At 35.2% G+C, this 69,610-nt stretch overlaps 9 protein-coding genes across 17 annotated transcripts; 7 read left to right on the top strand and 2 right to left on the bottom strand.

The window, feature by feature from the left end:
• Positions 1 to 76: 76 nt before the first annotated feature.
• Positions 77 to 712, top strand: LOC125221384 (ethylene-responsive transcription factor ERN1-like). The gene has a single exon (XM_048123502.1). It carries the CDS (start codon positions 77 to 79, stop codon positions 710 to 712), a length of 636 nt encoding a protein of 211 aa, XP_047979459.1.
• A 1,374-nt stretch (positions 713 to 2,086) lies between these two features.
• Positions 2,087 to 5,275, top strand: LOC125185278 (serine/arginine-rich splicing factor RS40-like). Of its 2 annotated transcripts, XM_048081788.1 has the most exons (7): positions 2,087 to 2,173; positions 2,314 to 2,349; positions 2,833 to 2,955; positions 3,828 to 3,940; positions 4,087 to 4,322; positions 4,559 to 4,828; positions 4,911 to 5,275. In XM_048081788.1, the coding sequence occupies exons 3-7, from the start codon at positions 2,850 to 2,852 to the stop codon at positions 5,053 to 5,055; spliced, it is 870 nt and encodes a 289-aa protein (XP_047937745.1). In that variant the 5' UTR covers positions 2,087 to 2,173; positions 2,314 to 2,349; positions 2,833 to 2,849; the 3' UTR covers positions 5,056 to 5,275. The 2 variants fall into 2 exon arrangements, with proteins under 2 accessions (XP_047937745.1, XP_047937744.1); XM_048081787.1 differs by lacking the exon at positions 2,314 to 2,349 and having other exon boundaries at positions 2,104 to 2,173.
• A 4,383-nt stretch (positions 5,276 to 9,658) lies between these two features.
• LOC125222924 (U-box domain-containing protein 4-like) lies at positions 9,659 to 13,271 on the top strand. Of its 5 annotated transcripts, XM_048125815.1 has the most exons (3): positions 9,659 to 9,978; positions 10,431 to 10,513; positions 11,415 to 13,271. In XM_048125815.1, exon 3 carries the CDS (start codon positions 11,442 to 11,444, stop codon positions 13,122 to 13,124), a length of 1,683 nt encoding a protein of 560 aa, XP_047981772.1. In that variant the 5' UTR covers positions 9,659 to 9,978; positions 10,431 to 10,513; positions 11,415 to 11,441; the 3' UTR covers positions 13,125 to 13,271. The 5 variants fall into 5 exon arrangements, with proteins under 5 accessions (XP_047981772.1, XP_047981775.1, XP_047981777.1 ...); XM_048125818.1 differs by lacking the exons at positions 9,659 to 9,978; positions 10,431 to 10,513 and adding an exon at positions 10,541 to 10,761; XM_048125820.1 differs by lacking the exons at positions 9,659 to 9,978; positions 10,431 to 10,513 and adding an exon at positions 10,824 to 10,952.
• Positions 13,272 to 18,019: 4,748 nt separating this feature from the next.
• On the bottom strand, positions 18,020 to 22,118 carry LOC125224081 (F-box protein At4g00755). 4 transcript variants are annotated; one of them, XM_048127428.1, is made up of 7 exons: positions 21,975 to 22,107; positions 21,797 to 21,884; positions 21,325 to 21,502; positions 19,287 to 19,709; positions 19,004 to 19,176; positions 18,531 to 18,649; positions 18,020 to 18,427 (listed from the first exon to the last, which is right to left on the bottom strand). In XM_048127428.1, exons 3-7 carry the CDS (start codon positions 21,488 to 21,490, stop codon positions 18,133 to 18,135), a joined length of 1,176 nt encoding a protein of 391 aa, XP_047983385.1. In that variant the 5' UTR covers positions 21,491 to 21,502; positions 21,797 to 21,884; positions 21,975 to 22,107; the 3' UTR covers positions 18,020 to 18,132. The 4 variants fall into 4 exon arrangements, with proteins under 4 accessions (XP_047983385.1, XP_047983387.1, XP_047983386.1 ...); XM_048127430.1 differs by having other exon boundaries at positions 21,844 to 21,884; XM_048127429.1 differs by having other exon boundaries at positions 21,869 to 21,884; positions 21,975 to 22,101.
• Positions 22,119 to 24,242: 2,124 nt separating this feature from the next.
• On the bottom strand, positions 24,243 to 28,069 carry LOC125224080 (probable methyltransferase PMT15). Its single transcript, XM_048127426.1, has 6 exons — positions 27,139 to 28,069; positions 25,804 to 26,014; positions 25,416 to 25,713; positions 24,919 to 25,311; positions 24,764 to 24,841; positions 24,243 to 24,665 (listed from the first exon to the last, which is right to left on the bottom strand). The coding sequence occupies exons 1-6, from the start codon at positions 27,811 to 27,813 to the stop codon at positions 24,443 to 24,445; spliced, it is 1,878 nt and encodes a 625-aa protein (XP_047983383.1). The 5' UTR covers positions 27,814 to 28,069; the 3' UTR covers positions 24,243 to 24,442.
• Positions 28,070 to 36,988: 8,919 nt separating this feature from the next.
• On the top strand, positions 36,989 to 38,657 carry LOC125218377 (F-box protein PP2-A13). The gene is made up of 3 exons (XM_048120031.1): positions 36,989 to 37,371; positions 37,498 to 37,616; positions 38,016 to 38,657. The coding sequence occupies exons 1-3, from the start codon at positions 37,060 to 37,062 to the stop codon at positions 38,470 to 38,472; spliced, it is 888 nt and encodes a 295-aa protein (XP_047975988.1). The 5' UTR covers positions 36,989 to 37,059; the 3' UTR covers positions 38,473 to 38,657.
• A 647-nt stretch (positions 38,658 to 39,304) lies between these two features.
• On the top strand, positions 39,305 to 42,293 carry LOC125217559 (COP9 signalosome complex subunit 1-like). The gene is made up of 6 exons (XM_048119076.1): positions 39,305 to 39,786; positions 40,294 to 40,614; positions 41,005 to 41,121; positions 41,227 to 41,312; positions 41,509 to 41,743; positions 41,852 to 42,293. Exons 1-6 carry the CDS (start codon positions 39,385 to 39,387, stop codon positions 42,026 to 42,028), a joined length of 1,338 nt encoding a protein of 445 aa, XP_047975033.1. The 5' UTR covers positions 39,305 to 39,384; the 3' UTR covers positions 42,029 to 42,293.
• A 729-nt stretch (positions 42,294 to 43,022) lies between these two features.
• On the top strand, positions 43,023 to 46,725 carry LOC125223742 (probable pectin methyltransferase QUA3). The gene is made up of 7 exons (XM_048127025.1): positions 43,023 to 43,672; positions 44,519 to 44,722; positions 44,799 to 45,009; positions 45,084 to 45,345; positions 45,499 to 45,873; positions 46,023 to 46,118; positions 46,299 to 46,725. The coding sequence occupies exons 1-7, from the start codon at positions 43,250 to 43,252 to the stop codon at positions 46,516 to 46,518; spliced, it is 1,791 nt and encodes a 596-aa protein (XP_047982982.1). The 5' UTR covers positions 43,023 to 43,249; the 3' UTR covers positions 46,519 to 46,725.
• A 9,727-nt stretch (positions 46,726 to 56,452) lies between these two features.
• LOC125222594 (homeobox-leucine zipper protein ANTHOCYANINLESS 2) lies at positions 56,453 to 61,766 on the top strand. The gene is made up of 9 exons (XM_048125298.1): positions 56,453 to 57,256; positions 57,337 to 57,557; positions 57,681 to 57,798; positions 57,898 to 58,521; positions 58,612 to 58,713; positions 58,806 to 59,018; positions 59,935 to 60,109; positions 60,193 to 60,563; positions 61,029 to 61,766. Exons 1-9 carry the CDS (start codon positions 57,074 to 57,076, stop codon positions 61,365 to 61,367), a joined length of 2,346 nt encoding a protein of 781 aa, XP_047981255.1. The 5' UTR covers positions 56,453 to 57,073; the 3' UTR covers positions 61,368 to 61,766.
• Positions 61,767 to 69,610: the final 7,844 nt, after the last annotated feature.

The raw sequence follows: 69,610 nt of genomic DNA, 5'->3' as shown, positions 1-69,610 counted from the left end.
TATAAATAGACCACCAAACATTATTCCAAAACCAAAAAAAATTAAGTTCTCCAATTCAAACAAAACTAACCAACTCATGGCTGGATTCAACACAACACAACCCACCAAAGCTCAAGCCACGTCAAAGCCAGCACCGGCGCGGAGATTCGTGGGCGTGAGGCAGCGGCCGTCCGGGAGATGGGTGGCCGAGATCAAGGACTCGTCCCAACGCGTCCGCCTCTGGCTCGGCACCTACGACACCCCCGAGGAGGCCGCACGCGCCTACGACGAGGCCGCACGCGCCCTCCGCGGGGAGAATGCCCGCACCAACTTCGCCCCAACGGGCCCCACGCCCATCTCATCAGATCAATCCAACGGCCTCAGCTTCTCCTCATTAAAGGCGAAGCTGAGCAAGAATCTCCAAAACATCATGGCCCGAAACACAGACAACAAATCCTCCTCATCATCAAAGAGCAGAGTGAGCGACCACTTCACCTTCGCCAGCATCTTCCACCACCACCACCAATACAGCCACGTCGACATCAAGAAGATCGAGAAGGCCGTGCAGCCGAGCGTCATCGTGCCAAGTGCCCAGCTCGACTCGGATGGATTTGGCTCCGAAATCATGAGTGGCGCCGGAGAAGGTTCTAGAAGCAAAAGATTCAAGGTTTCGTCCTCTGTTTTAGTGCCGTCGACGTTTACGGAATCTCCGGCAACCAATGAATGGTGGTGAAGATTGAATCAAAAGAAGAAAAAAAACATGTACATTAAGAATAATGGAAAGAAGATGTAGTTTTGGCCTTCACATGGGTCAAGGGTTAAACCAGTCAAAACAGTAGTGCTAATGCAAGAACACAATCCACTTGCTTTACTAGTTCATAATCATTCTTTAATCTTTATCATCAACTTGGTAGTTTTGTTGCTATTACACATTGGGTTAATAATTTATAAGGAGTGGCAAGGAGAGGGAATTAATACTTGTGTTTACATCGTTGAACATAAAAAGTAAGTTGTACTAATTATACTGAATCTAGTGACGAAGCCAGACATTTCACGTTAAGAACATTTCAGACTTTTCAAGATAAGGTTTTCTTAATATAAAAACACAAATTCATCTAAAATTTATCATAAATTTTTAAAAACAATGCCAAAGTGTCCTATTTCTATTATAACATCTTGATATTAAAACTAATCTAACGAAGTCTCAAAGAGAAATAACAAAAAAAGAGGAATAAGCCACGAGTTTAAGTTCTAAATTCTCAAATTTAGTTAATTTCACAACATGAATACATAAATAGAAGTATTTAGTGATCTCATAATTGCAAGAATGTGGTGTTTGGATTTGTGTCAATAATAAAGAAAATCAAGAGCAGGCCATGAAATTAGTTGCAAGTGTACAACAACGTTATTAATATTATATCTAAACATGCATATAACCACACAAAAATTTGAATTCTTCATTAAATCAAATGTTTATATGTAATGAAATTGACGGGTCCTTTTCTTATAACAAACGCCTGAGTTAAATTTCGAAAGGTTCCATTTTGTGGTGATTGTATTTCTCCCTTTGTCATCTGATGAAATATGCTGTTCTAGTTCCAACCAACAAGTACATACAAAATATAACTGAAATTTTTAATGGAATATTTATCAGTGAAGACGAAAAAGTAAATACTTATATAGAACAGTTAGTTAGAACTTATGCAATGTTTTTTAAATACCCTTAATGTTATCAAAAGAGATTTATTCAACTTTAATTTAAAAACTGTCAAATACTACTATACATCATCCTCCTTTAATAAAAGCAGAGACTATTCTTATTTTAGTCCATCCCATAAAAATAACACAATTTATGTTTTTGGTAACTTCTTTTTCTCTAATAACATAGATAGCATCCCATTTTATATTAACAATGCTTTAATTAATTTTTCTTTCTATCTCTTTCTTACTTTATCAATTATATACACTTAAATTCATATAGTCTCAAATATTTTTATTTTTATGGGACGGATGAAATATTAGGCCCATATATCTCAATCGCCTAAACAATGGGCCCAATTACAAGCCCAGGTCCAATACGTTGTCGTTTGATTTCAACTACTACTACCGAAAATTGCTCAAACTTATTACTACTTCAAGTTCAAGGGTTTCTTCACGTCAATTTGTTCCGAAGAAAGAAACAAGCTCGAAAAAGGTGGATTTTGAATGCCTTTTCTTTTGTTCCCATCTGTGTTCGCGTGGATTTGTTTGTGTTTATTATGTACGAATTGAGTGTTTTTGTAGATCTGATTTTCTCAATCCTCATTGTTTTATTGTTTTGTGTTCGGATTTCAGATCGAATTGTAAAAAAGTTCGAGGTTTAATACTCAGGTTTCTACTAATGGATTTCAACAGATCTATGTATTGGCTACTTAATTTGCGTTTTTGTTTACCTCTTTGTCTTTTGTTTTGGTATTTGTGGTTGTGCAAATTTTGATTTCAATCGTAAAGTGTATTTCTTCGAATTTTTTCACCTGCGCTGAACGATTCTTCATCTGCTCCATCTATTCCCTGTGGTTTCTTCTTATGCTCTAGTTTAAAGGAGATTTGTGGTTTTTGTGGGCTATTTTATGGAGAAAGTAATGACTAAGTCTTTAAGTATGAGAATTGCCGGTAAACTTTTGCAAAATAGTGAAAAGTCTTTTGTTCACTTGCTGTAATGAGAATTATGTAGTACTCCGTATGAACTTAATATATTCACTTGAAACTTGTGTTGTTTTAGACAATTTGGCTGCTAAAAGTTTCGGTTATCTGTGTTTCAAGAATAATTACATTGTGAATGATATTGAAAGATGAGGAATTGTAAATTTGCAGGAAAGTTTCAGAATATCATGACGCCTGTATTTTGTGGGAATTTGGACTTTGATGCTCGTCAATCTGATGTCGAACGTCTCTTTAGAAAATATGGGAGGGTCGACAGAGTGGATATGAAATCAGGTTAGGTTCTGTGTTATATTAAGCTATTGTGATATCTATATCTATAGTCTGTATGAGATCACGTAGTGCTATTTGTACGTATTAATTTTGAATTTTTTTTGTCAAATAATCATCATGGTTCCCCAAGAAGGTTCTGTGTTAGGTTTTTAGTGCCCTGTCCTGAATGTTAGTGAAGAGGTTGATTCAGGAGGGGAATGATGTACCTCTTCATTGCCATTGAATATATAACCACAGGAAAGGAGCAGATTGATTGTATCAGTCCTTGTTTTGTGTATAAATTTTGACCGACTTTGAAGGGAGCCTTTGAGTCTGTTTGGAGGGCAAATATTTTATGTCAAATAATTGCTAATAAAAATGCTTATATATGTTATTTGCCAGAAGAAGAAACATCGCGTTTTTTTCTGTAGCGGAACCTCCATGCTCAAAAGTTTCTTTGGCGCAGGATTCCTTGGGAAATTCCACAATCTTCCTCGATGGATGGTTCTCTGCGTTTATTTTCTGGCTTGTGCCCAAGATACATGTTCTTGTTTGTTCGAAAAAGAACCAATATGATCTGCCATGGTCCCACCATCCTACACTTTCCACCATTGCCTTTTGCATTCCTCATGACTTTGCCATCTCTTCAATTTCCGACATCTTTCAACATAAATAGCATGTTCATTCCGGATCCAGTGGCAGGTGTTGTGTTTTTCTTGTATGAATTTTTTCCTTTCTATCCCTCAGATCTGCAGGGGTATAGGTGGTAGATGTATTAGTTCTACCATTTGGTAATTGAATGTCTTCACTGTAGCCATCTGAACTTTATTTGCACTTTTTGCCAGCTGAAGACCTATAGCTTGTTTTTTTAACATCTGGGCTCTAATGCTCTACAGGCTTTGCTTTCGTCTATATGGAAGATGAGCGTGATGCAGGGGATGCAATAAGGAAACTCGACAGATCTGAGTTCGGCAGAAAACGACGCCAACTACGTGTTGAGTGGACCAAGGTATATCTCGGATGGTCTATTTATAATATGCACATCATTCATTATATTCTTAATATTGCCTTTTGGCTGTTTTACTGCATCGATGTACAAGGATTGATTCATTTGATGCTATAACAAAATTGACATCCTCAAATTTGAACATGCAGCAAGAACGTGGTGGCAGAAATCCTGACAGCTCAAGGAAATCTTCAGCCAATGCGAAGCCTTCGAAAACCTTATTTGTTATTAACTTTGACCCTGTCAATACAAGGACCAGGGATCTTGAAAGGCATTTTGAACACTATGGGAAGATATCAAATGTCAGAATCAGAAGAAATTTTGCATTTGTGCAATTTGAGTTGCAGGAAGATGCTACCCGAGCACTGGAAAGCGCTAAGATGAGGTTTGTTAATATTTAGACAGCCATGACTTGGTGTTTTTTTTCGCTGGGTTGTGGGTGATGGTTACTGCGAATAGAAGTACTGCCCAAAGATAATGCAACCTGACTATCACCTAATGTCATATACCAACTTCAATTTGCACAAGAAAGATATGAATATGCTAGAACCTACTTTATTTGAGATGTGTGAGCTTCTGTGTTCGAGTCGTCTAATTCAGACTGCTTTTTCCTCAACACAGCAAGTTCATGGACCGGGTTATTTCTGTGGAGTATGCAACACGAGATGATGATGACAAAAGACATGTCTCTAGCCCTGATAGAAGGGGTCGAGACAGGTCCCCACCCAATGGAAGAAGCTATGGTCGCGGTGGACGCTCCCCAAGTCCATACCATAGGGAAAGAGGTAGCCCTGATTATGGGCATGGCGCTGCACCTAATTCTCGATCTGATCGAAGAAGCAGCCCTGACTATGGCAGAGCCGTGAGCCCTGTCAATGATAGATATAAAAGGTACTCCACTTCACTAATATTCATTTCTATTTATGGTTGAAACTCAAAGTTCATTCAACATCTCATTTGTCATTTACCTCAGCCGCTCGCCTCGTGCTCGTGAAAGATCTCCTGTTCGTGAAAGATCTCCTGTTCGTGAAAGATCTCCCGTTCCTGAAAGATCTCCTGTTCGTGAAAGATCTCCCGTTCCTGAAAGATCTCCTGTTCGTGGAAGATCTGACTCTTGATTAAGAAGAGCTGTTGAAAGAATTTGGTGGTTATTTGGTCTGTTCGGTTAGCAGGCCCTTGTGAAGTACTGTTATGGACAGTTTCCAGCTCAGTATTCGGTTTAAATGTTATGTTCGCTAGAGATTCACCACTCCATGACTCCATGTAGTGTTGCTTGTTTAGAGATTTTGCATGAAAACGTATCTACTAGACTACTATAAGTATCTTTGGATTTTATTATGTGCTTTCTAATTCCCTTTTTCTGATTATGGTTATCTGCTTTTGGTTATTCCGAAAATTTTTTATGATGGGGCATTTTAAAGCATAATATGAACGGAGTAATACAGTAGGGGGAGTACATTAATAAGGATTTTTGTAACAGGCATTATAATTAAAAAAATTGTAGAATTACTGTTTTTGTTTTATCACTCTTTATAGATTAACTAGAAATGTGTGGTATCGAATTCGTTTAGTTTAATACTAACATAATGGGCTCACTTGTTGAAATTGGTTCGAAGTCAACTCATCATCAGATCCAGATCTAAGATCCATAGTGGTCGGAAACCTGTGTTAAGTTTCTAACGTTTTTTTATATGAAATAATTAAATGTCTTAGAAAGTCGAATCGAGGATCAACAATTCTTATTCTACTAATTGCCCAATTCCTAGCATTCACTGAAAAGAATAGTCAAATCTTATGGTAATTTTCCCATTACTGTATTCCTTGTGCGAAGTAGTAAATGTTATTTCCGGGTAATAAATGTTTGACTTATAAATGATACTACCATAATACCTTTACCATTTTAGAACATTATGTCGAACCTATTACACGTTTTTAACTTTTCTATTAAACATCTTAAGATACATAGTTAATATTTCTCTTTTTCTTGTACTACTACAATATAAGAGCATCCATAATGATTGATTTTTCGTCTGGAAGATCCGTATTACTCGTCCTCATCTGCGATCGTCCGCTCATTGTAGAGGGAAGGACAATTGGGCGGACGAGTCTGGCGACCGGAAGATCGGTCACTCTCGATGCCTCGCCCGACCCTCGTCCGCCCATTGCAGGACCGCGGACGAGGACGATCTCGACGCATTTTGGTGATTTTTATGAGACTGCCCACGTCTACTTTTAGGCGTCCTGTTGGCAACAAGACTGCCAAAGCCTAGACCAAAGAGAACGTGGCTGCGTCTGGATAGGCTCCCCCGCCTACTCCGTCTACTCAGCTCGTGGCCTCAGCGATCTAGGAATTCAGTGGTTTTCACGAGAGCTACGGTATAGGCTTCTGAATACCACCGATCCGATCGCCCGACGGAGGCTTGAGAAGATGATCAAGAATTTGAGCAAGAAGTTAGATTTAGATGACTTGTTTAGTTTTTTTTAAAAAAAATTAGTAATGTAGTTTTTTTTTAAAATTTAAGTACTGTGATGTAGTTTTTTAATTAAGTAATATAGGTATTTTTTTAAAAATTTCTGGTGTTTAATTATAATATATTTTGATATTTTAGTAATTGAAAACAAAAAAAAATAATAACATTAAAATTAAATACAAAATGAGTTTTTAATTGATAGGGCAGACACTAGGGCGGAACCACTGCAGAAGGAAAATGTCGGACTAAGAAATGCTGATGTAACGATCATTGGGGCAGACACTAGGGCAAACTATCATCCGACTATTATGGATGCTCTTAGAGTTCTTAGCCCAATTCACTATAACATACAACAAATTAAAATTTGAAATAAAATATACTACTCCCTCCGTCCCCGATTAAGAGTCACACTTTTCCATTTCGGTCCGTCCCCAATTAAGAGTTACACTTCATTTTTACCATAAATAGTCAGTAGGTCTCACATTCCACTAACTCAATTCACTCAAATTTTATTATAAAACCAATATAAAAAAATGGATCTCACATTCCATTAACTTTTTCAACCAACTTTTCTTTATATTTCTTAAAATCCGTGTCCGGTCAAAGTGTGACTCCTAATGGAGGACGGAGGGAGTACTATTGAGGTTATGGTTTTGATTTTTAAGAATTTCCTACTTTTGATAGTAAGTAATTCTTTACGTTCCAAAATTTAGTTTCTTTAAATTTTATATTTTCAAACGTTACAAATGTATCCCGATTGAAAAAATAATCATATGTTCTTAACTCATCTCTTTCATACTAATATAAAGCTATATAGTTAATATTTTTTTATTTAATCAAATACATTATTATAGATCTTAGCTCAATTCACTACTATATCATACAACAAATTAAAATTTGATATATAATATATTAATACTAATGGAGCTAAGATCTACTATAATGTATTTTAAAATATACACTTCCCTTTTGTTAATTAGCTATTTAGCACATACTAAGATAATGATTTCATAGTTGTTATGTACATTTATTTTCTCTTTTTAAAATTTTGAAAAAATTGAGAAGAAGATAAAATTCTCGATTTTGAGGAACAGTTGAGTAAGAATCGGAAAATGTAGCAAGTGAATATCGAGGCAGATGTAATAGGAGTACTATATAATTAGAAATGGAAACAAAATAATGGGACAATATGAAATATTTCTCTTTTTATTTTTAATGTGTTTCATCTTTGTGATTGTGAATTGATTGCTTATATGGAATGCGATTAATGATATCTTTACAAATAAAAAATTCACTAAGCATTCTTCATCTCTTTTTCATCACTAATGTTATCATATTAATAGTAATACTAATACTTATTGCTATTTTTTCTCTAAAAAGGTACATGCATAAACATACATGATAGTACATCTTAAAATAATTTGATAAAACAGATAAATAAATAAATAAAATATAATAACAATATACATTTCAAATTATATAACTCAAAAGTAGATTGAGTTTCTATCTTACCAAATTGCTCCTTGTTATAGAAATACTTCTATATAACTAGGGAATTTAAGATTCGCATAAGAAAGAAATTGAAAACTTAGAAATTGAACTCTAAGGGGTGTTTTCTTTATATGCTTGATAAAATAGATAATTGAATATATTATTCATTATTGTTACTATATAACTATTTTCACTCTTTATTTTTATTATCTTTTAATTTAACTTAATAAATTATTTTTTCTTAATTTATATTCCAAGAGAATCATTTTGAAAACATAGTTATTTATTATTATTCTCTTCCGTCTTCCATTAGGAATCTTGTTTTTCTTTTTCAGTTTCTCCCTAATAAAAAATTGTAGTTTATTTTTAATATAAGTGATACATAGACTCTCTGTTTTATTAACTTCATTATATAAACATTTTACTATAAAATTAATTATACGCATAAAAATAGATCTACATTTTACTACTCACTCCATCCCTCAATAAAAGGGGAGTTCTGACCGGCATAAGTTTAGTGGAATATGAGGTCTATTGCTAAAAATAGTAAGAAATAAATGAGAAGTTTATTGGTGGATGGATGAAAATGATAAAATAAGAAGTTTATTGGTGGACGGATGGAGTATATTTTTTCCACCAATTTCTTTTAACATTTGCGTATTAAAATATAGGAAGAGGAGAGTGAGATACTAATCAGTTATTATAACTAAATATCATAAATATATCGGTTGAAGGAGGATGGCGGTGAATTAGTAAATAAATTTTATCAAAAATTAAAATTTGAAATTCAATCACATTAAACAAACACGATACATATTTAATCCAGAGATCTAAACTTACAACAAAAAGACTAATGAACCACAAATCACTACTCTTTATTTGTCATTATCTATTACTCCCTCCGTCCCGTCTAAGATGACACATATCTTGGCCAGCACGGGATCTTAGGAGTTATGAGTTAAAGTGTTTAATTGGAGAGAGAAAATGTGGGTGGAAGTTAGGGATGTCAATCGGGCTAACCCGCTCGGGTTCGGGCTAACCCACTCGGGTCGCCGGGCTATTTGGGTACGGGCCATTCGGGTTATGGAGTTTTTGGGTCATAAATTTTCAACCCTAACCCGTCGGGTTTTGGGCTAACCCATCGGGCTATTTGAGCCTATAAGCTTTCGAAAATAATCTCTTGTATCAAAATTTTCTTCTATAAAATGATTTAAAATTTTAGATACTACTTTTTTTCTTTTTAGTTTAGAATTATATAAAATCTTCAAATTTAAAAAAAAAAAATCTTCAATAAGTACTTGAAAAGAAGCCTTTCATCTCGGTCAACTACAATATAAATTAAAGTTTGTGTTCGTGTCATTATTATGACATTGTTCGTAACTAATTCTTTATGAAAATTAAAAATCATATCTTACATGAATCATTATTAAAATGTACTGTGGAGGGCAAACCCGTCTTTCACGTCAGTCAGACAAGGTCCACCTCACTGCACGTGCAGTAGAAAAAAGCGCAACGAATTACAGCACGCCGCGACGCCTACGTGGCAGTCCACGTCAGCTCATCCACCACCGTAGCATATTCAAATTTCAATCGAAAAATAAAGTCCTCAACGGTCAGATTCAGTGTTTCGCTCGTCGAATCCTGACCGTCCGATCGCCCCAACCCCACACAGCTCACGCACCATATTCAGTTGTCCACTAAAATACAGTATTTTCCATTTTCCAGAGAGAGAGAAACGTTGGGAGTCAATTCTGGAAATATCTCCTTCCACGACAGAGAGAGAGAGAGAGAGAGAGTGTGTTTTGATTTTGAATTACTCCTCCTATTGTTTGGTATTTTGAACCGTAGCCGTTGTTCTCTTCCTGGGCATTTTGTCGGTTTCCATTAAAGCCCCAATTACTTTAACATTCCATTTTTCAAAATGCTGTATTCAAATTGAGGGACTTAGTTGACTCCATTGCGCTTTGCTGGCTTCTCCTCCTTCATTTCAATATTATTTTAACTTCTCTCATTGCCACCAACACTAGTCTACTCGACCCTTTCATCTTCTACTACTAATTTTTTGTGCACAGAACAAAGGTAGAAACTTTCTCAGATTCTTGCTTTTTTTTCTGCTTGAGTGTGTGTTTTGATGCTGTGGGTCAGGTGGTTGCGAGATTCTCTTCTTTATTGATTCAAAGCTGAATTTAAGAGACTATAGATTCTGTTTCCAGAGGAAATTTTACACCTTTAAAGATTCTGAATGAACTCTGGGATCAATTCTCATTCTTGGCATAATTTTGTGTATTGCTTTCACTCATCTCTCCCTCTCTCTTTTACTAGAGAGAAAAAGAGAAGGAATCCTCCAAATAAAGTTTTGCTCTTTAAGCTGTATTGTTTCAAGGCTGATATGCCAAGGAAACAAACTGCAAAAAAAGAGATTCTTTGATTTTCTTTTCGTATCCTTATTTGGGGCTTCCTTAAATTTTTCAGACCTCAAATTCTGCTGCATGCTTCTTGAATTATTTCCTGAGTGTGATTTTTGCTTGCAGAAAAAGTAGAGAAACTGTGTCCTGATGGCTGAAAAAAGTGTTGAGTGCCTTGAATGGTAGGCAAAAGACAAAAGCAAATTGAGGTAGCCAATGTCATTACATCATATGTGTATTTATTGCATCAAATTTATTTGTTTAATTCTACTTTCTTGATATACATGTATGTACAACTGGAGATGGAGACACATATCGTCTCTTCAAAGCCAAGTAGTCTTTTTCCCCTATCGAATACAACTGTGGAGATCGAAATTTTCCCATTTCTTGGAAGTTATGTTTGTGGCCTTGTGGGCCTGCCTTGTGGGCCTCCCCACATAATTTTAGCCTCACAATTGTATGCCCTCTAAGCTAATCCTAATCTCTTGAAAAATATACTTAGGTTTACTAGTTGAAAAGTAAAGCTACATTCTTTCTGATAATTCTCCCCCTTTTATGTTTGTCTTGTTGCAATTTCTTTAACCAAAACATCAAGTGCTGAGGGCATATTGGTCATATAGATCATCTACTTTTATTGGATGGCTGTTGGTAGAGTTTCTCTTTCATTGGTTTCATTGTATACTTACCTCTTATTTAAGGTATTAGTAGTAAAAAAATCATTATGTCTTCGTGTGAAATAATGATCCCAACCTTAACAAAAGCATCTCTTTCTGTGAGGGGTCTCTTGTGTGGGCTTCAGTAGGTACTTTGTTACTATCTGTCGCCTCTCATTTTCAGTAAATGAGGATTTTGTGATCATGCAAGATTCTTGTATCCCCTAATTTAGTCCCACTTCTTCCCATGAATTTATTGCTGTGTTTTTTAATTTGAAGTGATGTATAATATAATCTTATATGATTGCAAGTTGCAACTTGTCCACATCTCTCATTTTTTAAACATTATTGCTCATTTGAGGAGCTACCCTAGAAAGATCTGGTTCACAATTTGCATCCAATCATCTGTGATTCTTCGAATATCGATGTTTTCTTGAATGTTTTTACTGTGTTTCAGTGCTTGGTGATAGCTTGACTAGCAATCATGGTTGATGGTGGTGGAGAAAGCTCTGTGGTTGACGGTTTGTCGACTGAAGAATGGCTCTCGTGTGCTCAAGGGCTCGTCCCGAGGGCATTGGGGAAGGCGAGGGAGGTGAAGGGGTTCCCGGGGAGGTGGAAGGTGATCATTTCGAAACTGGAGCAAGTGCCATCACGCCTTTCTGATCTATCCAGCCATCCTTGCTTTTCAAAGAATGCTCTGTGCAAGGAGCAGCTGCAGGCCGTGTCGAAGACGCTGAAAGATGTGATTCAGTTGGCAGATTTGTGTGTGAGGGAGAAATATGAAGGAAAGCTTCGGATGCAGAGTGATCTTGATGCGGTTTCTGGGAGACTGGACTTGAATCTGCGCGATTGTGGGCTGTTGATCAAGACTGGGGTGCTAGGGGAGGTGTCATTCCAGTCTGCTGCAACAAGTAGTTGTGCTGAGCCGGAGGCTGCAGTTCATGGCAACTTGAAGGAGCTGCTCGCCCGCCTCCAGATTGGCCATTTGGAGGCGAAGCACAAGGCGCTCGACAGCCTCGTGGAGGTGATGAAGGACGACGAGAAGAGTGTGTTGGCCGTGATTGGAAGAAGCAATATTGGAGCATTGATCCATTTGCTGACCGCCACTTCACCTCGGATCAGGGAGAAGACGGTCACTGTCATCTGCTCGCTGGCAGAGTCGGATACCTGTGAGAGCTGGCTCGTCTCAGAAGGCGTCCTCCCACCTCTGATAAGGCTGATGGAGTCCGGGAGCAGTGTGGGGAAGGAGAAGGCCACCATTGCCCTGCAGAGGCTGTCAATGTCGTCTGAGACGGCTCGCTCCATCGTTGGCCATGGCGGGGTGAGGCCGTTGATTGACATATGTCGTAGTGGCGACTGCGTTTCACAGTCTGCTGCAGCCTGCACGCTCAAGAATGTATCCGCTGTGCCAGAGACGAGGCAAGCGCTCGCGGAGGAAGGGATTGTGAAGGTGATGATCAATCTTCTTGACTGTGGGATCCTTTTGGGATCAAAGGAGTATGCAGCTGAATGCCTGCAGAATCTCACTTCGAGCAACGATGATTTGAAAAGATCGGTTATCTCAGAAGGCGGGATACGAAGCCTGCTCGCCTATCTGGACGGTCCATTGCCTCAAGAATCCGCAGTTGGTGCACTGAGAAACTTGGTTGGTTTAGTGCCGATGGAGGTATTGATCTCGCTAGGGCTTCTGCCCCGGCTGCTCCACGTGCTCGAGGCCGGATCCATTGGGGCTCAGCAGGCAGCGGCAGCAGCAATCTGTCGAATCTGCACTTCAGCAGCAATGAAAAGCTCGGTGGGTGAGGCCGGGTGCATCCCGTTGCTCGTGAAAATGATGGAGGCCAAGGCCAACAACGCGAGGGAGGTTGCAGCGCAGGCGGTTTCTAGCTTGATGACTGTTTCCGACAACTGCCGTCTAGTCAAGAGAGACGACAAGAGCGTGCCGAACTTGGTGGCGTTGCTCGATCCCAGCCCTCACAACACGGCCAAGAAATACGCGGTCTCGTGCCTTACCCTACTCTCATCGAGTAAGAAGTGCAAGAAGCTGATGGCCTCGTATGGGGCGATCGGGTACCTCAAGAAGCTGTCGGAGATGGATGTGCCGGGCGCGAAGAAGCTTCTAGAACGTCTAGAGCGAGGTAAACTCAGGACTCTGTTCAGCAGGAAGTAGGATACATAGCCCTCCTAATGTTTCTTGTTACTGTAAAATGGAAGTGTATTTTTGAAAAACTTGTGATGTAAAATGTTATGTTTCATTCTCTAAATGAAACAAATTTACCCATTCCATGAAATGGTATTAACAATAATCCTCCTATCATCCCTTGGCCCTTGCTGTGTATTAGTCGTGCTCTTGTTGTGTTCGTGTTGACTCGCTGAGTTCAAGCAACTTTTACTTGACATTACTTTGAGCTTGGTTGTACAGAAACACGGGCAGTTGGGACAAATATAAATTGATAAAGAGTATATTTATGTTTGTCACATTTATTTTTCTAAATTTAGAATTCTTATCTAACCTTTTACTGAATTTGTGTACATTTATAGTGATTTATGAGCCGATAATTTATTGTAATTGCTTTTATGCTTAATTAAGACAGTTAGGTTTTTAGCTGCCTGGCGCCACAAAGTTTATGCTTACATTAGAGGAAGTTTGTAATTGCTGGCTGGCTATTTACTTTTGTCCCCAGTATACACTTCATAATATAGAGTCGTGTTAGGTTGAGATTTTTAAGCCTAATTGAAAACTAAGAGTATTTTCAGCACTCATTCTCAAATTTCGCGCGATATCAACTATAGAGACATTATGTCAACTACGATGTCAACAGCAAACATTATTTATGTCAACTATTATCTCAACAACAACATTTTACAAATAATTAATGTCAACAACAAATATTTTCATGTCAACGACCTATATTATTGACATGTAATTGACATAGATTGTATACATAGTTGAAATTATATGTGTATAGTTGACATGAATTGTATATGTAGTTGACATGGAATGTATCATAATATGTATGTAGTTGACATGAATTGTATATATAGTTGACATTATATGTGTGTAGTTGACATGAATTGTATATGTAGTTGACATACATTGTACACATAGTTGACATTATTATGTGTGTAGTTGACAAAAAAAAGATTAAAAAAATTTAAATTAAAAAAATTATTTATTGAATAAAATGTACCATGAAATTACCATTCTTTCCTTTCATAATTAATTAACTAAAAATATTTTCCATGTGGCAAATTCTAGACCCTCTCATTTAATAAAAATGAGTGGCTGAAAATGGATCTCAATTCTCAATTAGGCTAAAAGTTCTCAATAGATCACAACCCCCATAATATATACTCTCTCCGTCCCAGATAATTCGTCCCAGTTTTCTATTTCAGTACGTCCCACATAATTTGTCCCACTTCATTTTTACCATTTTTGGTAGTGGACCTTATATTCCACTAATTCATTTCTACTCACATTTTATTATTAAACTAATATATGAAAGTAGGACTCACATTCCACTAACTTTTTCAACCCACTTTTCATTACAATTCTTAAAACCTGTGCCCGGTCAAAGTGACCTGAATTATCTGGGACGGAGGGAGTATATATTAATTGAATTTTTTTTAGTTGTAAACTTTTGATTGACTTTCTAGTGTAATTAAATTAGTATTTTAAATATAACGAAGAAACATTTAATTAATATATTTATTTAATTAATAATAATATATTAATTAAATATCTTAATTCTTAATAAAAATAGAATTAGGGTAATTAGTTTGGGACAAGCCAACACAGAAAATTGCAAAGTATCAATGAATGGAAAGACTATTTTAGAAATTGTCATAGAAATATATCGGTTATGATTAGCTTAGTTTTACTGATGAGCTTCTAACCATTTTTTTTAAAAAAAAAAACTCCTACGTAAAAGAGGAAATTACAAATAAACTCCTATTAAAAGGAGGTAATTACAACTAATGTCAAGAGGGCTCGAACTCGACTTATCACGTACTATTGTTGGGAAGTTAAATAAACAAAATCAATTTTAAAATACGAGTCATGACTAGCTTTCAAAATTATAACCTAGAACCATGCATATAGTCATCATGTATAACATTGATCGGGAGTGACATATTATGTATAAAAATAATATTAGCACTAACTGTATAGCTTTTACTGATTCATAATTATCTACTCTTTCGTGATTATAATTATTTTCATTTCAATATATTAGTTAAATCTTTTATTTATGTATAAAAATAATTTTAGCATGAACTGTACCTGCTTTTACTTGTTCATGATTATCTAATTATTTTCACTTTAATATATTAGTTATGACATATCACTATCAATATATGGAGCAGAAAAATGTTTTACGTATTGTAATTGGTTTCAGCTTTTAGTAATATTTTGGATCATTTTCGCTAGAACTCATTTTATACAAAGACCTTGATCATTAATCATTAACTCTGTAGATTTCTTTATATTATACGCAATTGTGATGAACACACTAAAAATTTATTTTAGAATACTCTTTGGCCAATCAAAATTTGGTTTCTAGATTTTTTAGTTATTTTTCTTTACCCGATCTTCATTTTTATATTGATTCCAAAAATATTTGGATTTTCTAAAACATGCATAACTTTTAAAAGTTCTCACTTGTCGTCCAAAAAATAAAACGACTTCGTATCTAGCCGTCCGACCACGCCCAAAGACCAATTGTCAAGAACCAAGGCACATGACCGACCATGCCCAAAGACCAGTTGTCAAGAACCAAAGCACATGACCACGCGGCGAGGCATGCAATGGCGTGCGTGTGGGCTTTACTGCCCATCTTGGTTCACTACAATGATTACATGTAATAACTTTACTTAATACTCCTTCCGTCCGCCATTGGGAGTCTCATTTGTGGACGACATGAGTTTTAAAAAATGTTAAGAAACGTGGGTGAAAAAAAGTTAGTGGAATATGAGTCTCACTTGTATAAATTAGTTTTAAATGAATGTGAGTTGAATGAGTTAGTGGAAGGTGAGACCCTATTACCATTTATGGTAAAAGTGAACCGGGACTCCTATTTGCGGACGGACTAAAATGAAAAATCGGGACTCCTATTCGTAGACGGAGGGAGTACATGTTTAATAAGTCTTTAACAATCAATGTGGGATATTAACACTCTAATTAATCCTTTGATTTCATCTCATATATCCTTTATAAATCGTAATTATGACCAATTTTAATTCATTATTTCCCACTTACTGGGAATCGGTTTAGATAAAATGAATATACCACGATCATCTAGTCCAAATGTAGATTGACGCTATTTTGGATTATCGGGTATCGGGTAACCCGATACCCGACCCGAATTTGATTTCGGGTACTCGGATACTCGACTCGGGTATCCAGTCCCAATTGCGATTTTGATTTTTTTTTTTTTTTTTTTTTGAAAATTAGCTACAAAGTTTTAGAATTTATTTAATATTATTTAATTCAAGTTCAATACAAAGTTGAAGTACTAGTATTCAAGTAAAAATAACTACAAACTTTTAGAAATACAAAATTTTTATAGTAGCTCGAATTTAAGAGAAAATAACTACAAATTTATAGGAATACAAAATTCTTGTAATAGTTCGAATTTAAAAGAAAATAACTACAAACTTTGAAAATTACAAAATTCATTTATACATATTTACATCTTTTATCCATCCACAATAAGTCAATAACCATCAAAATTCATAAGTTCAAACATTCATCCTTTGTAAATTCACAATTTAATAATTCATAAGAATCAAGATCTAACAATAATATAATCAAAAATTCAAAATATCACAAGTCAATGAAATTAAAATATAATTAAAAAATTAAATTACATATCTTATACACTAACTATTAAGTATTAATTAAATTGTAGTTAAGAAATTAAATTATATTTAATTATAATAAAAAGTAATTTATTAATTTTAGAAAAAAAATTGGATAAATCGGATAATTCGGGTATACCCGATCGGATATCGGGTAACCCGATACCCGATAATCCAAAATTCTCACTACCCGATCCCGATCCGATACCCGAAAAATCGGATTTCGGGTATCCAATTATCCGACTTTTTCGGGTTTGGATATCGGGTATTCAATACCCGATATCCATTTTGACATGCCTATTTATCAGGATAGAGAAAGTAATCAGAATTTGCTATGCATTTTGTATTAAGATCAATTCTTGTTTTGATCAAAATCCTAAAATTTATACTAATATTTTATAAAGTACTATCTCGTTTTTTAGCTAGTTATAAATGATAAGTAATTTTTATTGTATTAAAGCAGTAACTTTTTTAGAATAACTATAAACTTTATGACGGTCAATTTGTACTCTTTTTCGTTGTCCGTCAATAAATGTTTTATTTTACTTTTATCTTTTTTTTATAAGTGAAACTCCACATTCTACGGACTCATTCAACATACATTTTATTAAAAAACTAATGGAATATATAAAAGTATAACTCACCTTCCACTAATTTTTTTCCCACTTTTTTTAATAAAATTAAACAATTTTTTAAAACTTGCACCGATCAAAATTGGGACATTTATTGGCAGACGAAGGGAGTAGTTATTAGAAGTATCACTATAAATTTGATTTTTTTTTCATTCATAAGAACGATCATTTTAATAGAGCAACTTCTATGGACAAGATTCTTAAATTTGTGTTGGAAGTCATGATCAGGAAAACCTTACACAGATTTCTGTCATATTTTAAACTCCATTCATATTAAATACTATATATCAAAAATCCAATGTTCAATTATTTAACACAATACAAAGAAAACTCATGGTCTCTACTCCACACTATAATTATCTGGAACTGAGGAAGAAGTAATTTCAAAGGAAAGCAAATTATAACATGAGCTCTAAAAAAGTATTATTGCTCAAAAAAAACGTGACTGTTCTTATACTGTTATGATCAAACGAAGAAACCACGTTCAAAAGATTGCGTTTGAAAGCGACTTATATTTAATTATATTGTTCTTATAGTTTTATTTCTTCAGAAGATAGAGTGGTTCTAGATAACATATTAGAAGCCACTCAATATACATGCTCATTGACAAGAATACCAAGTGCATCAAAAGCTTAATCATCTACACAGCCGAAAACAGAAAAAGAAGAGCGGTTTAGCATCAGAAAATTAGGGAACAAGTTCGGCATCCATGCCATCCTCGTCGTCATCTTCTTCCAAAGCCAAGGCATGGTTAGGCCCTTGTTGTATCCCGCGCAACAAATCCTCCAGCAGACCTATTCGATCCCACAACATCTTCTCTTCAAGGTGGCGTAGTTCAGGGATCTCATCCCGCGACGAGTTTTGCAGCACACAGTTGAGATTCTTGGGGTAAAACTTGAGCAAAAGCTCCCCATTTGGCTCCAGAATCTCCATGTCGAATGCAGGGAATAGAGGACGCCCAAGAACCCGAACGTAGCACACACTACATCATTAGAGACGCACGCCATATTGCATCAAATGCATGTTCTTGCTATCTTCACTCAATAGAAAGATCCATATGGTAAATGTAAGTACGAACGACTAACCATATATAGAATAATCCATCGATTTCCTGCCTCTGGACCCTACCCAACAGTTCAATCTGCATATATCCACCAACGCAGAGGACCGGCTCTGGTAGCTTGAACGGCTGCAAGCAATTCTCCTGTATCAAATAAAGACCGCTATCAACTATGAGCACCCCAACATGATTATCCTTTTTGTCAATGGAGACACGGCACTTGGTACCGATAGAACTTTACTAGCCTATAAATTAAACAAAAGGGATGTCGAAACATAATTGGTATTTGTAATCTCAGTGAACTGGCAAAAATATTGAGATTTGATTGCATTTCCACTTAAAGCGCCTATTTCTTCATTTTTTTTTCTCCAGTTACTTCTAATGAGAACTGTCTTCAAGTTGAACTACCATGGTTGATATAATACTCAACAGATTCATTCCAGGAAATGTGTAAGAATATTTACTTCATTCCTAATTAAAAGAAAAAAAGAGGATAACCTGTGTCATGGGAAATTGTGGAGAAGTGTAAGTCCATACAAACTTGTCATCATCAGGTTTCTGCAATGGTAAACATTGGAGGTCGTCTCCTATCTCTCTTGGGGATTTCAGATGGCCCATTCTGAATCTTACAAATTTGGCAGAGTATATGGGTTTTCCCATCTGGAAAAAAGCTGAACAGACAATGTATCATAGGAAAATTGTCAGAAACTCTACAGAAAAAGTTGAAATCCAAGTTCGGAGTGTTAAGAGAAGGGAGAGAACGAATTAAGGTCGAGCAAACCTTCAAATGGTTGAATATCGACTTCAGTAACAACCCAAATTCCTGCACTTAGTTTATAAACTAACGTCTCCGGCACGTCAGGATTACTTTGTCCTTTACTTGACCAGTACGAAGCTCTCCGAATGAATCTGTCCCTTGGATTCAATGTATTAACAACACTTTCGTCTGGATAATTGTCGGTGCTAGATGCACTTACTGCTTTTGCTATGCAATCCTTTGGTGAAACCTTCGATTTCAGGATGGCCTGAAGTAGAGATGCATAAGCCCAGTGGTCTCTCTTGAGGACCGCCCATTCGACAGCATTACTGGCATTGACTGCAACTGAATCCGTTGTTCCTTCAGTTCCATTCACTACTTCCACAACACCAGAGAGCTGCGGGAACTTTTTTAAGCACAGCTGTTTTGCAAGCCCATTTGCAATCACTGGAAAAGGAAATAACACCATGCATTATTTACTCATAAAGCTCTTTCCTTTTTTTCATTTTCATTATCACCGCCACTATGAAAAGGTATTAAATAACACCTCAAAGGGATTAGTTGATCACAAAAGGTCAAGGTGATTGATTGATTTAACTGGAAACGATTCCAGGATTCAATATTATTTCCACCGGTGGATTTGAAAGTCATTTAGGTGAATGTTTTTTGAAAAAACTTTTATTCTTTAGGATGAAACACAATTTCTTATGAAATAAAAGAAATAAATCTTGGTAACAGGAACTCTTGACTCTATTAGCCTACTGGTTATATGTGGAGCTAGCGAGGATTAGTAATCAGTAGAATTTGATTGGTTGGTAAGAAAATATATGAAATACAAATAACAGTGGATGGCCTCTCCTTCCTTACACCGTCAAAAATCCTTACTCTGAGCAAAAATAGCTAGTAACATAACATAAATATTGGACAGATCTACAAGATACAAGTACAGGAGGATGGCACTAAACTACAAAAAGAGAATTACAAATAACAACTTACTCGTGATATTCATAAATACTATAATTAAAGAGAAGATGAAGCATTGCAACAAATTCAGATTTTTCTCCGTCAAAAGTTTTACTTCGTGACTGTAAGGTAATGAGACATAAGTGCATAGGTACAGTGGAATAAAAGATCATTGTAAAAGTTATCTTTGCTATACTGAGATGACCCGGTAAAGAAAGTACTATTTGGATGGAAAGATTGATCTTTGCTTTTTAATTAAAGAATGGTTTGCGGGTGGTAGAGCTTAGCTTCACCGTATATTCAGTAATCAAGCACGCTTGTGATTTTGTCAACTTTTAAGCAAGGCAGTCCCAGTTCATCCTTGAATCCTTTCCAGTTATTTGTTGATATGACATTCTAAAATTTACTAGGTGGGTAAGACTTTTGGCCATTTGGGATAATGCTGTTGGGCTACCAATGTTTGCAGTGACCATTAACAGTGTAGAAAAGATGATTGAGCTAAGAACAGTATATAACGTCACATTTGTTCTAGCTTAAAGGATACATCAAAGAAGTTACTGTATTCTTCTATATCAGCTCTGCAGTTCATGAAACTACCCGCGTGAGTACTTGGCAAGATGACACTCCACATATCGTACAGGATCTTATATTAGTATATGACAGAGCAACATGAAGAGAAACCGCATTGTCGAGCAGCACAAAAGAAGAATAACAGTAACCACAATATAATAAACACCACCAATTCCCTACCACTACAAAAACCAAGTAAATATGAAGGCACACGCATAGATAATCTAAAGTCTAATCCCCATCACAAAATGGAAACAAAGAAAGTAAACCGTAATTGGTCACTGGTATGACGGTAGTAATAGTACGTGAACGAGGTGCCATATTCAACATGCATATATGTGCATTACCCAAATTCAATACCAAATGTAGTAGTACTAGTTAGTATTATCTACAACTTCACGAAGACTATGCTATAAGGCTAGGGAGCGACTTCTCTGTATCAGTAGTTTTAGGTTGCATGAAGTGAGCACATAAAGTGCAAGTATCAACTGCAGGGAAATAAAAAAGAGTATCAACTTGTTTCACTAACCAAATTGGCGCCAATGACGCGAGACAGCAGAGACAGTAGCTATATCAGCCGGGTCATCTAACAAACTCATAACATGAAGGGAGACATCTGTCTCAAGCCAGTCAAGAAAACTATTTGGATTCTCCGTTTTTTGGCGATCCATGTATTCTAACCAGCTGCAGATCATCAAAAGCTCAGGCTGCAACCACATATAATTGTGAGAATTACATCTTCCAAGCACAAGTATCATTCAAATCCAGCTGTAAAAGGGTAATCGGAAGAGAAATGCCCCAATTTAGGTGAAAATGAAATACAGTAAAACTATCTTTTTTTCAACTTCAAGTTTCAAATTTCTGCAATACAACCTAAAACTGAAACAGAATTCAGCTACCAAAGGAAAATCTGAGACATATAAACAGAAGGGGGACAAAGATAAACGAATTCATCAAATTGAGCTAGCTAAAAAAAAGATGAAACGAAAAAGATAAAAAACCTAAATTGAAAAATGTTTCCGAAGGCAAAGACAAATCTTAGCATCACCCAATCGTAACGAATTGTCTCTCACCCCTTATCGCTCGCACCTAAAACAGAAAATAGGAAAATTAAGACCCCAAAATACAGATAAATTGGGCATTGATCAAGAGCACGGAAAGAATAATGGAGTACTCCACCTTGACAAGAAAGAAGCCATCAAAATATACAATTATTGCGCGCGTATATTTTGTATGTATAGCCAGAGAGAGAGAGAGAGGATGGAATGAGATTGGACTGGAGTTTTCTGGCCTATGATGAAATTCTGTAGGAATCAGTCTGGCTAAGTAAGACGCTTTAATTAATTTTTCACCATTATTTTGACTACTATAAAGTTCTATAAACTAAAAAGAAATATTTTTTTAAAGCATTTCATTAATAAATAGTGATACACTTTTTCCTAGATGTATGAAATACTCTAGTCTTTATCTCATTCTAAAAAAAAGTGATTGAATAACTTTGGTGAAGAAAAGGGTTATTTCATTAGAAGAAAAGAATTGAGTACTAGAAATGGAAATTGATTAATTTGGGAGATCGGACTAAAATGATAAAAGTTCTATTTTTTTACAATGGATGATGGAGTATATAGTAGTTAGATCTCTCACCAATAAAATTACTCCTTCCATCTACATGAAAAATAGTACTATTAGTTATAAATAAAACATGTTTTAGTGTCTAATTGGTTAAATGGAGGTAGAATGATACAAATGTACTACTACTAGTATAGTAGTATAAAATATGACTGCCACATAGTATAAAAAGTAGGAATGTCAATGTAGCCCCCAATTCATGAATCGGCCCGAATAATCCGCTAAATTTAAAGGGTTAGGGCTGAAAATTTCTAGCCCAATAAAATTACAGTCCGATTAACCCGCAATTCGTTAGGGCCAGATCTGAAAACCCGATGGAGTAGTCCGAAAATCTGATAAAATTTCTATCGTTCTATTTGTTTAACTCTAATTCGACACTCCATTGGTTATTTTATAATAAAGATTACTAAAAAATAACTTTCAATTTTACATATTAAATATATAAATTATATATTAAATTTTTATTAACATAATAATAGATAAATAAATTAGAAACTTCAAATTCACTAAAATAAATATATTAAATTTCTAAAACATGCTTTAAAGTTTCTTGATGTTTATGTTTTATTTTGCATAAATCTCATATATTAGTATTTGATCATGTTTATGTTTGAGTTTAAGCATATATCTCAAATTTATTATAATTAAATATTTTACATTTTTAAATATGACTTATTTTTATTATTATATATTGGATTGATCGCATGTTAATGTTATCGGTAGCTACCCGATTAACCGATGGGTTAGCCCGAAACCCGAGCTTTTATGGTTATGGTTGAACTTTTATAATCTGAAAAAAACACAACCCAATTAGTCCGCATCCAATTGACCCGTAATTTAAATAGGGTTGGCCCAAAACTCGGTGAGCCGGCCCGATTGACATCTCTAATAAAAAGTGTGTAAAATAGAAGAGAGAAGGAAAAAATGAGATAAGATTATTTTTAGAAATAAGAATGAGAACTAGACTATTTTTTAAACGGATCAAAATGATAAAATATTACTAGTAATTACTTTGAGAATAAAGTGATTAGTAACATTTGTCGCTTTAATTTTTTTAATACGACTAACTTTACAGATTGTAATAAGGTTGTGCTGCGGATTTTTGTTACTGTACTATATTATCTATCTCAGTCCCAGCTCGCTAGTTGAAGCATTTTATGATATTTAACAAATAGCTTAATACGACGGCAGATTATGGTGTGAAAATCACTAATAATTAGTGAAAATAAAATATAAGATGTTAAATTTAGAATTTCGACATGATTCTTAAAATAAGTCAATTTTTTGTTCAGAACCATGTGAGAACTATAAATTTGAGTAACCTTTTTTTTGTCGTTCCAGCAATTAAACCAAAATAATTACTCCTAATAACTATCAACATAAGAAAAGAAACAAAAAATCAAGGGATGAGAAAAAAGGTTAGAAATATGCTATGGTGCAATGTTTGTAGCCAGCTGTGGCGGATTTAGGAGGTGGAAAGGAGCGACCGCCCCTCCCAAACCGCCAGGAGGGCCTAAGACTGTACTATATTATCTATCTCAGTCCCAGCTCGCTAGTTGAAGCATTTTATGATATTTAACAAATAGCTTAATACGACGGCAGATTATGGTGTGAAAATCACTAATAATTAGTGAAAATAAAATATAAGATGTTAAATTTAGAATTTCGACATGATTCTTAAAATAAGTCAATTTTTTGTTCAGAACCATGTGAGAACTATAAATTTGAGTAACCTTTTTTTTGTCGTTCCAGCAATTAAACCAAAATAATTACTCCTAATAACTATCAACATAAGAAAAGAAACAAAAAATCAAGGGATGAGAAAAAAGGTTAGAAATATGCTATGGTGCAATGTTTGTAGCCAGCTGTGGCGGATTTAGGAGGTGGAAAGGAGCGACCGCCCCTCCCAAACCGCCAGGAGGGCCTAAGGTCAGTCGAAAACACCGTAGCCGCCCCTCATCTTCAAATCTTTTTTTCTTAAGAAGACGACGTCAAACAATGTCGTTTCTTGATTGGTTTTACTCTTGACTAGCTGGTGCAGTCCAATACTGCTTGGTCGCAATGAGCAGCTTCTCCCTCACATGAGGCCCTCCTTCATGATCAGTCATCCTGCTCTCCCATTGCATCCCATCCACCACACTCTTCACGCCCACCAAAACGTCCACATCATCACGTATGATCACACTGCCCTGAGGCCGGAGGATCCGGTCCATCTCCAACAGAATGTCCTCAATTTCACATCTGAAAAATAAAACATGTCACACACATTAGTCCCATGAGAGTGTCCTACTCTTGGCCCGGGCCGGTCAGTTTTGGCAAGTACGGTATTTGATATTTACCTGCCCTTATACAATGTGAATAAGCCATTTGCATGAATGAAATCATATGTTCTTGGATAAGTAGACATTGCTTCACACCTGTTGATGAAAACTTAGGACTATTGAAAATGAACAAAAAAACATTTGCCAATTTTTTATGTGATGTTTAGACATACCAATTTTGGTAGGTCCCGATTAACCCGCGCTCGAAGATGACCCCGAGCGTGTTGGTATCAGCCTCGTTAGGGACCACGTTCATCACCCACACGGGGTCGTCGACTAGAGCAGCCGCAAAGCCTCCCAATCCAGCATTCATGTCAAGCAAGTTCCTATACCTCCCCTTCTCAGCTAGCTGAAAATCAAGAGCCTTATAATGTGCAACTCTACTCTTCCAAAGTTCGGTATCTTTCTCAAATGTCTCTCCTGTTACACCCTCGATGCTTCCACTCCGGATCCTTGGGGGAACGGCTGTCAGCCTCTCCGGCCAACGGGCCACAGGGCCTCCCGATACCTCCTTGATGTCCGAAACATCGGGCAGAGGGGTCAGGCAGGCTTCCATCTTAGTGCCCCTGAGAAAGAAAAAGAAGGACAAAATTGGACATCATGATTTGTGATGATAATTACTCATACATTTACATAAACAGATGAAAAAAGGTGAAGATTCTTGATTTACCAAGCTTGATCAGGATTGTTGCTCTGGCAAAATTGAGGTTTCTTGAAGATTTTCCTGTTCTTTTTACAATGCATGTGATTAGTCGCCTTCTGCCAAATAGAAAGGTCATTCCTCTGCACCAATTTCTTCCAACATAGGCTCTTAGCAACCCGTTCGATCCCCCTCTGCTCTGTGTCGAGGTCGTCCCGTGTTCTGTTCCATCCCTTCCAGTGATTCTCCCAGTTGATGGGCGGTCCAGAGAGGATCCAGTAGCCTCCGGGCCGTAGAATCCTATCGACTTCGATCAAGTAGAGGCCATCTGCTCAACAACGATTCAAACGCGGTTAAATAGGTGTCGTTCGAGTTTATACGAGATTAAGTTGGAGCGGATGAGTGAGTGAGTTTTTACCATACTGTCCCCACGGGATGAGGCATCGCGAGCAATGAGCAATGTCGAATGCCCTAGAAGGGTATGGCAACCTCTCGGTCGCCATGATCCCAATTAGGGCCGGGACACCCCGTTCGAGGGCAAACTGGACCTGCGCTTCGTGTGTGTCTTTTGGCGCAAAGGACACTGGGAGGATGTTCCGAGAGAGCAAGTACGCTCCCCAACTCGCGACCTACAAAATGAGCGTTAGGTTCGAATCTCACCACCGCCTCGAATATTACTTAGACAATAGTATCATATCATCAAATTAACCGTGTTGCTTTCACAATCAAAAAATCAATTCAAACGGCAACTTCAAAATGCAATTTAATTGATTAATTGCAACACGAGAATTATTAGGAGGCTACATCTATAATGTTAGAAATAGAAGCCACTTTATTGCTGCTCAATCATTTTGGGCCTAAATTTGAAGAATTCCACCAAAAATATATTCAGTGCGTCACTATCTATGACCAATATATGCAATCTACCACCCCTAAAATAAGATGGAAAATGCGACGTTTGCTATTCCAAGAGATATGTTACCAATATAGCATAGCTCGTCGTTACTTTCCAAAATTCCTTGTTCTTCTCTAAATTATTGATTTCTCCATAAAATCATATATATTCTTGGAGTGTAAATGAAGAAAATTGTGACCAATTTTTAGCTTATATACCCACTTTTAGGCACCAAATATCTGTCTGATTCTTCAAATTAATTATACACGCATTGAAAAGGGATTCATACCAACTTTCTCTGTTCCTTTAATCTAATTTGCTAACAATAGCTACTAGCAAATTCTAATAAATAGTATTAACAAACTACTACCAAAAAATACTCCATATATAATTAGTCAAAGGTCTGTTTTGAAAATTAAATTCACAATAACTAGCCTAGACATCTCTAACGTGACAGCATATTCTAAACCTGAGTGATACATCGGTGAACAAGTTGACATATCACAAGCAATCAAATCGCCAAATTTATTCAAATAAATAAAAAAAAGTCATGCCTAATTTCTGACCCAACCAACTCTCTTTTCAATTATTCACGTTGCAAGATTATACTATCACGTAAAGTAGAAAATCCCCAAAATCAAAACTCTAAAATATAATTGTCCACAAAAAACAAGGATGGGATGATATAATCAGATAAGTAAAAAAAGAAAAAGGGAAAATTCTGCACCCTTCCAGTAATTGTCCGCATTCATCATCTTTATCTTAGTTCTTATCACAAATTTGACTTTCGTTAAAAATTAGAAAAATAATTTAAACCATCAAATTTAATCAAAAAATACTAATATTAGAAATACTTACCCCACAACCAGTATCAATGGCGGTTCTGATCGAGCCATCGGCGAGGTTGATCAATTTTCCGATGTCATCGATATAGGCATCGGCGCCGCGGGGGAACATGGTGCCGCCGCCGGGGAACTTGAAGCGGTCGCCGTGGAAGCGGACCCAATTCTGGCCCGCCTTCTCGACCGTGAGGTGCTTGTGCGGCACGTTAGCGTACCACACCTCGTCCCGGCTTTCGGGCCACCGGAACGGCGTCGTATAGCCATGCGGCGCCGGAATCCGGCACCGCAGCGCCTCCCCCGCCTCGGGGCAGTGGCGCTCGCGGTACGCCAGCATCTCCCGGTCGAACCGCAGCGACCGCTGCGTGTCGTGGCAGGGCGTGTACTCGGAGAGCCCCGCCTCGCACGGCGGGAGGTGCGCCGCACGCGCCGCTGAGGACAGCGGCACGAGCAGCTCCGCCGTGTGGTGCGGGGTGAAGTCGAGCTCCGACGACGCGGCGGCGGGGACGGAGGAGGGCGCGGCGGTGGTGGTGCATGCGGCGGAGGGGAGGAGGGCAGCGGCGGCGCCGTCGTGCTGCCAGATTCCGATGAGGTAGAAGAGGGAGCAGAGGACGGTGGTTGCGGCCATCAGGTAGAGGCTGGTTTTCTTGGTTTTCAAGGAAAGGTAGTGAGTGAGGCTGCCCCATGTCGCCATTTTTTCTCTCCTTCCTTCCACCAACCTCAACACAAATTGGAATCAATTAATCAAGAAACGACGCCACTCTCTCTCTATCTCTATTTATATTGAAATTGATGTTTAACTTTTTGTTTCCACATCAAATCTGTTGATTTGGAAGAGAGATATATATAACGGGGAGGCGGTGGGGCAACACGCGCCGACGCTCCCCCGTGATTCTGTAATTAAAGGGAGGCTCAAAAATGGAAGGAAAAATTTATGGTGTTGAAAGAGAAGAAATTCAAGAGTTTCCTGGTTTAATGAATTCTTACCTTCTATAATAATAATAATAATAATAATAATATATACGTGTCTCAGTGTCTGTGTTTTCTTAGGCCCTTTGATTCTGTGAAATTATTTTCGAAATCGAATTCGAATTTATTGGCAATTAATGTAATTGAGTTACTTCCATTAAAATTATTGAATTGTTTCAATCTATTCGAGATATTTTACTGGATTAGCTTGTCAAATGCATCTAATTATGCTGCATTGAATTGGGTTCAATCGTCAAATTGTATAGGACAAATTTATTGTATATAGACTATTATTGGACACGTTACGTTTTAATAGATTTAGTGAATTTTATACTTTGAAACTCATTTCTTCTTGATTAATTGTATTTTGAACTTAAATGTATGTGCATGTATTGGTAAAATAGGTCAAATACAAGTCCAATGATGGTAGGAAATAAAACTAAGATTTCATTCTAATGATATTGAGGTTGACATATATAAAGTGTGAAAATTTTTGTATTCAATATTGTTGGAATTTTACATTTAGTATGAGCGATTTGATTAACTTTAATAGATATTCTTTGATTAATTAAATGGAACAAAAACTTTTTATTTTTGAACAATATCTTACCCGAAGTTTTTTGTTTCCCTTCCTTGGCCTCGCATTGAATAAACCCTTTTAAATTATTGAATTTTCCAAATTTAAAAAATGTTTTGCCATTCTTTAACTTTAAGTCCCATATTTAGTATTATCTCAGTCAATACTTATCGATTTAGTCGATTTAATCAATCTTAACCGCGTTAATATCGAGAAATTAAAATGGAAGAAAATCAAATGTTACTTTTAATTTTTATTACTCCATTACTCTTTTTTCACATATACGGATATACCAAATGGCTTGGCCATCTGTTTTATTGAAAAAAAAATTATTGTTATTATGAATCAAAATAATTACTCCAGACTAAAATTTATTGTTATTATATTAAAAAAAAGTTATTGTTATTATATAGTAGGAGTAGTAGTATATTATAAAAGTGATTGTGTTAATAAATTAAAAAATATCATTTATAAAAGATGGATTATTCGGGTCTAAACCAGGCGTTCACCGAGGGCGCTCACACCAGCGCGCCTCTACCATTAATTGATAAGAAAAACAAAACTATAGTCTATACGCTTACACCATACAAAGATTCCAATAGGGGTTAAATTGTAAGGAAATTAAAAAAAAACATACTTACACATCAATAAAAATGAATCAAATTCAGTTTAAATTTATTTATTTTGCCACTCAACCGTGTCATACCAAACAAGTTGCTATCACATCGTTCATTGGGCATGCATAATTAATGTTTATTATCGATGATCATTATATTTGCGGTAGTACACACAATTATGAATTTAATGTTTCTACGTTATGTCACAACAATTATATAGATAGGCTGGCGCATCAAAATTAACTACGCTTTTAAAATTAAATTAATGCAGGGAAGAAAAACACTAACAACTGTTAATGGGTAGCTAATTAGACCACAAAGGGAGAAAAAGGACGTGCAAAATTAGATATTTCCACTTGAATTTTGGATCTTTTAAATTAAGAAAAGGCTATTGCATAAGTTTTGCAATTTACATTTTGTTAAATTTAGGGTTATTTGCATGTAAATATACAAAACTTTTAAAATTTTCTAGCATGTCCTAAACTTTTATTTTTGAATATAAATATATTAACTTTGATTTATTTATTTATTTTTTCACTAACAAACAATTCCGCTCTAATTAAGATTAATGTGGAGTACAGTTAACATATTACCAATTATGTGGTGAAATGTGACAAATTAATACTCCTATAGCATTTTATTATCTAAATACATGAACTTTTAATATTTTCTAATTTTTTTCTTAAATTCTCATTTTTTTTACTATTTTAAATACATGAAATATGAGATTTTCTTTAATAAAAGCTAAGTCTTCTTGTAATAATAAAGTAGAGATATTTAATTAAATAGTACAACTAAACAAAATATTAGTGTATTGGTCTAAATACATGGTTCTTACACAATTTACAAGTCAATAGTAAAATATTATAAGCCCTCCATCCTATGGAATGAATGTCGGTGTATATGCACGGACAAGGAGCGACTCCTACTTATAGAGTGAAGGGCTACATAAATGGATCAAAACACATTTAATTAAGTGGGATTATTATTATATGCAGGTGTAAGACTACATATTTGATGAAAGCTGGACAAATTTGATAGGTTCTACTTGTACTAACAAGATGTGTTTTCTTTTATGACGTCGACATTATAAGAGCTCTAGCTTGCACAACAACAAAAACAATCGGATAAAGACACTTTTTAATGCTCTTAAGGGCGCTAATTTGTGTGCTAATTATACCACCAAGTACCAATGCCTTATAAAGTGTTCTTATTGTTAGTGTCCCAACTAAAATTAGGGGACACAAATAGAAGTGTCCAGAAAAGGCGAAAGATTAAGATACTTTGTCTTCAACTTAGAGACATTGTCTTTTGCGTTCTAAATTATGGTTACTTATGAAAATTTTCAAACACTAATAATTGCGTCTCAATTTTTGTGTCCCTAAAAAGTACTTAAGTTTTTTGTAGTGTAATTGGGGCAATTCTAATATGAATGACCCTCATAGAATGTGTAAGTGGGGACAAAGCTTACTGAAAAGACTTATGTTGATATAGTTGGATTGTTACAAATTTACACGATGATTTAAGTTAATTAAATTAAAGATATTGATGAAATTTAAATTTAGTCCGTATGATCGATTCTTTTACGAATACGTCTCCAAAGTAAACGTCAATTAAAACACTCCATCTCCATAAAACAAATCACATGGTGTAATGGTGTTCAAAGAAAATCTAAAACCATTCATGTTTGCCCCTAAAGTAAAAATGTGAGAAACACTAAATTAGATCACCCTTTTTAACCCACGACATTCCATATGAGGACGATAGTAGCATCCCATGCGAAAGTCACGTATAATTTTAACCATTTTCTTGAAATGCCATGTGATAAACTTGCACTAGTTGCTTTCTAGAGCTAGGCTTTAGATGGATTTGATTTAAATTCCACAACTTTCAATAGTTGCTTTCACTAGTTTTAACCCATAACTTTTCACTAGTTGCTATCTAGTATTAGCCTTTAGATGGATTTTGATTAAAAGTCGAGTCTTGATTGATCGATCTACAATTGAGGTGGTTGTTTACTTTCTTTGTAAGTGGTTAGATGTATTTGACTTCACTATTGTTTATGTGGGTGACAGCCAATACTCCCAAATAAATAATCTAAATGGTGGTTAGTTAATTTATCAGGAATACTCTAGTCCAAAAAGAGTCCAAAATACTTTTTTTTTAAAACAAAAAAAAAAGAGTCCAAAAGATGCCATTGTAGTATTGTTTATTAGGAGTTCTCACAATTTTAGTATTAAAGGATAAAGTTGATCATAGTTAAAATGTGACTGAATCAACATTTCGTGCTGAGCTCCAAGACATTTAACAGTTTCTTCGATAAGATTTTCCTTAATCGAAACACTTATACTCAAATTAGCCATGAATTTATCAAGTCTCAAAAAGGTCTTGTTTTTATGCAATTTCTAGGTATTAATTTTTTACCAACGAGGAATAACAAAAAATATAGAGAATTAACATTGATTTATGTTACAATAGGAGATAGTACCACATAATTCTCAAATTATTTAATTCAATAATATTTTTTTAAAATATATAAATAAATAAAATTATCAAAATAATTTTTTTTAAATTCAAAATTATTGATAACTAGTTCATTGACCCTTCATCCAACTTATGACATTGATCTACCAATGGTTACTACTCACAATAGATTGAAACAATACATAATTTTTTTTTATTATGTTCATTTGACTTTTTGGCTTTGTTTATGAAGTGTAATTAACTTTTAAGAATTAAATAGCGACGCTAAACATTTACTCGACAAAATAATTGAAGTCACTAATCATCACGATTATACTGTAATATTCGTTTCTGTGGAGAAAAAAAATAATCAAGAACTAGTAACATGAACAAAGTTTAATTTATTATAGTCAATTAAATATCGAAAATTAAAGTCAAATGCTGTCTTTTTATAATAGGAGAGAGAAGAAACTGTTAAAACTGTCAGGGAGTAATTAGCACACAATAATTGGTTGCAGAATTCAAAGTAGATTTCTGTTGCCTAAAAAGGTTAGCTATGTTAGGTTCAACACAAACCTACCTGCACCATGTGCACCCAATATAATAATAATTCTTCAGATCACATAATCTTATTTAAAAATTACTCCATAAATTGGATTATACCACTCCTAAGAATTTACACAAAATATATAAACTTGAACTCCATCTAGCTACTGGACTACAATTTCCCCATCTCTAGATCTTGTAGAAAATTAAGCCAATGACTTACTAGCTAGTGTTTTTAATATTATTCAAATTTTAATTAGAAAAAATTGAAATTGTAAAGAAAATTGACAAACCAAGTTTTGTTTTATTGTATTTATAAAGTCAATGCCATCCATGATTGTTTTTATGTTGTCATATAATCAAACTAAATAGTAGATAAAATGGAAAAACTAAAGTCAGCACAGGCTAAACGAAATGGTGTTCACATAAGTATGCACTAAGATATTTCTCTTCTCTCTTTGTGTGTATATAAGAATTGGATGAAGAGTGATATGGAATTCTGAGCACCATCTATTCACAAAATTATGGTCATAAGATATAAAAAAAGGGATGTAAGTTAAAAGATAATAATAATAATTTTTTTTTTTGTCACATTCACATTAATCTCTACGAATGACTCAACCCCTTAAAATAAAGAAAATTACATTATCCAGATAATTGAGTTGTGTTTCGTATGTATTCGGTGCCATGGGTCGATGTAGGATAACATAAATTAAAATCCCAACGTCATTAAGGACCACGTATGTACTACTCAAACAAACATTAATTAGTAAAAAATTCCGACAACATTGCAACTACGTACAAACTAAATATATACTAAATCAATATGGTGATAAATTGATATTACATATGCAAACGATATTCCCACGTCTCTTTCTATGTCCCAAAATAAATAGTTGAGATTATTCTTTCAGTTTTATTAGAGTACTCTGTGTGTTGTAGATTTTTTGTAGAGCATGCATTGTCGTGTTGTACCTTAGCCTTACGCATATTCCACCTTTTCTTTGCCAAAGTATCGATCATATAAATAGCAGTATTATAAAATGATGTGTCACGTTAAAAAGTCCCCTTGGAAATCCAAATTCCCATATTCGTGTATCAAATGTGTATTCCTTTTACGCATTATATTTCACCAATTCCTACAGATTTGATGTTTATAATATTTTTTTAGACTATAGTCTATAGTTGGTTTATTATATTTGTTCAAAAAAACTTTTTGGTCCTACACTTTTTGTGTGTTATCTTTTAGTTTTAAACAGTATATTTTGATCTATATATAACGAATCCGTTAAAAGGTTAACGATCAACCACATTTTGACCTAATTGATGAATTAAATATAGACCAAAACACATTGTTTAGAACCAAAATCTGACAAACTTATAATGTGTATGACCACATAGGTTTTTTGTGAAAATGTATCTTGGACTTAATAATGGTTGATCGATAAATTTTAACAGAACCGTTAAAACATTAACTAAAACATATTGTTTGGTACCTAAAAGTAACACACTCAATGTATAAAATAAAAAAATAAAAAAATAAAAAAAATAGCAAATGTACGAGATTAATTTTAGTCTTGAATTTATTATGTTTTTATCTTTCTATATTATAAAACCACGGTTATTTTGTAGTTTTCACAAAATTTCAAGTTAGATTCTGGGGTGAAAAAAGTTGGTCTAGTTCATGTGAATTTATGGCGCCGAATCCCATGTACTTAAATTTATTGTTAATATTTTCTTGACATTTTAAAGGAATGCAAGATAAATAAAAAATAAAAAATGTAAACCCTAATAATTTACTCCGTATCATCATATTTATTAGGCCCAACCTATTTTGGGTAAGCTATGTGCTAACTCGTAGTCCAATTTTACGGCCCAATTAATAGTTGATGAGAATTGAGAGTAAGGCCCAGATTATTACTCTATTACAGGTAGTTATGAGCGTATATTGTGATCGCTGTTTAACGTGTATTATTCGTTAGTATTTTTTTCTGAATTTTTTGTACATTGTATATTATGTAATTATGATATGATCATCAAATTTACATGTTATATGAAAGTCTAAATTGATATTTTTTGCCTGTTGACGAGAGGAATAAAATAAAAAAGTTAGGCCTGCTGTGATGTGTACATTTATATTGGTTGCTACGTTTAAACAATCTAATTAAATTCTAAATTCTGAAAGAATATCAATCTGTGCAATTAAAATATTAGAATATCTGGATCCAACCATCCAAATTTCTTATAATTAAATCTAGACCAAGCCAAAACAGCTGAAATATCCAAAATTACAATTTTAATTATTACATATAGTAGTATTAGGTTTGAAATATGGAAACCAAATTATATATAGTACATAATTAAGATTTTTTTGTTTTTTAATTTTAAAAAGACTAATTTGAATCGAATGGAAAATTCAAAATATAAAGGAAAAATGATGATAATTATAAATAATATGAACCAAGTTTAATACATCAAATTGATTCGGTCCAATTATTCGGGAAAACACTTCCGTGCACCAAAGGCTCCACCTAATAATACATAGTTATAATTAGTCAAAATATAATAAATTGTAATGAATTCATTAATGCTGATTTCAGAGTGCCCACAAGAAACCACCTCATTATTCGAATTATTAATATTTTGCTAACACACCTAAGTCCTAACAATGAAAATATTTGTTTCAAGTGCCACCAAAAACTGGGATTTCTCTTTTCACACACATAATAAAATATTAGAAAATGTGTATATGCTGACATTATCCGACGTGTACTTGGATTAACCTAAAACATTTGTGGCCGAAGAGGCTCTGCTGACTCAGCAATCACTAATTATTGTTATCAATAAATTAAATTAAATTAAAATACCCATGATTTAATTTGTTTTAAATTTCATGACCCTATCTGTTGGTATAACATGAATCGGCTCTTATGATGATTTTATCATTTTATGTATACGCGAATATGTACATATATTAATATTATAGTTTAGTCAAAAGTCAAAACCACACTTTTTGAAGCGTATTTAGATTAGTAAAATTATTATGAGCTTTTGATATATGTATTTGGAGGCTATCACAAGGTACAATGGGAAGAATAACGCATTTGTAACTAATTAAGGTGGCTTAGTAATTTTATAATGACCAATCATCAACTAGTCCATGGTATTTTGTAACACTATCACTATATTAAACATGGATTGCATTTGTTTATGGTGGTAAAGTGATTTGACGCTATGATTAAGGCATAAAATAGTTACTTGGGAGTTTATTAATGCGACGATGACTCATTTTTATTCAAAAATTAATGGAAAAGTGTATAGTGGAAAGGGAAAGATGCGACACATAATCATTTCTCATTATGTAGCTATCAAACTTGTAGAGGCCATTAGAATTTTGTGAATGTGGATAAGGCTCACACCATATTTGGATTATTTTTCGTGTGTATGAATTAAGCAAAAAGCAATCGCATACAATCATTTATTTATTTACGTATATATAAATGAAAATATATGGAGAACGACTGCACTACAATAAGATAAGAGCTAATATATTACCCCACCATATATATGTTAATATACCAAAAAACTTTTGTATTATTCTTTTTTTTGAAAAAAATCAATCAATTGATGATTTTTGATTACTATGCAAGTCGGTCAACACGTCTGAGCTTTCCTGTATTTATTTTTCAAAATTAATCTATGGTCCATGTTGTACCAATTGACTAAATAAGTATTTTAATTATTAGTTTCACAAAATTATTTCCTCAATTAACATTTTTCACCAGCTTTTATTCTCAAGTCAAGATATGATTGTTAATTTTATTGACAACGATTTGTACAGATAAAAGCAAAGCCACAGTTTCAACATTTTTAAAAATCGATGCTTGAAAATAGAATAAAGGTTATAAACACTTAAAACAGTTAGATAGAAACGAGTTAATTTCATGTACCATAATTTGAGCTGGATTTTGACGAACTCTTGTAAGTACTGCAAATGTTTAAAATAATTTCAAAATGAGTAAGTTTTCATGTGAATTTCTAGAAATATAGCATCCATATTGTGCGTTGGTTTTATTAAAACATTTATTCTCCACTCAATTATTAGATTTGATAGTGGGGTCTTTGGGGATAGGATCGATGGTTTATCCACTTTTAGCAAATCTAAATCAATATTTTTATGCTATACTTCCTTTCTAAATATTTATTAGTTAAGTACTTTTCATTTATCAATACGTACATGAAACAAATCAACAAATTTAATTTAAATTAATTTGACCACTTATTGAGGCACTAAGAGCATAAGAAGACACGTAGCCCGTCGTGCCACCTTGCCACAACATGAGATCCAAATCTGGGGAGGCATACGCCGAGATGGCACGTTATAACTTGTCGTTCGCGACGGATCCGCGCTTTATTATTTTTATTCGATTTTTTATTTAAATATATTTTTTAAAATCTGATCAGAAATTTCTTTTTTAAGCTTTTCTCATCATATTAATTTATTGTTTGTGATTTTATCCCACCTGGTTGATGTTGTCCCAACTCCAAACTAGTGTTAAAAAAGGTGAAACTGTAGAGAGTGGAACTGGAGGGAAAGCATAAGGAGAAAAGCCGGACACACGCAATCCATCAACGATTTTTCAATTGAATTCTCCACAGTTGCATTTTCCACGTATATAAATAACTCTCACTTTTCTCATTGAAGCTCTTTACTCATCATCTCTCTCTACATACAGAGCCCCAATTTCTGAAATTTCCGGCCACCGAAATGGGCGCGAACGCTTCTTCTACGGCGGAAGAGCCCGAAGGCCCGAGATCGAGGCCCAGATTGGAGGATATACCGGAATCATGTGTCGCCCTAGTGCTCTCCTACCTCGACCCGCCCGAGATCGCCAAGATGGCCCGTATTAATCGGGCTTTCCGGGCCGCGTCGACGGCCGATTTTATCTGGGTTCCTAAATTGCCCTCCAATTTTGAGTATATTCTGTCCAAGCTGCCTGATCCGGCTCTACGGGACAAGAGGAAGATGGACATCTACGCCCGGCTGTGCAGGCCCATCACCTTCGATGGTGGCACGAAGGTGTGTGAGCGTTTTGCTTCCTTTTGTTTTGAGAATTGATTTCGATTTAGTAGGATTTATTGTGGGTTTCAGTTATGGGTGTTGTAAAGTTGGGATTTTTATGGATATTTTGTGTTTGTGGGACAGGAAGTGTGGATTGATAAGAGAAGTGGAGGGGTCTGTTTGGCAATTTCTTCCAAGGCTATGGCGATAACCGGAATTGATGATCGGCGGTATTGGAATCATATTCCAACTGATGAATCTAGGTGACTTTTCCTTCTCGTCTATGTGTGTTTGTGTGTTTGTGTGTGTGTGAGAGAGGGCAGGAAGCATCTATACCTTGTTATGGCACAATTCATTTCTTGATGTCTATGCAACCTTTTTCTTGTCAATTTGTTGGTTATATTCTGTTATTAGTGGAGGAGAGTATCCAACTCTGAGCTAATGTTAGACGTGTGTGTCTGTGTGTGTGTGAGAGAGAGAGCATCCAATTCTGAAAATATGTCTCTACTATCTTTCTGGAAATTGATTACATAGTGTTGTTAATGGGAGAGAGCATCCAATTCTGAACTATCTATCTGGAAATGTGTTGATGATGTGAATGTGTATGTGTCGATCATATGTAAACCAACCTTGATATCATTTGCCATTCTTAATTGCTGCAGATTCCAAACAGTGGCATACCTTCAGCAAATCTGGTGGCTGCAAGTGGATGGGGAGCTCGACTTCCAGCTCCCCAAAGGGACATACAGCCTCTTCTTCCGATTACACCTTGGGAAAGTCGGTAAGAGGCTAGGCCGCCGTGTCTACAATCACGACAATGTGCATGGCTGGGACCTCAAGCCAGCACAGTTCCAGTTGACAACGCAGAATGGCCATCGTGCAGTCACCCGCTGCATGATCGAAAACTTAGGAAACTGGGCCAACTACCACGTTGGGGAATTTGTTGTTGAGGACCCAAACTCATCGACCAAGGTCAAGTTCTCCCTCACTCAGATTGATTGCACACACACCAAAGGTGGCCTGTGTGTGGACTCTGTGCTGATACGTCCGAGTAGTTTAGGGAAGGAGGTCCTCTCTGTGGATGGCGAAGCATGTAGGAAGCCTTTTGTTGGTTGCTGATGAGTGATGATAGAATTAGAGGTGATTGGTAGGAATTTGAGATGTATATATCTGCAATTTTTTCATGTGTGTTCTGTGATTCTTGCCATTTTTGGTGGTAGTTGGATGCATCTTGTGTGTATATTCAGGAAGTCTGATGTTACTTTTTTGACAAGATTAAGGTTTTTGGTCTCTGGTTCTTTTGAGTCTTGTTCCAATTGTTGAGGAGATGAATTGAGATTTGGAAGCAACATAGTGTGTGTTGCAAATGTCAAGGATTATTGATGAAGTTTTGTTCAGAAATTGTATATTGGAATGTCTTGAAATTCGCATGACTTGGAGAACGGTACGAGAAATCGAACTCGAACTTCTATAGGAGGAGTGCTGAATACAAATTAGATTGAGTTGGACATGCAACCCACTCTTTCAATCAAAGATTACATTATTACACCATATTATTAAGATAAAATCAAATTTAAATACTTTGAAAAGTGCCTTCAAGCATCCCCTTAAGGTGTATGAAATAAAATTTGCATTATATTTCATTGCAAATTGGAGTAGTAACATAAGCTAGATACTAGAAATTTTATTACTCCCTCCATCCACAATTAATTAAATCCTTTTAACTTAGCACGGTTTTAAAATATATAGTGGAAAATGATTTAAAAAAGTACATTTACATTAGTCATCCTTTTATCAACAACAAATAGTGTTACTACGACATTTAAACAAATTTTCTAATTTAACGAAAGTAATTTGGCAAAATATTTATAATCAGGCCCATTGGAAAAGCCCATGTATCTACACGTGCGAAGCCCATTTATGCTGCACGCGCACGCATACACAAGAAAACAGCAAAGCGAAAGGAAGAGGGAAGAAGAGTATCAACAGAAACCCTAGATTACGCCAGCTACTGTTACTACTGCTCTCGCAATGGAACCGGAAGATAATGCTGCGGGAGCTGTTATCGGGGACGAAGAGATCCACGCCAACGGCCGGGATGAAAGCGATTCGCAGCGCCACCGCCCCATCATCAGCGGCGAGCAACTCGACATCGAGGCCTATGCCGCGCTCTATACAGGCCGCACGAAGACTACGCGCCTCCTCTTCATCGCGGATAAATGCGGCGCCCCTTCGATGGAGCTGGAGGCTCTGCGGATGGCGTACGACGAGATCAAGAAGGGCGAGGACACGCAGCTCTTCAGAGAAGTTGTCGGGAAGATCAATGGAAGATTGGGCCCGAATTACGGCCTGGATGATGCCTGGGCTGATGCCGTGGACCGACGGGCCGAGTCGAGAAAGGAGAAGCTTGAAAATGAACTCAATGCTTACAGGGTAGACTGTCTACGCTCTTTTATCATTTTATGTTGTTAATCTTTAATTTACTGCTGTACTGTCGATTGAATTTTGCAATCTTGTGTGAAGTTTACCATGATTTTACAATTTAAGTTGTGATCGTTGGTTTTATTTGCAAACTGTAGAATAGTTAGTTTTAGGGTTTAGGGTGGGTTTCTGGAAAACTAGCTGTAAGGAAAATTGAAAAGGGAATAAGTTAAGGAAACATTGTCTGGCTTTGGAAGGTGGAATTTGCTAATGGTTTTGGGTAATTTGTTCATCTTCTCAATATAATTAGAGTAATAGACTGCTGAACTTGCTCCTAACTCTTGATAGTGCTTAATGTTTCTGATTTGTTGATTGATTTACACTTGAATATTCAGCTTTCTGAAACTCTTCTTGATAGTAAAATAATGATGTCAAATTTTCCAACTTCTGGTAGCTAAGTTATTAGCAGTCCTTTTTTTGTTCTGCTTAGCACCCTTATTCTAATTTTATCTTTTGCAGACAAATTTAATCAAGGAGAGCATTCGGATGGGGCACAATGATTTTGGGGATTTCTTTTATGCACACGGCAGGCTTGGTGAAGCATTTAAAAATTATGTCCGCACACGTGACTACTGCACAACCTCGAAACATATAATTCATATGTGTCTAAATGCAATTCTGGTTAGCATTGAGATGGGTCAGTTTACTCATGTTACAAGTTACGTTGGAAAGGCTGAGCAAGCTGTGGATGGCTTGGATCCTGTTACAATTGCAAAACTACGTTGTGCTGCTGGATTGTCTCACCTTGAAGGGAAAAAATATAAGCTTGCTGCTCGAAAGGTTTGTCTAAGAAATATTATGTTTCAAGAATCATTTTGTCTCACCAGTGAATATATTGTTTGCTGTGGTTAAGCATGCAATGTGGAAAGAGCAGAAAATTTGTGTTGGCTGGCTGGCTGCTAACTTTGTTATAGGTAGAATCTCTATAGAGACATACCACCGATGGTTGAAATGTGATAGAGAATTAGAGATATAACTACTAAAGATCCATCTCTTAAATGTGATAGAGAATTAGAGATATACATGGTTGATATTCATCTCTTAATACTATTGATTTGAAGTCATTTAGTTTATTGAAATATACAACACCCTATATGGTGCTTTAGATTTGAGAGTATCATTGTTGTTGCTGCATATATTTTCCCTTGAATATTTAAATGATATCTGCAGTTCCTGGAAGTTGGCCCAGAACTTGGGAACAACTACACTGAAATAATTGCACCCCAAGATGTTGCAACATACGGTACTCTCTGTGCACTCGCAAGCTTTGACCGATCAGAACTGAAGGCAAGCTTTTACCTTGTTTTTATTGTTCTTAAGTGGTCATTTTCTGTGATTTAGGGAGTTTGTAACATGTAAATTCTTACCGCTTGAATTGTTTCTTTTTGCCAGAGCAAAGTCATCGATAACACTAATTTCCGGAATTTCTTGGAATTGGTACCCGAGATAAGGGAGCTCATTAATGATTTCTATACTAGGTACTGAGTTTGCGTTGATCACACCATGACAAACATAAACTAGGTCCCTGAGATAAAAAGATAGATAAAACAATTTTTATAAAACCCCTAGCTCTGCAGTGATTCATCATGAAAGAACTAAATAAAAATAATAAGCTGTATGAACCTGCATCTCTAGTTCCTTGTTTGACTTGAGGTATTTTGTTTTACTGTGCAGCCATTATGCTTCCTGTCTGGAATATCTAGGAAATCTCAAGACAAACTTGTTGCTTGATATCCATTTACATGATCACGTGGAAACTCTATACGAGCAAATACGTAACAAGGCACTGATTCAGTACACACTTCCTTTCGTCTCTGTGGACCTTAATATGATGGCAAATGCCTTCAATACAAGTGTTACGGGCCTGGAGAAAGAACTTGAGGCCCTGATCACTAATGACCAGATACAGGTAATCATTTGCATCCGCTGCTTGTGTAAATACATAGCTTCATTTTTGTCACTCTATGGTAAACATGTTTCTTATGCGTGTGTGACATCTACTGGCATGATCCTGCAGGCTCGGATTGACTCTCATAACAAGATTCTTTATGCTCGGCATGCTGATCAGAGGAATGGGACGTTCCAGCGCGCCCTGCAGACTGGCAATGAATTTGATCGTGAACTCAGAGCAATGCTTTTGAGAGCAAACCTCATCAAACATGATTACAACCTTAAGGGACCGCGGAAATATTAAGCTGGGGTCTGTGTGAAAGGGATAGCTGCTACTTCGATGGAGGTTGAAAATTTGAAGCTTGGAAGAGGACTATTGACATCGTTGAATCTTCTATAGCGAACGATTTGCTTCAATCATATTATGCTTTTGATAAAATGGGAATTAAAAGCCATGGGAGCTTGTGCAAACCACATTGATTTCTTGAAAATTTTCAACTTCGAAGTTTAGAGCAATTTGATTTGTAATCATTGTAGATTCTCTGTTCATAGTCTGAGGTGTTACTCAATTTGGTCTCTTTCTTCCATGGCTATTTGGTGTTTACCGATGTTAACTGGTGCAAAAAATATTAATGCTACTATATGGTGATAAACAATAATCTGAAATTTAAGATAAAAAATTACTCTTCCGATCAATTAATTAATGGTACGCCTAAAGCAAGGAAAAACTTTTATCAATCAATGCAAACTAAGTTAAAACAAGATCACATAATCACTTCCATGGAAAATTGGAAAGAGTCTAGGTACGTTCTTTCATCAGAGAATGTGGAATTGCATCACTTTCTTCTCAACTAGCTTGAAAAACATCCATACATCTGAGAATGAAAGAAGACTGTTGAGTGGTGTCTAATTATTTTTTTTCAGCCAAACAATTACGTCCATACATCAAAAAAAATCCCACCATTTAGATGCTCTGCAAAGCTGTGCGCTATCCTTGGATGAAATAGACATCATCGTCTCTTTGCTCTAGCTTCGTGTCCCACCTTCGTTTCCTCGGTTACTGAGTGTTCATCAAAAAATTACTACTACTACTTTTTCTATATTTATCTTTTTTTTATTTAAACTTGAGATTGGTAACAATGTAAACAAAAGATTACACAAAATTTAGTAGCGAGACTATGATTATTATTATCATTTCATATGATATCTCTAGATCCAACATAATTTTTTTATTATATGTAGATAGTATACTAGATAGCATAACAGAAACGGCTGCCATTATTTAATCTTCAATTACACTCTTTTGTTGTTAATTAATCCTGTTGCACCATTTCCAATCCTAATTCCTGAGTAGGCAATTAATAAGAAAAAGGATATTGCAAAACACCGACCTTGCATCGCGACAGCCAATTCAGATCTTCAAGAAATACTCACACCCACTGACACTCCACCACACTGCGTGTATGTTTAGTGTAAAGATGAGATCTTGAAGCATCTGCGCTACATTTGAGTGTGAATTCAGCACATGGGCCTCTTCAATCTCGCGTCTTCCAAGAACCGCCACGGGCGCCAATGGCGGCTGCTCGATGCCATCGTTGCCGCCTTCTTTGCCGCGCTTCTGCTCTTCTTCTTCCTCGTCTTCTCTCCGCTGGGCGACTCGCTCGCGGCCTCGGGGCGCCAGACGCTGCTGCGCTCGGATCCGCGCCACCGCGGCCGGCTGGTGGCGCTGGTGGAGCACGGCCGCCAGGCGGTGGCGATCGATGCTTGCCCCGCCGATATGGTGGATCACATGCCGTGTGAGGATCCCAGGATCAACAGCCAGCTCAGCAGGGATATGAATTTCTACAGGGAGCGGCATTGCCCTCGCCCTGAGGAGACGCCGCTCTGTTTGATCCCGCCGCCGGATGGCTACAAGGTTCCTGTGCAGTGGCCGGAGAGTTTGCATAAGGTTAACTAATTTTAATTCTGTTTTCAATTTTGTAATTGTTCCTTGTGTAGTTTGAGTGGGATGTGGAATTGGCATTGATTTTAGAAGTTTGCTTTAGCTTGTTGATCATGTAGGGAGGTATAAATATGTGGATTTTTTTGTAAAACTTATGTGTTTGAGCTTCAACATGATGAGGATGTTTATTTAGTTCTTGGAATGAACTGAAGTTAATCTCGCATGTTGTTACTGTTTTAATGGTTGATATATATGTGCTCAGTTGCAGCCATAGGGTCGATTAGTGTATGCATTTTTGCATCTAGTAATGCCACTCCAGAGATATAATGCAGTGGTAGCTGCTGTTGTTTTTGGTGATGAAGTACTTCTATTCCTATTGAGAAATCTCTTCTAGATTCACTACTCAGTCTGCTAGAAGCAATTGAAGGCTTGCTTCGTCTCGTGTGATCAATAGCTTTGTGTTTATATGCAGATTTGGCATGATAGCATGCCTTACTGAGTAATAAAATTGCAGATAGGATTTGGGAATTGGCATTGATTTTAGAAAATTGGTTGTTAATCGTACAAGGAGATATCAATATGTGGCTTTTCTGTTGACTCATTTGCTTGAGCTTCAACATGATGAGAGTGTTTATTTAGTTCTTGGAATGAACTGAGGTTTATCTCAAGTGTAGTAACTGTTTTAATAGTTGATATATGTCGGATGTGTCTGCTTTTATATGTGTTCAGTTGCACAGCCTTAGTGTTGATTAGTGTATGCATTTGTGCATCTAGGGATGCAATGACAGGATTTACTGCAAGTTGAAGGGTTGCTTGGTCTCGTGATCATTAGCTTTTGTGTTTTGTGTGCAGATATGGCATGATAACATGCCTTACAATAAAATAGCAGATAGGAAAGGCCACCAGGGATGGATGAAGAGGGAAGGTCCGTATTTCATATTTCCTGGTGGTGGTACGATGTTTCCTGATGGAGCTGAACAATATATCGAAAAGCTGAAACAGTATATTCCTATAGCTGGGGGAACTCTGAGAACAGCTCTCGATATGGGGTGTGGGGTAGGGATCCCTTCCATGTTTCCTTGTAACACTTATTACTGGATACAAGTCTTGAAAAATTTGTCTCGTTTTCTAGGTTGCTAGTTTTGGCGGATACATGCTTTCTGAAGGCATGTTACCTCTTTCCTTTGCCCCGAGAGATTCACATAAAGCACAGATACAGTTCGCGTTGGAGAGAGGAGTGCCAACTTTTGTTGCCATGCTTGGCACACGTAGACTTCCATTTTCTGGGTTTTCTTTTGATTTGGTCCACTGTTCTCGATGTTTGATACCTTTCACTGCATATAGTAAGTCTTCTTCCTAATGGTCTCGTAATATATATATCACTGTTCCCTAACGCATATCACTTGTACCTGTGCAGATGCTACATATTTTCTTGAAGTTGATCGGTTACTTCGACCAGGAGGCTACCTAGTAATATCTGGACCCCCTGTTCAGTGGGCCAAACAAGATAAGGAATGGGCCGAGCTGCAAGAAGTTGCCAGATCTTTGTGTTATGAGCTGAAAGTTGTAGATGGGAACACTGCCATCTGGAAAAAACCGATTGGGGATTCGTGTCATCCCAACCTGAATATATTTGGGCTCAACTTGTGTGATGAATCTGATGACCCAAGTTTTTCGTGGTAATTATGCATCAGAAGCTGCTTGTTATTATTCCTTCGAAAACCTTCATCTGTCGCACCACCTTTGATATATCATATATATACGGAGGTGGACTTAGTCACTATGTTATTGATGTGCTGTTGCTAAACGGATTTAACGTTATTAATTTGCAGGTACACCAAGTTGAAGAAATGTATTAGCAGGACTTCTTCTGTTAAGGGAGAATACGCGGTTGGAGCAATTCCAAAATGGCCGGAGAGACTGACAACAGCTCCTTCGAGGGCTAGTGTCATGAAAAATGGAATGGATGTGTTTGAGGCCGACAAGCGTAGATGGGCAAGAAGGGTTGCTTACTACAAAAATTCCTTAAACATAAAACTGGGAACTCCATCAATACGAAATGTCATGGATATGAATGCATTCTTTGGAGGCTTTGCAGCAGCCATAATATCTGATCCTGTTTGGGTAATGAATGTTGTCCCCGCTCGCAAGCCTTCAACCCTTGATGTCATTTATGATCGAGGACTTATAGGAGTTTTCCATGATTGGTGCGTGGAAGCCACATTTGCTCGTTATTCTCTATCATTCATACTGTGTTCATCTTCGTATCTAGTGTTAAATCCATACCCTTATTATGTCTTGAAAGTGTTATGTATTTAACTGATATTGTTTACTCGTTTCTTTCTGATGCTTGTAGGTGTGAGCCCTTCTCAACGTATCCTCGTACTTATGATTTGATTCATGTTGATGATATCGAGAATCTTGTTAAAGATCCCAATTCCGGAAAGACCAGGTATTTTGTCGTTCTTTTTTGTGTCAAACTTCTGACGATTCAAGTCACTCCATCATTTGAGAAAATCTTCCGTTTACATTGCTGTAGTAGTGCAATTGAGTTACTTGACTCAATGTTTGTGTCGAAAGATAGAAGTCTCCCTTTTTCCGTGTTTGATCTCAAACAACTTTATCATTGCAGGTGTAACCTTGTAGATCTTATGGTGGAAATCGACAGAATACTGCGCCCTGAAGGCACAGTTATCATTAGAGATTCACCCGAAGTGATTGACAAAATGGAGCGAATTTCTCGTGCCATGAGATGGAGGGTCTCCGTACATGACAAAGAACCCGACTCACATCAGAGGGAGAAAGTATTGGTAGCAACAAAGAAATTGTGGAAGCGTGCTGGTCCATTGTAAGGTAGGTACTCTTGTGTAGCTTTGGTTTCAAATTTTTGATACAGCGACGGTTCTTGGCAATGAATCGTGTAGCGCTCTCGCATATATTTCACTTGCACCTATAGCACGACGTTGAATGTAAAAAAATGAAAATCTATGATGACCCTTTTACATTAGGAAGTCTGTAAAATTGTTGGAAGTTCAAATTTATTATGTCTCATTCCATTACATTGTGACTGCGGATTGCCTTAAGCTTTAGTTTTGTAGCACTAGATGGCTTTAAATGTATGATGATGGTCAATTCAAGATTTTTGTTGTTCAATGTCATATACATTTAAATAAATGCTACGCCACATTATGAAAATAATACTTGTAGCACTATTTCCCCTTTGATAATAATGGTCCATTATTTGAGTCAAGATGTGGCTAGCTAGTTAGAACTACTTAGTAGATATAGATGACAAGATTTAGATGTTTTTATTTTAATTAGATTGACTGGTTTGGTTGATTAGGATAGGCTTACTTAATGTGGGTTGCACCATGTGACCATCAACCCTAATTAACTCTAAATATCATTGAACTACACTACTTGTCACAAACGGTAGTGGGTAAGTCTCGTTCTTCACTACCAATATTTGTACATTTTTTTCTATCTATTTCTCGTATTTTACTAATTTTGCAATCACATGTGTGTTGATTGATTCTTCGCTAGAATTTGAACTTTTTTTCTCTCTCTTATTTTACTAATTTTGCATTAAAATTCATGTGCGGCAGCGGACGTAGAGGGGATTAGATTAGTATCCTAGACTTGTCAGTTGATACTACTACATGCTTAGATCAATATGATGAATTTGTGCATTTTCAGTACTAAGAGCTTGGTTGTGTTTCACAACATTGTTCATATATTCTTGAAAGTTAGTTTCTATAATTTTATTTCTTTGGTATTTGAATCACAATATAGCTAGAACTATCTTATAAACACTGCATATTTAATGATCACCCATTAATGCTCTCTCTCTCTATCTCATTGAACACAGCCCCCACCTCTATGGTGAGGTTCATCTGCCCAGACTATGACCTACATTTACTTCACAACCCTACACTTTGCTTGGGATTCAGAAACATGCTACTACTAATCATTTTTCTAACTCGGAGTCAAATAAATATTTGTATAATTTGGATTGCTCTAGACTTTATTTTAACTAATCAGACATGCAAAATAATTTGTAAGTCTAAAAACACAATATTGAATTATATGATTAATGGAACTAGCCGGTTGTTATTAATTTTGTCTAATTTTAAAAAATCGGTTTGTTGCTTTAGTTTTTATTTATGTAAAAAAAATTGACGGTTAACCGATTCTATCGCTGGTAAATAGTAGTAGTAAATAATATATCAATTACATATATCAAGTTATTTTCTATTTACTTTTGTTGATACGCTTATTTGAGCTTTTTAGATCTATCAGCAAAAGGAACGAGCGTTACATTCGTAACCAAATGTCAGTTTGCTGTATAAAAGAAAGAAATAAGCTAGGCACATTAGCAGATAAATTGTGTATACCCTTTTTTTATAAAAAAAAATAGCTTATTACTTTGGCAATATTATAAATTAAGAAAAGTTTCGGATGGACATCGAATCGATTAAACGTAAGATAATCTGATTAATTATTCCTGAATATTTTAATATCTAATAAATAAATACTATATTTATCCAAATATATATTGTGTATTTTACATAATTACCCTTAAAAATATCTAATAGGACATTAATGGGTAATCTATATTATGTAACCAAGACATTTTTCTTTTACTTTAGATATTTTAGAGCCACATTGTGGCTGTCCATAATAAATGGATTTGCATATAATTTTGGTTTAATTTTAACTGATTTTATTATTATCTTATCGCAAGATTTTTTAAAAATATTTTTTTTTTCATTTTTCCACGCATTTTATTATCTGTGATTGACAATATTGCAATACCTAAATCATACCTTTTTCACTTTTCTTTTCTCTCATCTCATTCCATGTCAGAAAATTTTATGTCCAACCTTGATAAAATATCGGTATTTTCTAATCCGATCTTGTGTAGATGACTATAATGTGGCCATTTAGTAGCCTTAAAATCATTTGATTGGTTTCATCTTTACAAATGGGATGTTAATCAAAGCATCAACCGTGCTAACTTTTAAACAATTATTATGTTTTAATTATAAATACGGTGTGGAAATAATGGAATGTCACTTTTTTCAACCACTCTGATCAAAATTAGTGAAATTGTGCCTTTAACAATAAAAGTGCACTTGTTGAAGTTCGTGGTGATAGTAATTATCAATAAATTGGGAAATTTGAAGGCGTATAAAATTGCAATTTCCCCATTTTAATGGCTCTTTAAAGAGTTTCATGAATGGCATTTATTCGAAAAGAGTTATTACATCTGCACATAATAATATAAATAATTCTGAATAATTTATTAAATTTATCAATCCTGATTCAACTAGAATTCTAAGGGGACATACAAATTATATAGCACCTTGATTATGATTAGTACTGTATTAATAACTAATAAATTACAATTAAGTGGCATTTAAATCGTTTTCACCATATCTACCTAAGGCCTCGTGGAGTAATCTAATAGAGTGACATAATCGATTCGAACATATTAATGAGACAATATTTATAATTGAATCACGAATAAGTTCTTGATTAAGTAGAAAAGTTAAATGAAATTTGCATATTAATATTTTTCTAATGAGTTTTTATTTGTGGTAGTAGATTAGAAATTATTATTGCAATTAGTCATCTAATTTACAAATGATTATTAATTCATTTTCTTTGAAAATATTAGAAAATATATAATCATTTGAGTTTTTATATTGGTATATATACTTTTTAAATTTGATGATTCAATAAGTTATGAGGTATCATGACAAACCACCAGACCCATCAAACATCTGAGTTTTAGTAATATTCTCTCTGGTATAATAATTATAAATGAAGTTTGCAAAACTTTGAAGCATGTGGCAGAGTTATACTTATGAAGTAAATTTAATTTGCAATAATCAATGCCAAAAAGATAATAAAACTAGCCTAGTTATATCCATTGATGATCGATGTGTTAATAAAACTTAACCAGTTATTTAATGTTTGACAAGTAAATGAGGGTGTAAATAGAATACATGCTGTTAAATTAACATTTTAAAGTACATTATATTTATGAATTGAAACAACCCCTCTCCTTTTGTATATAATCCAATTGATTAACATGCAAAATCATTATAGTAAAACAAATAGAGCAAAATTGTACATATAAAAAACATGATTAGTAGTAGTAATTTCTTATTAGCACTTACAGTGAAAAGATCTTAATATATGTATAAGAATTCGGTTCAAAGAACTTAATACATATTGAGAAAATTACTTTCAGTCCTTTGGTGAGCTATGGTTAATGCATCTTCTTAATTATCGGATTAAGACACCACCAAGTAGTTAATTTTATATGTTTAGTAGATATGTGAAAGCATTCATTAGTAGCATTTTATTTTTAATATGGCGACATGCAATAGCTTGGTTTTGGTTAGTATTTTATTTTTTAATATGTGTAATTAAGATCAATTATTATAAAACATTCTTTCAAGTATATATTCTTTCGTTAAAGCTTGGGCATAGTGATCAATGGGCCATTTAGCTCAATTAAATAAATACACTACTCCGTTTAGATTTAGGGATTGACATTAATTTTCTTGCTAATTTCACAGTACTAATTGCTTATATATCTATACTAGATAATTATTACTTTGACCAAATTTAAATGTTAGGCCGAGTTTAGATTAATGTGTATAGCAAGAAGCCTACGACTCTTAGGTTGGGTAAGATGCTATGCCTAATAAGATGCTATGCCTAATAAACCTTATGCAGATTTTTGCAAATATACTTACTACAGTTGATTAAATGGAAACTACAAGCAATAAAAGTTGTGATGTAAATTTACTACACTTTTGTTGTACTTGTGCAATAATGTTTATTCCAATTATAAATGAGCTGTCTTATTTAAATGGACGCTAAAAACTAGTAGTATATGGGTAAGAGAACAACTACATATAATTTCCAATAATTTTTATAATTAAATTAGTGTCCTAACATGCACTGTCGCACATTGAAATGCTAATTTATGAACCAACTGTGACTTTGTTTTTGAATACTTTTACTCTATTATTATTTCTAAACATCCAAGGAACAAATGGAGAAAATCATTTGGGGAATTAAGGTGAGTGTACTGTAGCATATATACTAGGAGTATGTATCTATTTAATACATATAATTTTAAATCTTACACATTTACTACATCATTCTATAAGTAGTAGAAAATGTGGATTGCCCTTATTTATCAATTTATAAATCAAACATGGACCTTGTATTGTATTCTACTCCTATTATATAGCGTGATATATTTGACAAATTCAAAACAAGATAAAATTCAAGATTTTAAATTAAACAAGGAGTTTAAAGGCTAAGCCTTTAGTGTCATCTTGATATACTATTTACATGTTTAGTACTTATAACTTCTCTTTCACTATAGGGTATGTTGATTATGTTGGTCTTGTTCAATGTTTTCGCATTTTGCTTAGTGTCATGCGCCCATTGTTATGCTGTGAGTTATTTATTGGTAGAGCCTTTTCATTCGTTCAAGTTTTGTGTTTTGTCGATGATACTTGTTCGTCTTAGAGTCGGTTTGTTTGTTCTTTAGTCACATGTGTTTCTCAATTTTACTGTTATATGCAATTCTAGCATGTCTTGAATAGTGTCTTAATAAGATGCAAAACATATTATCACGTTGAAGAAATGATTTTGTCACCACTAACGAAAATATTGAAAAAAATTTATTCGTGTAACTAGGTCGCGATCACAATCTCAGTACAGTTAATTGCATGCATGTCCCATAATAAAATGAAAAATATTTGTGAATGGCAACTCTGATAAAACAGTTTTTTATAGTAAATTTATTGGGAAAATAAGAAAAATAGAGAGAAAGTGTGATGATAACTGTTATTAGTAAAAAAATGAGATACATCTTATTATAGAGATAAATTAACCATGAATGAACAGAGACTAATTTTAATAAATAAACTAGGATGAATAACTATAGCAATATCGATAAAAGGGTAATACAACTTGGATGATATTTAGTGTTCCATTATTGGTCTCTCATTCATACGATCTCACTTCTAAATTAATTATTTTAATATATTTATTATAATATAATAAATCCTAATTAATACTATATTAATATATTTATTTCAAATTTTTAAGTACGGAGATATATGCTCTACTTTAGAATTATCTCCTTTAATAAAAAATTATTATCTGTAAAAGTAATAATAAATTCTAATAATTATACTATATCCTAATTTAGTGCGATAAACTCTTATAATAAATACAAAAAATCAGCTAAAGCATCCAAACTGAAATTAAAGAAAGATTATATGAAAAAATAAAAGTAGAATATGAAAAAGGATGAAAAAGTGGATCATCGAATCTAACTTGAACACAGTATCATGAGAGCATACCACTAATATCTCTATGTATATAGGAAAATTTATAAAAAAAATTGTCATGCCCCTGTTCTTGTGCTAATTGATAATCTAATTTTTAATCCGTCATATAATCATACGATGAATTTGGTACTTATAAATTGCAACATAAGTTTCATGAACTCGAGAGAAATGGATCAAATAAGATTTGTAAGGGCATCCGCATCGCAGACGCGATGTTGTCTCGGTCTCGTTTCGACGAGACGAGACGAGACATCTCATCGCGCGACGCGTGCCGGCGAGGCCGGCCTCGAGCTGGCGAGACGACGTGCGCGCCCCACGTGGCGCGCGCTGGAGGATGGCATGACGCCCACTCGTCGGCACGCGAGTGGGCGTCGGAATTATGACGTAATAAATTTTATTTTATTTATAAATTCGAATTTAATAAAAAAAATAAAAAAAAAATTAAACGGTCAAATGACCGTTGTATCAAACGGTCGACTTTTTTAAATTTTTTTTTCTTTTATTATTCTATAAATATACTCCATACTCCATTCACCATTTTACACACAAACACTACTCTCATTCCTCTTCCATTCACTACACTCATCTATTTCATTCTCTCAAATTGTTGAAAAAATGTCCGGCGATGGAAACTCCAGCGGCAGCGGCTCTGGCGGCGGCTCCGACAGGCGGCGCTCCGGCGGGTTCGACTTGAACTCGTTCAACGATTGGGCGAGCATGTACAACTTTTTGGGTACTCCCAGTTCGTCGCCGGGCACCCAAGCCTCGACCACTCCGTCGGCGTACCAAACACCACCTTTTGATGTGGATGCATACTATCGTCCCTCCCTCCCAAGAGGTACGGGCAATCGCCTGGATTATCCCAAATTCCGGAGAATTTTTTGGCGCCTGAACGCACTTTGCCCGACCGGCCAATAGGTGGAGGCCCCGGCTCCGGCTCCAGCAGGATCGGCGTCAATGCCGAGGAGGAAGAGGGCGACTACGAGGTTGTGGGGGACGGCAGTCGTCATCCATACAACCAAAAAGAGACGTTTGCTCTGTACGACGCTTGGATCAGCGTCTCGTACGATCCTGTCGTCGGGAATCAACAAACCAACAAGTGTTTTTGGAAAAAAATCACCGAAGTTTACAACGCACGAAGGCCGAAGAACACCTTTGCCCGCAACGTGAAGATGCTCCGCAGTCATTGGAACCGATGCGACAAAGATGTCAAAAAAATTTGCGCGATATTCAGGGCAAAAGAGGCGAATTATCAAAGCGGAGCCAGTGGAGCCGACATTCTGAGAGCGGCGTTGCGGGTCTTCAAAGACGACGTCGGTAAAGATTTCAAGTTTGTCGATGTTTGGTCGCAAGTCCACCACCTTGAAAGGTGGGCTGGCGGTGTCGAGTCGGGCTCGAAACGCACGAAGCACACGGTGCGTGGCCACTACTCGTCTAGTGATGGCGGTGAAGGCAACACCTCACGTGAGGGCACGCCAACCGATACGCCAACCGATGATGCAGGAGGGTCTTCTTCCGGTGCACGACGTCGGCCGCTAAGGACCAAGGCGGCGAAGGCGGCGAGAGCGAGGGGGAGAGGGAGGGGGGGGGGGGAGGGGCCGCGGCGAATCAAGCCAGGCGGGCAAGGGCTCGGGCTCCGGCACGGGCTACAACAGCCTAATGTCCATGTACCTGGTCGCCACGATGGTTGACACTTCAAAAATGAATCCTCGCCAATTTGAAGCCCATATAGACGGAATTGAGCATCTAAGAGCTCAACTTGGTATTTGGGATCGATCTAACTTGGGTGCACCGACGACTTCGGGGGATGATTCGCCGGCGGAGTAGTTTTTATAGTTTAATTTAGAGTATTTTAATTATGTATTTTTTTATTTTTTAGGATTTTAAATTATGTATTTTTTATATTTTTTTAGGTTTTTAAATTGTAATTTTTATTTTATTTAATGAAAGTGTGTTTTTATTAAATGAATTTGTTGAAATTAAAAATAAAAAATGAAATTGAATGAATAGTTAAGAGATGGTTAGGAGATGGTTAAGAGATGGAGGGATGCAGATGATGTCTTTTAGTTAAGAGATGAGCTGAAAAGTACAGTAGGACCATGAATAGTTATGATATGAGACTGTTAAGAGACGGATAAGAGACAGAGAGATGGCCTAAAAGACTTATGCAGATAGATATTAATAAAAGCGAACGTATGACAACATTCACTAAAAACAAACAAAAATTGTATAATTACATATTCGTTCATTGGTTAAACTAGAATGTAATTATTAGAATAATTGTAGAAGACTCAATTAAGAATAAATATGCAACCATTATAACTTATAGTATGTTGTCTTAAGTTCACACTATATTTGTGGTTATACTAATAAATTAAGTTAAAAAGTACAAATGTTTCAACATTCATACTATTTTTAATGATAATTACTAATTGATAAAATATAGTATAATAATGTACAAACTGAAATTTTATGAAATAATCCATTAAATTAGTAAAATTAAGAGGCTATATAATTCATGTATAATTACTTCAATATTTTATGTATAATATGGAATATTTGATTATAATTATTATTCAATAAATTTTGATATTATGTGTTATAATAGTCTGATCTGATTAATGATTAAACTGATTCTTTATGTATCCATAATCGCCGATATGCATATCAATTTGGTTTTAGAACATCGGAGTCCTATTATGCTCACAAGTCTTTATACGAATAACTACTAGTATATTTAATATTTAAAACAAAAAGATAGAACTTAAGTGTTTGTGTGTGTAAATAAATTTTGAATTGGGAACAATCTCCAGGGTTATAGTATTATCTCGGTCCTAAAAATAAATACACTCAGTCACATTTTCTTCTTTTATTTGTCATGTAAAAAAATGTCAAGTTCCATCCATAGAAATAGTAAACCATCATTAATATATTTAACTAGTAATTTTTCTTTCTTCTATACACTCTGTCCAAGGGTGAGTTGCGTTACTTTTTCTTTTTCTTTTTCTTATCATCTACTATAATTATAACCATTTCTTTTTTTTAGCTACAAATAATACATTTAATTCTTCTTACTTTATTTTATCTTATGCTTTATTCTTTTTTATCATACTTTATTCTCTTCATATATCTACTACTAGATTAATAAAAATAAAAGGCTATCCAATTTATGTATATATACTAATTTTAATATTTTATATACTATTTTAATAAAATTAAGAGATCGCCCTAAAAAATACAGTATCTTATTTTCTTTTTCTATTTGTCCCATAAAAAATTGCCTAGTTTCATTTCTAAAAAATGTAAATCACCATTAATATATCTAACTATTATTTTTAATTTTCAATATTCTCTCTATTCAAAGGGAGTCAAATTATTTCCTTTTTAAATAAAAACAATATATTTAATTTATCTTACTTTATTACACATATGTGTTATTCTCTTTTCATTTAACTATTTTATTTTATTTCACTTAATTCATAAACACCATATGCAAAATAAAATGCTCATTTATAGTGTGAAGGAGGAACAATTATACTATACTTTAGTTATTGTTTTCTTTATTAATACATTCATTTAAGTTTTTAATTTCTACTTAACACACAAAATACTTACTCTCATTGCCTCTTATTTAGTGCCCCATTTTTTTTTTGGTAAAGAGCGCCCCACTTTGTTTTAACATGAGTTTTATGAAATATTCTCTTAATTTAAAAAAATAGTCGTCTTTTGCTTCCTTTTTTTATCTGTCTCAAAAAAGTATTCAATTTTTTTTTTTCATATTAATCTTTATAATCAGATGAGACCCCTTTTTCTTAAAGAGTGAATGAAATATAAAGAACTTAAAAAGAAAAAACTTAGTGATATAGTATGAAACATACTTTTATATATTGTTTTAATTTTATAATGAAATATGAGTGACATGTATTACTAAAATGAGATTTATATATTAAAAATACTAAAGAATGAGATTTATATATTAGAAATAGGAAATGAAATATGGATGAAATATATAACATAAGATCTATATTTTTAAAATAGTAAAAGTGAGAATAAAAAAACGAGCCACATACTAATAAAGTACGGAGTGTATTAATCACCAAAAATATCATAAGTGATCTGCAAAGTGAAACAATTCAACTGGACGGTGAATAGAAAATAGTGATTTCTATTTTTACTACTTATCTGTTTCTTTATATAAAAAAGAAGTCAAAATATTCACTGCCGTCACATAAAATGGAAAAGAGAAATGAATCAAGACAAGAGGAAAAAATGAAAAAATAAAGATTAGATGATTATTAGTGTGTGTGAAATGAGAAATAGTCAACCGACCCCTTTTCAGAGCTCTTCCGCTCGTACATATATGTGTGGGCTTCCAAGACTCCACACAGTCACACTATTATTGCATCTTTTATCTCTTCACTCTCTCTCTCTCTTCAATTGTTGTTTTCTTCTCCTTTTCTGAGCCCAAAAATACAAATCCCTTTTCAGCCCTTTTTCTCCCTCTCTATCTCTCTTTTGTTTTCCTGCTTTTGTTGCACATGATAAGTTGCTTTCCTGCAAGTCAAGCATGCAGATATTGAGATAACTGTGAACACCATGAAAAGCCCCTTGTTTTAAAACTAGGTCTTTCTTCCCCAATTTCCTCATCCCATTTGAAAAAGGTTGAATTTTTTTTGGTGGGAGGGTTCTTGATTTAGGGGAGAAGAGAGAGGGATAGAGAAGGAAGAGCTAAGCAGCAAAAAACACAAGGGTTTTTCTTTGCTTGCCTTCTTTCTCTCTCTTTCTCTCACTAAAATCACCACACAGAGAGAGGCAGCAGGAGACATTTGGATTTGGGCCTTGTGTCTCTTCTACCTCTCTTCTTCTTCCTTCTTCTTTCGTTTTGACTTCCTGCAAAAAAAAACACTGTACATTTCATATTGAAACATTTTCATATATTTGTCTCTCTCCATCTCTTTGGCTTCTTTCCTGGTCAGTCCAAACGTTGCGAGGAAAATCTCAAAAGAGGGATTTTTATTTCATGAATTTTGGGGATTTTCTTGATAACAATTCTTGTAGTGGCGGCGGCGCAAGAATTGTTGCGGATATACCTTACAACAGTAACAACAGCATGCCCGCCGGCGCAATCGCTCCGCCTCGCTTCCTCGCGCAGTCTCTCTCTTCCAAGCCCATGTTCAACTCCCCCGGCCTCTCTCTAGCCCTTGTAATAATCTCTCTTAACACTTGTATTTCTCTCTCTATATTTTGTATGTGTGTGTTTAATGTTTGTGTCTGTGGCGGCAGCAAACGGGGATGGAGGGGCAAGGGGAGATGGCGAGGATGGTGGAGAACAATGAGCTGAGCAATGTTGGTGGGAGAAGGAGCAGAGACGAAGAGCACGACAGCAGATCTGGCAGCGGCGACATGGACGGCGCATCCGGCGATGATCAGGACGCTGCCGACAAGCCGCCGAGGAAGAAGAGATACCACCGACACACTCCTCAGCAAATCCAAGAGCTCGAGTCGTACGTCTCTCTCTTCTTATTTCCAAGAAACCCTCTTTTGTTTGATTATGATGCCAAAGATTGCTTTTTTCTTTCTGGGTTTTGTTTTGATTTTGTGTTTGTTGTTTGTGGCGTCTGATTCAGTCTGTTCAAGGAGTGCCCCCACCCTGATGAAAAGCAAAGATTGGAGCTTAGCAAACGCCTTTGTCTCGAAACTAGACAGGTCAAATTCTGGTTCCAAAATCGACGCACTCAGATGAAGGTATTCACTAATCAATTTTTAATTAATCAGTAGTATGTGTTTTTTTAATGGGGGTTGAACTCATAGAATTTGGGGTTTATGATGCTTTGATTGTTGCAGACGCAGCTCGAGCGGCACGAGAACTCGATTCTCCGGCAAGAAAACGACAAGCTCCGGGCGGAGAACATGTCGATAAGGGAGGCGATGCGCAACCCCATCTGCACAAACTGCGGTGGCCCCGCCGTGATCGGCGAGATATCTCTCGAGGAGCAGCACATCCGGATCGAGAACGCCCGCCTCAAGGACGAGCTCGACCGCGTCTGCACCCTCGCGGGGAAGTTCCTCGGCCGCCCCACCCCAAGCTTGGAGCTCGGGGTGGGAGGCAACGGCTTCACCCCCCTAAACACAGTCATCCCCTCCGATTTCGGGGTGGGGATTGCCAGCCCCCTCCCTGTGGCCACGCCCAAGGCCGCGGGGATGAGCGTGAACCCGATGGAGAGGTCGATGTACTTGGAGCTCGCATTGACAGCCATGGATGAGTTGGTGAAGATGGCTCAAAGTGATGAGCCACTTTGGATTAGGGGCTTGGATGGTGGGAGGGAGATGTTGAATCAAGAAGAGTACTTGAGAGGCTCCTCTCCCTGCATCGGGATGAAGCCGAACGGTTTCGTCACCGAGGCTTCTAGGGAGACCGGGATGGTCATCATCAACAGCTTAGCTCTCGTTGAGACATTGATGGACTCTGTGTGTGAAAATAAAAATCCAATCTTTAACTTGAATTTCTTGTTTTTCTTGAATCTTGAACATTTTGATTGATATTGTGTGTTTTGACAGAACAAATGGGCAGAGATGTTTCCTTGTTTAATTGCAAGAACCTCAACTACAGAAGTGATCTCTAGTGGCATGGGAGGAACAAGGAATGGTGCACTTCAACTGGTAATAACAAAACCATTACTTAACAATAGGCCATTGTATATGTTGTGCTAAATTAGAACTATGTTGGTTGATTATCTTGTGTTACAATTTAGATGAATGCTGCAATTCAAGTTCTGTCGCCGTTGGTGCCGGTGAGGGAGGTGAACTTCCTCCGGTTCTGCAAGCAGCACGCCGAGGGCGTGTGGGCCGTCGTGGACGTGTCGGTCGACACCATCCGTGAGGCTCACGTCGGGGCAGCGTTCCCAAGCAGCCGGAGGCTCCCCTCCGGTTGCTTGGTGCAAGATATGCCTAATGGCTATTCCAAGGTAAATAATTTTGCCACTTATTTCAATTTCCATAAAAATTAAATCTTGCACATTTATTGAGTTTCAAGGGTTGGTGCATATGTTTTAAATTGAGTTTGTTGGAGCAACTGCACCACTAAGTTGGTTACATTTAATTGAGGAATGATACCACCTACACACACTCACTCAAGAATGTATCTATCTAAACTTGGTTGTTTTGTTGAAGATTCAAGAAAATCTAATCACTCCACCTAAATTCAACTATTATTATTAAATAATGGTAGACAAGAATAAGATGCTTCTCGTGAGACTAATATGAAAAATTGAGGCAGTCGAGGGGGCTTAAAATAATGAATGGAAGCCTCTATTACTCCTATTTTTGCGCCTTGGGACACATTAATTTTCGTATGATTTTAGTATAATTAAACCTTGGTAGAATAAAACTAAGCATAATTTGATGTTTCTATTCCAATTTCAGATGCTGTCTCGATCCACACTATTTTTTTTTTAATTATTATTAATAGAGACGACTGTATATTACCTGGTTCCAGCCTCATCATGTCTTCATTTTTCTACTCAAAATCAAATGACACTACTATTTAGTCAAATCCCAAGACTGATTTTTTGATTTGTCACGTGACATGCAGCATCTAATCTATTCTAAAACCCCAAATTTTGTCAAAAAAAAATACAGTCTTTGTACGTATCTCCATGTCTCCTTACCTCGACCCACCAAATCTTGCAGAATTTTGTGTTGCCTGTAATTTCGTATGCTATGCTTGTAATTATTTGTCTCTAATTATTGTACTTGCAACCACTATAGCAAAAATAATTTTGTGGGGTTACATTTTTTCTTTTGAATATGGGTCCTCTAACTTTCTTACATTTATCACGAGGGCTATTATTTGAGACTTATATGGCAATGTATCACCCATAGGTTACATGGGTGGAACACATCGAGTACGACGAGAGCGTCGTCCACCAGCTCTACCGACCCCTCGTCAGCTCCGGCATGGGCTTTGGCGCCCAACGCTGGGTGGCCACCCTCCAACGCCAATGCGAGTGCCTCGCCATCCTCATGTCCTCCACCGTCCCCGCCCGGGACCACTCGGGTACGTAGGGCCTCCCTCATTCGCGTCTTTCTGATCGCACGTTTAATTTTATATAAAAATGACCCGATTTCCGTCACGTGCAGCGGCGATCACGGCGGGCGGGAGGCGGAGCATGCTGAAGCTGGCGCAGCGAATGACGAACAACTTCTGCGCGGGTGTGTGCGCGTCGTCGGTGCACAAGTGGAACAAGCTGAGGACCGAGAACGTGGACGAGGACGTGCAGGTGATGACTCGTAAGAGCATAGACGACCCCGGGGAGCCGCCCGGGATCGTGCTGAGCGCCGCCACCTCCGTGTGGCTCCCCGTGTCTCCTCAGAGGCTCTTTGACTTCCTCCGCGACGAGCGCCTGAGGAGCGAGTGGGACATACTCTCCAACGGTGGGCCCATGCAGGAGATGGCCCACATTGCCAAGGGCCAAGACCATGGCAATTGCGTCTCTCTCCTACGCGCTAGTGTAAGTCCCCTCATTCATCTAGTGAAAATTCGGATCATTAAATTATTTATTTATATATTTCCAATTTTAAAGGTGTTTAATTTTACTATCAAATAGTAGTCCAATGTGAAAATAATAGAGACGGAAATAGGTAAAATGACGCATGTGCCCATGAGATCTCAGCGAATCAGAACAGGAAAGGGATATGATTAGCTAGGCCAATTTCGGAAATTGGAATTATGTATAAGGACAAATTTGTCCTATATCTCAGCCTCTACATAATATTTTGTAGATATTATTAAATATTACTAAAAGTCAAAAAGATTTTGACTTTTAATGTCATGACATCCCTCACGACTTTTTCTTTCTTTATTCGAAACGTCAATTTACCGAGTTGACCAAGTTAGCCCTCGTGAGTGAAACTTACACATCACCTTTTTACTATACCATATCTGATCAGGGTCAATTTCGTAATTTTACTCGCAGGCCGTGAACTCGAACCAGAGCAGCATGCTGATACTTCAGGAAACCTGCATCGACTCGGCCGGTTCGCTCGTTGTGTACGCGCCGGTGGACATCCCCGCGATGCACGTGGTGATGAACGGCGGGGATTCGGCCTACGTGGCGCTGCTGCCGTCGGGGTTCGCGATCGTTCCGGATGGGAATGGGTCGGGCGAGGAGGGGTCGCTGCTGACGGTGGCGTTTCAGATTTTGGTGAACAGCCTCCCGACGGCGAAGCTGACGGTGGAGTCGGTAGAGACGGTGAATAACCTAATCTCCTGCACCGTTCAGAAGATCAAAGCCGCACTGCAATGCGAGAGCTGATTTGTTTGTATTTTGGTGAAAATTTTAGTTTTATCTATTTTTTGTGTGAGCCAACATTTTTAACTTTTGCTTTTATGGGTTTTTTTTTTTGTTAAGAAAGAATTCAATTAGGTGGTTTGAAAATGCGAGGGCTTGATGTAATTTGAAAATGGTTTGTTAATTTGTCTAGCTACTCGAAGTGTAATGACTTGAAATTGAGGGGGTGAGTCAAGAACGAACCGCGCTCGAGTGTGGTGGCGGTGTTGGTGGTGGGAGGCGGCAGCCCCACTGCGGTGTGGCGGCGGTATCAGCAAGGGTGGCGGTTCGGGTATTGACTCAGATGTTTTGCCCCTTGACTTGAGTTTGTGTGGAATGGATTTTTTCTATATAGTAAAAACTGGTTTTCATTTATTTTTACCATTGTTGTGTTCAAGGTGAATGTTTCTCTACTACTTGCATTTATTGTTATAAATTCGGATGTTGTAGTTATTGCAGTATACAAATTTTAAGTGAAAAATTGTGAGTAAACATTGTAAAATTTGGTCAATATTTTGCTTGGTATGCAACTTTAAAAATTGTTTGGGAAAGGCATGCAGTTTAATTTATTTGGAGTTATTTTATGAGAAAAATATGCGGGTAATGTGGTGTATACGTCTTTTAAATTAATGATGTGATTGAATAGGTATTAAGACGAATATGTTGAAGATGAAGATTCAGATGAAAATTATAGACATGAATTTTGGTGGTGGTATGTGACACGATTTCATCCAAGAGCTTATGAGACTAATAAGGATATCGTTAGATTTTTATGGTTTTATGCTTGATTTTAAAAGTTGATGGACGCAATAGAATGACTAAATTTTTATGGATTTATGGAAATTTGGCCGAATTTAAATAAAATTGTTACGCACATTTTATCTGTCTTATAAAGAATAAGAAAATAAAAACACAGCCATAAAAGTCTTAACTAAGCTAAGCCGGACCCAAATATGAAAAATATAGATTTAAATTGACTTAATTAGTATAGCATGTAAATCAACAGATTGCATGGTAAAACTTCCCCAATTGATATTAGCACTAAAATACAGAATCAATATAATGTGGTTTCAAGTCATGTTTCATGATTAGTGTGTAACCTTTAAATTGCTGCCCATAATATAATTTGGAAAAATGTACCGTCCAATTATATTATACTCTACTATTTAATAAACAATTAATTATAGCACTAGGACAGGGTTTGGACGGTTTGATTTTTATACCTAATGCTCCATACTTCATCCGTCCCTCGTTATCTCAAATTTCCATTATCGATTATCTTTTATTAATTGTTCTAATCTATTTTCTATTATTTCTTGGTAATAAATCATACTACTCTATTAACTCAATTATTCATATTTTATTATGAAATTAATAAACAGTAGTAAGACTCAAATTTAGTTAATTTTTTATGCGACTTCCTACTCCCTCCGTCCATAAATACAAGACGAGTTTTGATATGACGCGAATTTTATTAAGAAATGTAATAAAAAGTTTGTTGTGGAAGGTAAATCCTACTTTTATGGAGTATATCTTTAGCTTTATAATAAAATGAGAGTGAGATAAAGTTAGTGAAATATGAAACCCATTGCTAAAAATTAAAAAAAAATGAGAAGTTTATTAGTAAAAAGCTAAAATAATAAAATGGGAAGTTTATTACTAGATAGAGGGAGTAATAGTATTTATTAAAAGTCATATAGGGTCAAAGCGAGATAGTAATCAAGGGACTGAAGGCGCTTTTGTTATTACCAATTTATCCTCTCTTCTAATTTATTTGTTCTCCATTCAAATCACAAAGTAAATATGTACTACTCCATATAATCTCTATTGCTGAATTAATAAAAATGTTATACTACTTAAAGTGAGACCGAGAAAATAGTGTATTTTTTTATAATGCATGCATAATGATATTAATTTTAACTTTTACTTTAGTTGTTTATAATTTGTATTCATTTAGTAAAAATCACATGACCCGTACGACACGAATGGTAATACTATTATCATCCATTTTTGCTGCAAAAATGTAAAATTGGGGAGGCATTAAATGAGGAATAGAGGTTGTTGGGTGAGGGGAGGTGAGGGGGCGGCATTTAATGCGTGGCTTCAATTAATGCATACTCTCATTTTTAATGCCTAGCAAGTCTCCCGTGCAAAATCTTATGTTTATACACAACATTTAATTTAATCTTGGTTAAATATTAGATTCTAGCTATATAAAAAATATACAAAAATGTATACTCCTATTCACCGCTTCAATTTAATAACCTTTGTCTTGCTCAACAAATTTCGGATCAAATTGCACTCACTTGTTAACTACTTCATGTCATATTTGGTTTGATAATTTTTTGACGGGATGTGTTTTTTTTTAAATAATGTATGGTTGTGGCAATATTGTTAAATGGCTAAAATGATAGATAATAATAAAAGTAATGACATTTAGCAATTTTTTGGTATACAGCAAGATCTACGTCAGATTTTTTTACTATCACACGTAAAATTCTTGTAGTAGTAGAAAATTATTTCGTGCTCGTTTGGAACTTTTTTAAAAATATGTATTTTGCAGATATCTAGTTTGGGAAAACTCGAATTCCGTATTTGGTACACCATAAAAATGCAGTGATGTGATGCGCCCACATCAATTTGAAATTATGAATATATCAAAAAATATATGTTATCATAACTTTAAAAAAATGACAAATTTATTCATATTTTTGTAATATCAAACGTGAGTATATTTAGTCAAATTTATTTATTTATTTTTATAACAAACGTGAGTATATTTTGGATACCAACGTATCTCCACAACTTAAATGAGCAAGAATATTATAGTCATGTCTAATTTTCAAAGCATACCTTTTCATTGAGTAATAGACGTTTCGGTAACTTCAATATAATTGATCTAAATTTCGTAATTATTTCCTTTGAAAAAGTTTAATCTTAAATGGTTTTTTATGTTCATGAAATAACCTTTTCGATTAGTTGATTATTTCCATTTTCTCAATGTCATTTCATCGATCAAATGGATTGGTATTAGTCTAGTAATCCATATCTTTATACTATATGAGGGACCATTATTCTATAGAGTTTTTCACACACTCAGCATCATCTTCTGCATGTGTGTGAACTATGTGACCTCCCTCTATTACTTCAGACCATCAATCAATCAATCACTTCTTCACAATAATGGAATTGTAGATTTCACATTGTTGACTAGAAAATATGGAATATGTAAATTTTAATTTGAGAAATTATATCATGGAATCTGAAATGATTTGGCATTTGAGTGTCATATAAAAGTAATACTAGCATACAAATTTATATACATGTACGTGACAATTATTGTCCAAACTTTTATATTTACATGTACATGACTATTATTGAGCAAACTCTTATGCTGTTGTGCGACCCACGATATTGTAGATTAAGTTAGGGACTGATTCCGATTCTAGCGCGGAATTGGAATTGGAATTGGAATTGAAATTGGAATCGGCTCATGAAGGATATAGACGGTTCCGGTTTTTGGAATTGAAATCATTAATGTTTCCTATCCAAGTTCCAAACTTCCAATTTAAAATAAGTGGATTTTACCAATTTTTCGATTTATTAAAGATAAAACACTAGGCAAACATATGTATTTTTTTTAGCTTTTATGCCTTTCTATTTGGTTCAAATATAATAAAAAATGATAGTTGTAGTTTCAGAAGATGATTTTTCAGTAAAGTTAGCACCTTGTACAAATTGCATCAGAAGAAATCCAGTTTTTATAATTTTCTCAAATGAAAAAAGACAAGATCGAGATTTTTATTGAGAAAATATCATAAAAACTTCAAACTAGTAAGTTAGATTTTAAAGTTCTAATTCTAAGTCACTTTAATGAATTTTTCCACTCCAAACTGAAAACTTGGTGATCTTTTTTATAAGAAACTACCGATTTATGGAATGCTTTGATCCCGAACAACTTGATTCACAATTCCATTTATTTAAAACTAGTTTGTCTAGCTAGTTTTTGGTTCGGTCTACAGGTCAATATTTATAAGCCGAGTCAATGCTAGGTCCGGCTCCATACCGAACCGCCTATTCGGATTTACTTTGGCATTAAAGCTACAAAATGTATTGTACGTTTGTATCTAAAACAAATACTAGTAATAACGAGTCTCACTTCACGTGGCAACTTTAATATCAACCAAATGGTCTTCATGTTCCCATAGGTGAAAGCTACAGTGCAGGCTTAAATTTGTTGAATTTTCGTTATCAAATTCGCCCAAAAACCATGCTTTCCTATAAATTTCGAAACTTTCAAAAATATTCCAAGTCCAAAGGATAGACTTTCATTTATATGTCTATAATATAAAAGGTCAATTTTGGAGGAGTCATGCAAAATGTGACAGACCGGAATCACATTTGAGTTGAATTTTTGTTTGGTTGATTGATTTATGTATTTTTATTCCTTATCTTCAACTAGCACAATAGCTAAGAAAAGAAGTCCACCATATAAATACAATAATTGTAGTACTACTACTTTTCTTCATTTAAAATTTTTGAATCTACATTCAAAACGTCAGATTCTACGACAAAAATATATGTACGGGTTCTTTCTTAATTCAATATCTTGTAGAAGATGCAATGGTTGTTACATAAAATATTAAGTTTAAAAATAAAAATGGAAATAATATAGTGGCCCGATTAATGGAATGGGTGAAATGGGTAATCTTAGCAAACCCATCACATGGAACCGAGCCCACAGATATCACCAAGTCTATCATGGTCCCACACAACCCATGCAAAAAAACAAAATTGGAAAAATTACAAAATTTCACCCATCATTCACCGACTTAATAATAATATAAATAAATAAATAAAAAGGCCAATTTACTTCTTGAATTATTATGAATTTGCCATGTTATGAGTTCTATATCCTAAGATTGTTAGAGGAGCCAAGATTCGTCAAATGAATAATCACATAAGTAATTGTGAATATAACAAGACATATACTACTACATGAATTGTTTATCTAGTTTGATATTGTATGTATTATGTCCGGATAAAATGTCAAGACAAATATTTTACTATAAAATTTTCATATACAATTGAGAAAATAAATATATATAGACAAAACAATGAACTACTATAATTCTAGTAAAAATATAAATCGAACTTAAATATATATCATACGGAAGCCCAACAGTAAGTCTCTAGTACGAGAATCGTGGACGTACATCCACGTTAGCAATTCTTATTTTATTTTCTCTATTATAACTCACAAGTTATGATTTGAAATTTTTTGCCACAATTTATAAGTTATAAGAGTGAAAAATATTGATGGAGACTACACTTAACAATGCCAATTATATGTCCTCACATACATGAATATACATCTCCCTTGAGTATATACTTAATCTAATTTGAGTGGAGATGTCATTATTAGACATGAAGAGTATTTAGTACTCCAAGATAAAAAGTTGGGGCAGGTGCAAAGTGAAAATTTGTCCCTATTCAAGAAAAAGAAAGATATAAGTATTTAGGAGGAAAAGGGAATGAATATATGATATATATCTTGGAAAGTAGGGGGCACACAATTAAAGAGCAGTCCCAATATGAAATCTAGGTAGCATTTAATTGAATTAATTGAAGTGGACCAATTTAAATGTACCTTTTTTCAACTAGTGTGTGATTTGGAAAATTATATGCTACAAATTGCAGAAGTGGCTGCTATTAAATATTGGAAAAGTCTTGGACATGATTAAGATTTTCAAAAGGGTTTGAAACTTGTTTTGACTTGTATACATATGAACGAATTGCAGAGGTGAAAATGCTATATTTTATTATAGTATATGTTAGAAAATAAATCATTGCAGAGAAAAATTTTATGGTAATTTAATCTATTTTAATTTGGAAGATAAAGTTCTGGTATTTTAATTAGGTCCTGTATTAGTTATCCTTCCTACAATGAGATTAATTTAAAAAAATTAATTAGTAATACACGCATATAATTAAGTTTCTGCAATTCATTGGTTTTAAATTTATTAATAAAGTTTTCAGCTCTATTTCTTAGTATTTTATTTTTTTCCAACCACAAGACCATCGGATCTTGGAAATATGAACCCCTAAAATTTTGGCCACGCCAATCCATAATTTTATTTAAGAATTATCTAAACATCATAGTATAACTTTTGAAGTAATTTATTAAGCTGCAGAATAAATATTATTGTAATAATTCAAATAGATAAGGTGAACAACGTTGTATGCTTAGGTATTGGACGTAACTGGGCCTTACCTTCTGTTAGTTTTATGGGAATTCATTGGGCCTTACCAACTGATTATGTATATTGGTGCTTAGAGTAGAAGTTGGACTCAAATAAAAAAGGTTAATTAATTTGTTTATTTGTCATTAATTTGAATATATTTCGAATGAAAAAAAATTAAATACATGGATTTTACGCCATACTAGTATGAGTAAAAATTTTAGTGGTCAATCCTCACCGAGGTGTCAATACTATTTAGTATGCCCTACTAATAGAGATTTGACAAGTGGAAAATACATACAGTCATGTTTCCAACTAGATATATAAACAATGGAAACATTAAATTATATGGAAAGTTTCTTCAGATTTCATGTATAATAAATACACTATATATGAAAGAGATATTCATTATTCTATTTATTTAAATAATCAATTGTTGTTAAGTCATTTTATACGTAAATATACAAAAATGGTAGCTTTATATTAGAACATTATTTGTTTTATTTTATTATAAAACCATGGTGATATTTCATGTATTAACTATTATCAATTAACTTTGATAAGATTAAATTTTTTAATTTGGGATCACTATCACTTTTATTATAGTAGTAGTTTTAGTTTTTAATAATTTTAAATTTTAATGTTATTTATGGAATTTTTATTTATGGAACTTTTTGATTGTATATTGAAAAGGATAAAATATACTAGTATTAGTTTTTAGATCATTTTATTATTATTTAACTATTTTTATAATTTAACATAGCACTCGTATATAATATTCATACAATCAATATGCAATGAAAATATTAAACAAAAACTACATTATATAATTAGTCATATAATTAATTTAATTTATACACTTCATAATTCTTTATATTTTTCGTTTAATTTATAAGTATTTAACGCTAATAAACTTGCGGTTGTAATTACATGTTTTATTTATCTGAACTTTTGAATATATAAATAAAGAGAAAAAAAAGTAATCACCTAAAGCTACCATTTTTGTATATTTACGTATAAAATGACTTAACAATAACTGTGATGATGATTAATTATTTAAATAAATAGAATAATGAATATCTCTTTCACATATAGTGTATTTATTTTATATGGAATCTAAAGAAAATTTTCATATAATTTAATGTTTCCCGTTGTTTATATATCTAGTTGGAAGCATAACTATATGTATTTTCCACTTGTCAAATATTTATTAGTATAGTATACCGAATAGGATTGACACCTTTGTGAGGATTGACCACTAAATTCTTACTTATACTAGTATACCACGATAGTTTCTATCAGATAAATAATATGGAGTATCTGAACTTTTAAAAATTAGCCATTTTATCAAAGGCTTAAAATTTTATGTAATGGGTGCACATTAATTTCTACACCTAATTTGTATCATATGTATTTATTTTATATAAGATATTTCAACAAAGTAGCATAATGTATATCACATTAGAACTGCTTTGAAGATGTTAATCTTTGGTGGATAACATATCATATTTATATTGATTCACACATTCTGCAATTATCTGTATAGAAAAAATTATACAATTATTTTTTCACATTCCTAAACTTGAAATTCTTTTAAATTTAAAGCAGCTAGATTTCAATTAATTACTGCCCTCTTTCTCCATTTTCTTTAGAGAAATGAATTTCTGCCATGTTCACACATCTTGACTATATATAGAATTTTTTTAGGGACAAATTGCAAAGGATGTAAATAATGGATCCCAAAGAGTATCATTTCAAAACTGCATTAATTAAAAAATTTATTGATATTTAAAAATTGAAATTTAAAATTTAATTTTATAAAATTAAATCTAATGTTGAAATAAAGAAATAAAGTGAAAAATGACAAAAGGGAAGACGAATGATAATTTTGAAATAATATCAGATTTAGTACGTAACTGAAATAATATCACATTTAGAATGTTAAAAGTGTAAATAAAACCAAATTGATCAAACCCTCCAAAACCC

The sequence above is a fragment of the Salvia hispanica genome, chromosome 4 (genome assembly GCF_023119035.1).
Source record: "Salvia hispanica cultivar TCC Black 2014 chromosome 4, UniMelb_Shisp_WGS_1.0, whole genome shotgun sequence".
Classification (NCBI taxonomy): domain Eukaryota; kingdom Viridiplantae; phylum Streptophyta; class Magnoliopsida; order Lamiales; family Lamiaceae; genus Salvia; species Salvia hispanica.
The sequence above is the reverse complement of the archived record's forward strand: the minus strand, read 5'-3'. Positions and strand labels throughout refer to the sequence as shown.

Bases quoted from the DNA above. Each gene is read 5' to 3' on its own strand.
- LOC125221384 (XM_048123502.1), top strand. From the start codon at position 77: ATGGCTGGATTCAACACAACACAACCCACCAAAGCTCAAGCCACGTCA.
- LOC125185278 (XM_048081788.1), top strand. From the start codon at position 2,850: ATGACGCCTGTATTTTGTGGGAATTTGGACTTTGATGCTCGTCAATCT. The intron at 3,941-4,086 runs GTATATCTCGGA...TTGAACATGCAG, and splicing joins TACGTGTTGAGTGGACCAAG to CAAGAACGTGGTGGCAGAAA. The intron at 4,323-4,558 runs GTTTGTTAATAT...TCCTCAACACAG, and splicing joins CTGGAAAGCGCTAAGATGAG to CAAGTTCATGGACCGGGTTA.
- LOC125222924 (XM_048125815.1), top strand. From the start codon at position 11,442: ATGGTTGATGGTGGTGGAGAAAGCTCTGTGGTTGACGGTTTGTCGACT.
- LOC125224081 (XM_048127431.1), bottom strand. From the start codon at position 21,490: ATGATCTGCAGCTGGTTAGAATACATGGATCGCCAAAAAACGGAGAAT. The intron at 19,177-19,286 runs GTTTGCTCGACC...TTGTCTGTTCAG, and splicing joins CGATATTCAACCATTTGAAG to CTTTTTTCCAGATGGGAAAA. The intron at 18,650-19,003 runs GTTATCCTCTTT...TATTTGATACAG, and splicing joins CACAATTTCCCATGACACAG to GAGAATTGCTTGCAGCCGTT.
- LOC125224080 (XM_048127426.1), bottom strand. From the start codon at position 27,813: ATGGCGACATGGGGCAGCCTCACTCACTACCTTTCCTTGAAAACCAAG. The intron at 25,312-25,415 runs GTAAATCAAGAA...TTTCTTTCTCAG, and splicing joins AACAATCCTGATCAAGCTTG to GGGCACTAAGATGGAAGCCT. The intron at 24,666-24,763 runs GTAAATATCAAA...TTTATTTTTCAG, and splicing joins TTCACATTGTATAAGGGCAG to ATGTGAAATTGAGGACATTC.
- LOC125218377 (XM_048120031.1), top strand. From the start codon at position 37,060: ATGGGCGCGAACGCTTCTTCTACGGCGGAAGAGCCCGAAGGCCCGAGA. The intron at 37,372-37,497 runs GTGTGTGAGCGT...TTTGTGGGACAG, and splicing joins CCTTCGATGGTGGCACGAAG to GAAGTGTGGATTGATAAGAG. The intron at 37,617-38,015 runs GTGACTTTTCCT...TAATTGCTGCAG, and splicing joins ATTCCAACTGATGAATCTAG to ATTCCAAACAGTGGCATACC.
- LOC125217559 (XM_048119076.1), top strand. From the start codon at position 39,385: ATGGAACCGGAAGATAATGCTGCGGGAGCTGTTATCGGGGACGAAGAG. The intron at 40,615-41,004 runs GTTTGTCTAAGA...TGATATCTGCAG, and splicing joins ATAAGCTTGCTGCTCGAAAG to TTCCTGGAAGTTGGCCCAGA. The intron at 41,744-41,851 runs GTAATCATTTGC...ATGATCCTGCAG, and splicing joins TCACTAATGACCAGATACAG to GCTCGGATTGACTCTCATAA.
- LOC125223742 (XM_048127025.1), top strand. From the start codon at position 43,250: ATGGGCCTCTTCAATCTCGCGTCTTCCAAGAACCGCCACGGGCGCCAA. The intron at 45,010-45,083 runs GTAAGTCTTCTT...GTACCTGTGCAG, and splicing joins GATACCTTTCACTGCATATA to ATGCTACATATTTTCTTGAA. The intron at 45,346-45,498 runs GTAATTATGCAT...ATTAATTTGCAG, and splicing joins GATGACCCAAGTTTTTCGTG to GTACACCAAGTTGAAGAAAT.
- LOC125222594 (XM_048125298.1), top strand. From the start codon at position 57,074: ATGAATTTTGGGGATTTTCTTGATAACAATTCTTGTAGTGGCGGCGGC. The intron at 57,558-57,680 runs GTACGTCTCTCT...CGTCTGATTCAG, and splicing joins CAAATCCAAGAGCTCGAGTC to TCTGTTCAAGGAGTGCCCCC. The intron at 58,522-58,611 runs GTGTGTGAAAAT...GTGTTTTGACAG, and splicing joins TTGAGACATTGATGGACTCT to AACAAATGGGCAGAGATGTT.